The following is a 70,530-nucleotide window of genomic DNA, read 5'->3' as shown; positions in this document are numbered from 1 at the left end:
TGATTATTATTGGCAGAAGGACACCAGAAATGCCAAAATTTGTATAGAACACTCACTTTGGTACCAAAATTTTTCACTGGCTCACTTAAGTGCCAAATTAAAAAAAAAAAAAAACAATCTACCGGCAGGGAGAGATTCCGCTCAAAGCAATATGTGGCATTTATTATCAATTTTTTAATATTATGTGGCAACATTTTAAAAACTCAATCCGCTTGGCAATTTTTTAAAAAAAAATTGCAGTCCACGTCGACTTTTAAACTTAAAATAAACTATTTAAAAAAAATTAAATTAAACTAAAAGATAAGCTTAAAAATAGGATTTGGCTAGCGGTGGCAAGGGTTTGCACGACCCTCGCCTCCGCCGCCCCAATATTGCTGAGGCTCGACGACCCTCATCGACAGCAAGCAAAGTCTCGTTAGGGTCGCCAACACAACGATGGTGGGGCGGCGGCACGAGGGCTATGCAAGCCCTCGCCGCCGCAACCCTTGCATTTTCTTTCTCCTTTTTGAATTTTTTATTTTTTTAGCTTTAAGTTTTTTTATTTCTAACTGAATCCTCCAGAGAGCCACGTAGGATTAGGTTATTGGTAAATAAAATGCCATGTAAGATTTTCGGCAGACCTCATCGAAATTGGCACTCAAATAATCTTTTTTAAAAAAACATTAGCACTTAAGTGATCCAAAAAAGATTTTGGCGTTAAAGTGAGCGCCATATACAAACTTTCGCACTTCTTGTGTCCTTAAACCTGTTATTATTGAAGGATGATAATGTTTTCATCATACCCGGTGAGAGGAAATGTCATCCATGAGCCGACAGATGATCCGAGAAGCTTTCAAGATCTTGCGGTCGCCCAGCAACCATTCAAAAGCATGTTCTGTGACCACATCGCCCATTCCCACAAGAGACGTGATCGTTAACGTTTCATAGCAGCTCGTTAAAAGTGCAAGGGGCATGTACTCCTCCAGCGTTGGCGTGTAGTTGGTGTGGAACCATTCGGCTTCGTGAAAGTACACTCTCGCTTGCTTCTTCATCCGAGAAATTATGAATAAAACAAGAAGGTCGGGGTTTCTATGTAAAAACTGGTGTTCGGTGAATGCAAGGTTCGCCGATGATGCTCACGGCTTCTTTTGCATGGACGAGGCGGTATGGTCTTCCCTTCGAGGCCACTTCATTCTCTACTTCATGATAGACATCGAGAAGCACCTTGTACCAAGCTTGCATATACTCCGGGAGTCCATCCATGGCATCGACATCCCACCCGAATTCGAGTATCAAAGAAATAACACACTCGACCCTTTACGAGATCGATCAAATTCAGAAGTTTGAGGAAGAGAACGTGGATTACGGACTTTTGGATTGCTTCGGTGAGGATTACGAGTTCTTCCAATGTGCCATAGACATCGTATATATCGTCGAGAATGGACCCAAGGGCGATCACTTTGGTTAGTATCTCTCCGGCCACGGCAAACTCCGGCTCAAAGTATGCTCCCAAGATCCAGAAGAACAGCTCCACAATCCCGTCTCTAGCGAATGGGAACTTCCTCGCGACATCTATGCCCTTCCACCACCTATAATTAAACAGATAGGAGTGAAATTGGAAGTGCTTCGGCTCGACGACTTCACATAGTTAAAACTTCTTTTTCTTCTATTGTTGTCGTTAAAACTTAATCTAGAAGCTAGTTTTAGATGTGCTGTCACATGAAGTTGATTAACCTTGTGATCTTGCCGAGTTCCTTCTGGTGTTGCTCTTGCAGCAAGTTGAAATCTAGTTCAGCCAAGGCGAGCAAGACTTTGTTGTGAGAAGGCTCTTCTCGGTAGAGTGGAATATAATACCTCGCCTCAAGCCTCGGCAATCCCATGCGAAGCGGCTGCTTTAGGGCACGCTTCACTTGTTTCGCAAGACTAGTGCTTACTTTCCTTTCGTCGATCGATTCGAGGCGAGTCATAGCGAAATGAAGCGCTTCTTCCAAGATAGCATCGCCATGGCACCTTAAATGGCAAGCTTCATATAGGCTCAACAGTCCGCGCGCATCGGCGACGAGGGTTTCCTTAAACTTCCCTTCGCCATCCTTGAATTTGTCAAAAACATCTGCGCAACCGGAACCAATGTGGGAAAAAAAGATGTGGACCGTTAGAAATCGGGAGGACGATATGCCTAGTCTTGGTTAACTTAATCTAAGACATACCCGATGAAATATTGTAACCTTGCTGTGGTAGCAATCGAAAGATGAGAGCGATCATGTGAAGGTCGTCGACCTTAAAAACTCCATGCACAAGTCGAGAGTAACTTTTATGGATCTGTCCTAATTGCTCGTCTATTTCACGTTCGAAATGGTAGTAAATTCCCAAGCGTTGGATTTGGTCGATCAAGTGCAGCATTTGTGAGGGCTTTTCTGCAACATCAGTCACCATCTTCTTCACCTCTCCTTTCAATTCCTCAATTTGTTCCTCCACTCTTCCAAGGTATTTGAACTCCTGCATATATGTTAGCCGCTACTTTTGATCAAAGCAAGCACGATACGCGTCTATTTATACGCTTCATTCACATGACAACATGAGAAATTGCTAACCATGGAGCTGGTGGGAGAAGCATATACGAGGAAGTAATCCCCCCATACGCTCGGATGATAATCCGCCTGCCGGCGTTCGACTGCGTGGGTTGTTCCTTTGTTCGGAGAAGTAGATGGAATTCCCGAAACCGGAATCGACATACCTCCCTTTCTCTGTATGTTCCGCCTGTGGATATGTGACCAATACACAAAGTGAAGACCAAGGAGCGGCTTTTGCATTGCAGAACATCACTACTTGGTGGGTATTTATAGACAATTGTGTTCATTCCCACCTTGTTACTTAGACTAGTTTTGAGACCAAACCAATTACAGTTGAATGAATATTACACGAGTGAGATTTTTTCCATACGAATGGAAAACACTCCTTGTAATGTGACTGATTTTATCCATCACATCTTGATACAATGTTTATATTGGAATTGTTCATAATAACTTATTGCTTAGGGATCAATGAATTATGTATTTCTTCCAAGGGTGCGGCCGAGTTGACCGTCCCACCGTTCACAACCACAAATTTTTGTCACTGATATTTCAGCCACATTTTTGTTTTTGCTATGCATAACATTTTTTTTGTGGTAGTGTGCAGACCATCCCACCATCAGTCAAAACGGGATGGTCAGCACAGCATTTCCACCAAACTAGACCAAGGGTCCTCCTTTAGGAAACTTCAATATGTCCATGTATGCCGTGCAATGATTATCTCTTTGTAGCAAGCAGAGAAAAACGAAGTGTACGAAGTATATTGTTTTTGACTAAAACATTTGAGTTGCCTACGCGGCATGGTTGTTTTGCACGAATTTGAATAGAGGACGTAATAAGTTTCGACATATTCAAAAAGGATGTTTCACCCGGCGTTGAATGGACGGTGAATTACAAAAATCTTAAAATAGAGGCATTAAACATGACCACTCATCGATTGTACGCAAAAATTGGTCATTTCTGGGGTCAACAGTGGTGGAGCTCGAATGGCTCTGCCACAATCATGGATTCATTTGTCAAGTCACGTCATTCCTATGGACGCTATTCTTGTTGGATCCGAATGGGGTTGGGCTTAGGGACACCTTCTTCTTCTTCTTCTTCTTGCAACTTAGAAGAAAGAGTTCACCTGTACCATCTATAATCATCGGAAGAGAGAAGTGTCAAAAATATTCTAAATCTATTATATTAGTATAAATTCGGTTCTAAACATTTTAATTATGCTACTTTAGTTCTAACATTTTGAATTTGTGCCAATTGAGTCCAAATGGCTAATTTTGACCAAAAATAGTTGACATGGACGTAGATAATCTTACATGACACAACCGACACTAATGTGAATATTTTTTTTATATAATTTTTGAATACTTTTTTTGTTTTTTCTAATTTCTTATTCTTTTTTTTTTATTGAGGGTCAACTAAGGTGTCGTAGCCCTCACTAGCACCGGGCTCGCAGGCCCTCGCCGTGCCGGCAAGAGCCACGGGCCTTCGTCCGGATCCGGCGAGGGCCGTGATGCCCTCGCCCGGGCCTGGGCGAGAACGCGGTACCCATATTTGGCAAGGGCATGCAGCCCTCACCCAATGCCGGCAAGGGAGTTGCGGCCTTCGCCCAGAGTTGTTGAGGGCTGCAACGCTTGCCTAGTGCTGCCGAGGATCGCCGGCCCTCATCTGTGGCATGCACGGGTCCATCGCCAATCCTCATGGGCCTTCAATAAAAAAAAATTGAAAATAAAAATAAAATAAAAGGGAAAACCCAAAAAATATTAAAAAATAAAAATTATTAAAAAAGAGTCGACGTCAACGTTGATTGTGTCACGTAGGACAGTTGACTTTCGGGTCTACGATTTTCGGGACAGACTCAATTGGCATAAATATAAAAAAACCTACGACTAAATTGACATAATTAACGTGTTTATGGCTAAATTGACACCAATACAATATATTTAGGACCTTTTTGATATTTTTCCTCGTCGAAAAAGTAAGAGGCAGGACAATAAACGTTGTTTTCGAATTGCAAGTCATCATGCAAACACTAGCCATCGAGGATGGCTCGAGTTTGGAGATCTACTTCTGAAAACGTGATAAAGATTCCCCCATCACGTTTGCATGATGACATGCAAAATGAAAATCACGTTTGCATGATGACATGCAAAATGAAAATCACGTTCGCATGATGACATGCAAAATGAAAATCACGTTCGCATGATGACGTGCAAAATGAAAATCACGTTTTGTGGTACTGCTTCTTACTATTTCGATGATCATAGGACACCCTTCGGACACCACAAGACTAGTGTTTGGTCGAACGACAAATGAATCCAAGTTCGTGGCAGAGCCAATCGAGCTCCACCGCCAGCCGAGTAGGCCACTCAAAATTGTAAGTGGAAAACGACATATTTCGCATATTTTATGTTCAGACTCAGCCTGTCACAAAAGGACAATTATTGTACGATGTGTATAACAGTTACAAATTTCTTGCAAAAAAAAACAAAACTACCCTCGGTCTAGTTATGAAAATCACGTTCTGGAGTCTTGCTTCTTACTATTTCGATGATCATAGGACACCCTTCGGACCCCACTAGACTAGTGTTTGTTGGAACGACGAATGAATCCAAGTTCGTGGCAGAGCCAATCGAGGTCCACCACCAGCCGAGTAGGCCACTCAAAATTGTAAGTCGAAAATGATATATTTCGCACGTTTTATGTTTAGACTCAGTCTATCCCGAAAGGACAATCATTGCACGATGTGTATAACAGTTACAAATTTCTTGCAAAAAAAAAAAAAAATACCCTCGGGCTGGCTATGGAAGAGACGCAAAACTTATGACTTCATAAGCAATTTTTTTTTTCACGAAAGAAAATAGCTGTATTTAAATATACGAAAATCTATTATCGTATCGATGATGAGATGGGTAAAATCAATTATATTATGAGAAGCATAGTTTATTTTCACATGAAATAATCTGACTTTTGTATTATCCATTGAAATGCGATTTGCATATTGGTCTAATATCCAAGAATGAAGCATAAAAAGAATAGGGAAAATACGTCGGTCCAGGTTTCAGAAATTCCATCTTCTTCTCGGAAGAAGGGAAACAAGCCACGTGGTTGAACACCAGCCGACGGATTTTCATCCGAGCGTCCGAGGTGATTGTTATCGAAGCAACAAGACAAATAACAAAACATCTAAATTAGTACATCCCAAAATAATTTTTTGACCACCACAAAGTTCTAAACTGATATACTTGTGATAAATTTGCCCTTTGTTAATTTTCATTACATTAGGTTAATTCCACGAAAAATTTCAAACCGATATACATGTGATAAATAAAGGGTAAAAACCTCAAACTGGTACACCAGTCAACTACATGTGTCATCTAACTAAGCAATTTGTTGTAAATTTTAACAAAAATTAACTAATGATAAATTTATCACAATTGTACCAATTTGGGGGTTTTGGTAGTAAAAAAAAAAATAGGCTTGGATAATTTGTCATAGGTGTGCCAATTTGAAATTTTTAGTGGTCAAAAAATAATTTGAGGTAAATTTATCACAAGTGTGCCGATTTAGGGTTTTTCGTGGCATTAACCCTATTTATATTTACTTTCCACCATGATTATAGGTGATGATACCTATTTGATATCTCTATATTATACTGTACAAAGTATCAATGTAATTGGTGAGCTTCATTCATTCAATGATCCGTTTATCTTTAAGGATCAAAGCCATGAAGGGCCACAATGATATTTTCTTGTTAAAAAAAAAGTCAATATAACCACGTCGTCTCCTTCAAACCTGCAATTCTCATTTCCTTCAAATATCAATGTGGTAAACTTTGTTACATTGAAGTTCGATAAAAACAACCTCTTTGTTTCGGCAGACACAAGTAGCGTCTCTTATTGAAGTCAAGACTACTTGGTTTCCTTAGTGAAGAGATAGTTGCATCACCATAAACTTGGGCATCCAAAAATAGAGGCGAAGTGAATGATCCAAGATATACATCATTGATTGTAAAATCCTGGCCCAAAAAAAATTAGAAGAAAAAATTTCGAATAAGGGCTTGGAATAAGATCGTTTTCTCAAAAATAGTCCGAAGTGGACTTTGTTTCAAATAAGGGCATGAAGTAATCAATTTAGTCTCAAATAAAGGGTTAGCGAGCATGTGCATCTCACATGCCAATTGCCAAACCATAATCAAGAGTGTTTTTCTTTCTTCTTTCTCTCTTCATCTTCTTCTCTTTCTTCTTCCTGAAAACTCTCCGATTCATCTTCTTTGCAAGAAAAAATAGAATGTCGTTGAGAGGAGTCTCGTGCTCAGCTCAGGAGCCTAAGCTGTCAAGATCGAGTTCTTGACCTGTAGGCCCAGCAAGTGATGGGTGGTGATGGTGATGCTTGTGATGATCTAGTTGTCCTTCCTTAGTCGACTCACTTCGGCCATGAGCTCGTTCGAGTGCCTTTGCTACCGCATCCGTGACCGCCTAGCCTATTCCTGGTTCAATTCCATCCTCTTCCTCTTCCTCTAGATATGTAACAACTCCCAAAAGGCATAAGGAAGTTCTATTAGGACACTCAATAAGGCCGAGGATGAGGAAGGCATCACAAGGATCTGCAATCTAATGCATTGCCCCATCCACGCAATAGAGAAAATTTGAACTAATTGGTATAAGCGATTAACATGAACTTTGTGCGAAAATTCATAATGACAGGAATCGTCGAATTTAATGATTTTCACATACAATAAGAACATATATATTTATACATAGCGAAGCCTTTAATTGTGATCGTTATTGCAAAAAATGGGGAGATGATGAAGACCACTTTATCTCCCTTAACCCTCCGTTATCATTTACATTTTATTCTGATGGAGAGAACAACTTCACGTTATGTTAAAACAACGTTTGTTCATTTGTACGTAGGGTGGAGAGAGGACCATATTTCCTTTTAAATATAGGTTATCAATAGACACCGCTTCAACAGATGCCATCCATCAAAGCACATGAAGAGTTGCGTCTTTTCAGTTATGTCTTTAATAACCAACACAAATTAATTACAACAAGAAATAATTATGAAAACATTATTAATAACACCATATAGGCCACATTTATTTTTACATTTTCCCACTTGGCCAATATGAGTTTCCTTTCATGGTTTAATAAATGTCATAATGTGCAAAATAACATCATGTTATAACTTTTATTTAAATTGTCTATCACACAATAATCACTATAAAGTAAAGAAGACTAATGTGAGTTATAGCAGTTGTGTGTTATTAATCGACACAGTCTCTTTTATGTACTACAATTATAAATGAGAAGTATAGCGATGGTCCAACTATAATGTCTCTATTAAAGATTGTCTGAGAAACATTCATCTACTTTCATCATATATATTAAGTAGAAAACAAGATATATCAGAAACATATAAATGAGCTTAAGAGTCAAATGTATAACCTTAATTGAGCCATAATACAATATCATTAATGACACCAATAATGCCCATCATTTCAACATGGTCATTTAATGTTGTGGGCGGTAGTCCTTTTGTTAAAGGATTTGCAATCATAAAATTGGTGCTAATATGCTCAATTGTCACCCTCTCTTCTAAACTTCTTCTTAACAGACAACTATTTAATCTCCATAAGTTTAGCACCCTTAGAATACTTATCGTTCTTAATGAAGAAAACTGCTACAAAATTACCACAATAAATTTTCAGCGATCCGGTGATAATATCGACAATCACAAGCCTTAAAATAAAGTTTCGCAGCTATAAGACATGAATAATGGCCTCAAAGCATGCTACAAACTTAGCCTCCATAACGGATGCAACAATCACCGATCGCATATCCAGCTAAGTCTAAATCTGAATATCCAATTACCTCAAGATGGTTAGATCATTTAAAAATGAGTACATGATTCTTAATTTCTTGCAAGTATCTAAGAACTTTCTTTGCAGCTTTCTAATGATCCGATCCCGGATTACTTTGATATTTACCCAAGATTTCGATAGCAAAACTGATGTCCGATCTAATGCGAGTGTGAGCATACATTAAGCTCCCAGCAATAGATACATAAGGAATATTTTTCATTTGCTCTTATTCCAATTCATTTTTTGGACATTGAATAAGGCTAAATTTGTCCCCTTTTTGAATTGAAACTATTCCTGCTATACATTTGTCCACATTGCATCTCTATAGAATTTTATTAATACAAGCTTTTTGAGTCAACCCTAACAATCTTTGTGATTTATCATGAAATATTTCTGTTCCTATCACAAACATTGCCTTAGCGATATCTTTATCTCAAAATTTTTAGAGAGAAATTTCTTGATTTCATGTAACAAATCACGGACATTAGCAACAAGCAAAATGTCATCAACACACGTAACTAGAAAAATAAACTTGTACCACTAACATTCTTGTTTATATACTGATTAAAGGTGTTTTCCTTAAAATCAAAAGAAGTTATAGTATCATTGAACTTGAGATACAATTGTCTGGAAGCTTGTTTAAGTCCATAAATTGATTTTTTTAATTTACACACTTTGTGCTCCTTCCCTTTAACTGAAAAGTTTTCAAGTTGGTCCATATAAACCTCTTCTTCTAAATTCCCATTAAGAAATACAGTTTTTATATCCATTTGATGCAATTCTAAATCGCAATGCTGCCAAAGCCATAATAATTCTATGTGAGTCTTTTTTGAAGACTGGATAAAATGTCTCTCTATAATCAATGCCTTTTTTTATGAGTAAAGCCTTTGGCAACAAGTCTGGCATTATACCGTTTGATATCATCTTTTGAATCATGCTTGGTCTTAAAGACCCATTTATAGCTGACTTTTTTTACATCGTTTATGCAATTCAACGATATCCCGGACATGATTCCGATCCACTTTTAACTCTTCTTTCGTGGCATCAAACCACTTAGTAGAATCACTAAATTATATGGCCTATGAAAATGAACCCGGATCATAATCAATTCCTAAGTCAATTTCCGACTCTTGTAGATAAACCACATAATCATTAGAAATTGCTAATTTCTTTTCTCTTTGAGATATTCTCAGTGCTATTTCTTGTGGCCCAACTATTATATGTTTATGATTGACATGTTTACTATGGAGTGTTTGATCATTTATTTATTGTTATTGATTATTGTTTGGTTGAGCAATAATATCAAGAACAACAACTTTACAAGTTTTGGGTAAAGGAACCTCTACCTTGACTTCTCGAATGCACGCATAATGCATTCTTTCACTCCCATTAATGTTACCATTTTCAATGAACCTAGCATTTCCAATTTCAACAATTTTCGTACTCTGATTAAGACAATAAAATATATATCCTTTCAATTTCTATTTATAACTAATAAAATATCCACTAATCGTTGTAAAATCTAATTTCTTTTCATATGGATTGTGAATTCGTCCTTCTGTTTGACAACCCTAAATATGTAGGTGTCTTAGGTTTCCAATCGGTCCACAATTTAAAAGGAGTCTTAGGAATTGCTTTACTAGGAACCTTCTTTGACAAATACATAGAAGTCTTTAATGCATGCATCCATAAAGATAAGGGTAAAGATCTCATCATACTTCTAATCATTTCCATTAGAATACGATTATACCTTTCTGCGTCATTTGGTTGTGGTGCACCTGGCATTGTGTGTTAAGCACAAATACCATGTCTTTTAAGGAATTTAGTAAAGAACCAGAACGTTGTCCCGATTCATTATACTTTTCATAATATTCACCACCTCTATACTACCTTAATATTTTTACCTTTTTTTTTATCTAATTGCCTCTCAACTTCTTTAATATACATCTCAAGTGCATTCACCGATTGAAATTTATCATGCAATAGATAAACGTAATCATAACACGAAAAATCATCAATAAATGTGATAAAATAACTTTCACTACCAAAAGATAAAACATCAAAAGGACCACATATATCAATGTGTATAATTTCAAGAAGCTCTATGTTTCTTATGGAACCTTTAGTGTGTTTTTTTTTTTCCCTTTAATACAATCAATACACACATTCCAAGGTCAGTAAAATTCAAATTCGGAAGAATTTGACTCTTCACTAATCTTTGCATTCTTTCTTTGGATATGTGATCCAAACGTTAATGCTACAAGTAAGCAGAATTTTCATCCACTAAACTATGTTAGTGCAAACATTATGATGCAAGATCACTAAGGTCTTAGCAAAAACATTATCAAGTTTGTACTTGTAGAGATTATCACATAAATTCCAACTCCATTAAGATTATCATTCTTAAAGAAACTAAAAGATCAAGAGCCAAACTTAAGACAAAATTCCGCTACATCAAGTTTTGGCAAAGATACTAGATTATGGGAAAATGTAGGTACATAAAAAGTTCGAAACAAATCCAAATAATGCCCACATCTAAGATAAATCGATAGGTGCCAATTCTTTCAACTGGAGTTTTGTTTCTGTTTCCCATGAACTTAAAGTTCTCATTTAGTTTCATGGTTTGGATCGTAAGAAACCCATGAATTGTATTGGAAATATGAGTTGTAGCACCATAATCAATCTACCAAATATTATAAGGAATTTCAGTAAAATTTACATTCAAAACATACTAAAGCACAAGACTTACCTTTCTTTTTTAACAAAGCTTTATGCTTCAGACAATCTTTCTTCTTCTTTGTTTGACAGACAATCTTTCTTCAAGTGTCCAATTTTGTTATAAAAATGGCACTCAATAAGATTGTGTTCCTTCTTGTAGATTGAAGCCTTAGAAGAAATATTTAAGTTATGTAATCCTTTCTTCATGTGCTTTCCACCTTTCTATTTGGAATTCTTTTTAGCTTCTTGATGACTTAGGATATGAACAAAATAATCCCTTTGATTCTTTATCCTTGTTTCCTCTTGAACAAACATATTGGCCAATTTATTTACATTCCACTTATCATTTATAGTGTTGTAATTCCTCTGAAATGGCTCATATTGCTCATGAGGCAAGGAATTAAGGATGAACTATACGTGAGACAGGTCCTAAGGAGAGTGATAACTCTGTTCAAGGCCCTCCCACAATTACCAAGAGTTTCCACCCGACAAGGTTAATTTTTCATTGCCCTCAGTCTTTGTCTCTCTAGATTTGCTTAAGCTTTGAATTTTAATTCGATAGTGATCATAATGTAATGGGTTTGCGATCATTGTCAAATTAATCTACGTTTTTGACAAACATGCAGGTATCAAGTGAAGGTTTATGAGGTTTCTATGAGGAGAAACACTATTGTGGTACCGGAACTGGTTCTGGAAAGACAATGATAGCTGTGATGCTTATTAAGGACATAGCCCAATCAAATGCCGAAAATTTCATTTACAATGTTTATCATAAAAGTTGATTATTTCTTGGTCACTAAGGGAAAACAATTAAACACTTCAATCTGATCATACAAGTCAACCAGCGATCAACGAAGCAACCACTAAGAAAACAAGAAGTGGCGTTTTCCTAACCAATTTCCCAAATTTTATTTTCGAATTTTTTCCATATTTAATATTTTTAATTACGTATATTTTTTTAAACTTCTTAAGAAATATTTTTTTATGTCCCAAAAATGGGGATTGGGGCTACGCCCGGGCCGAGTATGAGCTGTTGGTGCCATGAACATAAATTGGGCTCTCAAGTCACGTCTAATAATCCATTGAACTAAACCCACTTCACAAAATTCAACCCAGCCGAAACATTCATAAACGATGCTAAGTCCAAGTCTACCAAAATAATGACAAGCCCATAAAACTTAACTTAAATTTATTTCATATGATAACCCGATTAAGCACATCCTATTTCTTCCTCCATATTTTTGTCTTTCTTTGACTATTTCGTTTTTTTTTTCCTCTCTCTTCTTTTCGGCTCTTTCTCCCATCTTTTACGCTTGGCTTCCTGTTCCCAGAACTCCCATGATCATTGAGGATGAGCAAGTCCACAAAGGCACCGTAGATGTAGCCGTGGTTGTCCCGCAAGTGCCAACAGAGGAGCTCTTCGAGGCACTCCCCATCGTCGCCGCAGTGAGCCTCCACCATCTCCTCAATCAACTTCCTGAAGTCCTTGTGCGGGCCTCTCGACTCCATCACGAGCGCCGTCTCGTTCTCCTTCTTAAAAGCCACGTTGTCGTCATCATCCTCGTACAACATCATCCTCGTCCTAGTTCGCCTCGCAGCCATCTTCATTTGCTTTCACATTCTTCCGGAAGCGCTGCTTGGCGAGGATGGAGGTGTTGTCGCCCTAGCGTGAGTCGAAGAAGAGTGGGCGCTCGGAGTGGGAGGCGCGGAGGAGGGACTTGACGTCAGCATCTGCAGCGGCAGCAATTGGGAAGGAGGGGTCGGAGGAGTCAAAGACGGCGTCGCGGAAGAAGAGGGTGTGGGGTTTGTGGCATTAAGGCCACGGCCAGGTCTCCACGTAGTGGCGGTGGTGGTCGTTCTTTTGTTCTTGGAAGAGAGGGAGAGAAGGAGTTTTCATCTTTCTGGGTGGAATCTGGGCGTCCGAGGAAATGGAGACAGAAGATTAGGGGCGGTTAATGCTATGGAGGATTACGGCAAATCCTACCACGGTCTTCATAATGCTTTGGTTCTCTTCATTAATTTTTCCTTTTTTATGCTTTGGTTCTTTTCATTGATTTTTCCTTCTTAATAGGTCGCCAAGGTCCACCATGGTTTCATACGGATTTGGATCGTCTAACATTGGGATTTTTGTAAGATCGTAACATTACTCAAATTAGGCCATTCAAATGAAAATGGACGGCCTGATTTGGCCACGTCATATGTTGAAAGTGAGGGAAAAAATGTGAGCAGGAATTTTTTTGGGATTTGAAAAATTTTAAATCCCAAACGCGGCTCAAATCTAGCCGTCCGTTTTCATTTGGACGGCCTGATTTAAGTAATATCACGCATGTCATGGAAATTCCAATGTTAGGTGATCCGGATCCGTTTCATACACCCGCCGGTAACTTTAACGCTCTCGGGGGTCATGACATTCCATGCCCTTCTTTTCGTCGACCAATTTCTGTTACCGTGCACAAATTTGCAGGATTCAGTGAATCGAATCAAAATGAAAAAAACGATGTGGATCAAATCATAGAGAGAGAGAGAGTTTAGAAAAAGGAGCCGTGGAGGAGAATGCTTTGTATTGCTTATTACAATGAGGGGAACCTTACATTACAACCATTTATCGTATCTTTATCAAGTGGCTAAGATTACTTCTCTCCATCTAACCAATTATCGACATTAAATAAGAAAGTTCTAGAACATGGGATAATTACCGTATCTCCCGCCCCGAGAATACTTCAAAAGGCTTGAGAATTCCTTAGAGAAACACTCAAATTCTTTGTTCTGTTTGCTCCAATACCACTTGGTGAGCCTTAAAATAAAATCAAAACAATAGGTCAAATGAAAAAAGAAGAAGAGAAAATAGGAAAGGTACTTACTAGAAACATTATTAATATAAAATATCTTTTACATTCATTGTAAAAATACCAGTTTAAATACCTTCATTACTGGCAAACAAATGTAGGAATAACATTAACTAAATCTTCCATATAAAACATTTTTCACACTTGCAATTGTGAAAAGAGAATCATCATTTAGCAAAATGCATACTATTATCAAAATTATAACTCAAATATATAATTTACACAACTTAAGGCTTGATAAGTTCTGTTCAAGCCATGGCAATCCAACTTAACTCGAAAATTAAAATCATGATAGTCTCATGGATAGCCAAAACGGGAATTTATTTCAAAATTTTAAGTATATTGGATTTGTTCGAACAGCTTTTTTTTAATCTCAATGTCTTTTTCTTTCATACAACCCCACTTTTTCATCATGGTAGTTAGGCGTGAGCAAGACGGACCATTAGAATCGGAAACTGCCCGGACCAGATTGAATCGATTTCAAGGCGCACCGGTCTAGTTCTCGGTTCATTAAAATTGGAACCGATGTCCAAGCAGTCCGGTTACCGGTTCCAATGGAAACCAGATCTGCGAATGATTTTCATTTTTATTTTTAAATTTCTTAAATTTAAAGCTAAACCTAATATTAATGAAAGCCTCTTCTTTCCCAGGCTTTTTTCCTTCTCTTCTCTCACGCTGTCCTCCTTTTTCTTTCTTTCTTTGGGGTTCTGGAGTTGAAATGGATTTCCGGAGGATCCCATCAGTTGGGTCCTTCAATTCGCGAGTTCAACCATAGATTTTTATTTTTTTTCTTTTTCCAGATTTTAAGCTGCTTCGGTTGCAGCATTGGAGTGCAAGACCATAAATTTATACTGTGGCATTAATGAGAGAAATGACAAAAAAAAAAGTAATTTTGTGGATTAGCCCGATAAAAAAAAAAATGAAACAATCAATTGAGGAGGAAGATGAAGGTATTTTAGTAAGCTAACAAGAGGAGTGTCTTAGCCAAAACGAGGATGAAAATAACGCCACCCAAAAAAATGCGAAAAATGAATGCCAAAATGGGTCGGGTATTGGTATGGGTCGAGAAATTTGGATTGCAATTAAATGAGTTAAAACGGATTAAATTGATCAATTTGGATCGGACAATTATGACTTGACACAACCCAGCCGTTTGACGACCTAGGTAAGACTCATGGATATATATCAATATGGAAAGTAACATGATCCATGATTTTGAATAACCCATCCCACGCCTTATAGGACTTTGGAAAAGGAGTCCCCAACCCATTCCATTTAAATCACCAGTTACCAATCGCGTTCTAACGGGGTCTTGATCTCTGTATGCTTATTATTTTCTCCCGCATACATGATAGTAAAATTTATCTGACTCCAATAAATAAGACTCCATTTTGATCACCCATCCACAATCATGAAATCCGAGATTATACAGCCACCCCATTGAAGTTCTTTTATGAATTCCTACCAATCATGAAAGGTGAAAATATATTGTAAAAAAATATAAATCAAAATAGATTAATTTTATTGTCGGCATATAAAACGACGTATATTAATAACATCTTATTATATCCTGTATTTGGTTCTTACCCAATATAGGATAAGGTCAGATATAAGGGGATATATTCTGGATAAACATCCTATGTGGGAGGTGGAATCATTAATCTTCATGATTTTCACGTACAATAAGAAAACTTACATTTATACATTGCGAAGCCTTTAATTGCAATCATTGTTGCAGAAAATCGAGAGATGGTGAAGACCGGTTTCTCTTCATTAACCCTCTGTTATCATTAACATTGTTTTTTGATGGAGAGAGAACAACGTAACGATATGTTAAAACAACGTCTGTTCATCTGTACATAGGGTGAAGAAAGGACCAGACTTCCTTTTAAATATAGGCTATCAATGGACACCTCTTCAACATGTGCCATCCATCAAAGCACGTCAAGAGTTGCGTTTTTTCAGTTATGTATTTAATAACCAACACAAATTTATTATAATATAAAATAATTATTAAACCATTATTAATAACATCATATTGGCCACATTTATTATTACAATTGGGTCATACGCCTCATTGAAGAACTTATCATATAAACTCGAACGGACGATTTCTTTGAAAATCGGAGATATGAAAATGCTCACATGTTCAAGAAGCAACAAGATGGACCGAAGAGTTGATTGGACTAGCAAGGAAGAAGAAGACGAGCACAGAGAGAGGAAAGAAAGAACAAGGGAAAATAACATAGATGGTCTCTGAACTTCGGACTATTGTACAGTGTGATCCATAAACTTTTAAATTGTTCCATGTGGTCCCTATACTTTAGCCTAACTTGTAATGTCATCCCCGAACTTTGCATTTGTTCAATGTAATTCTTGAAATTTGGGTACATGTTTATTTTAGTCCCTATATCGTATGAAAATGTCCAATGTTGTCATTCCATTAGTTCAAGTTCAGGAATGAATTCATGGAATGACAACATTGAGCAAGTTCATATTATTTAGAGATTAGATTCAATATAAACCAAAAGTTTATGCACCACATTGAACAAATTAAAAGTTCAGAGACGACACCGTATATTGGAATAAAGTTCATGGGCCACATTGCATGTTAGACCAAAGTTCAATGACAATTTGTGTCATTATTTCCGAGAGCAAAGGAAGGAAAAGAAATCTCTAGACGAAAATGCCCTCGACCATAGCTTGGAAAAAGGTACGTGAGATGCAGCTCGCCAAGCCTTCATTTGAGATTAAGTTGTTTAGTTCAAATCCTTATTTAGGACAAAGTCCACTCCGATCTATCTTCCGAGAAAATGGCTTCATTTCTGGTCTTTTCCCAAACAAGAATGGCTTTGGATGCGCCCATAAAACCAAAATTAAAGAATTAGAGTACAAGGTCAGAATGGCTGAGTTCTTGATGGTGGTTAGCGAAAAGAAGATTTTGTCTAACGATTTTCTGGACAAAAGATCGTTCTAAAGATGGGCTGCCCTTGAACAGGCTGACATGGCTGAGCCCATGAAGTAGTGGGCCGTCTCAAGTTTCATTCCATTTCCAAAAGTACTGTAGGTTTTCCCGCCAAAGTTGGAGCAAAATTATTCTACGCCTAAAATATAATGACAAGATTTCGAATGGCTGAAAATGACCTCAAGTGTCTAAAAGTGTGGATTTTAAAGATTCGGATTGTCTATAGTACAATAAATGTCAACTTTCAAATGATAAACAGTGAAAAAAAGGTTCCAACTCAACGTTCCTCCAAAAAGTCTATATCAAATGGAAACTTCCCCGTTAAAAAAAAATAACATTTACATTACATTGATTTTCCCGCTTTTTGAAATTGCAAACAGAGCTAGTGTCAGTTCCATATCGATTCTAGGGTTGACTCGAGAACCGGGCCTAATATTAAGTATTACAATTATTAGTTTAGAAAAATATATCATGTGCACCGTCTATAAATGATTTTTCTAACCTTCGATAACGGTGGTCGCTCATTGCTAATTCCTCCACCACATGATCTTCAGATTGAGCACTTTTGGGTCTTGGCTCCTTTAATGCTTCGCTTTTATCAACCTTTCAGGTTAAAGATTGCATTTGGTTCAATTTTCCTAAGGGGTTTTTCGGGAAATGCAAAGCAATTTAGCCTAAGGGGCATTAGAAAAATGCAAAGACTATTTGGTAAACTATGCTTTGAAAAGCAACTCCGAGAGGAAAGCCGTTTAGTAAAAAGACATTTGAAGAAGGCGAGCGGAGTGAGTGAAGTGCAGAGTCAAGTGAGAATCTAAGCGAAGAAGAGGTGGAGGCGAAGTACGGAGCGGGAGCGGAGCGAGTGAAGGGTGCAAAGCGAATGAAGTGTAGATATAGGATTTTACTTTTTAAAAGGGGAAAAATTAGACTTTTAGTAAGAGCAAAATAGGCAAGTGACTAATTTTCATTAATTGAGGCTTTCCGCATTCCAGAAAATGTTGAAATCTCAAGCTTGGTGGGGACTTACCTTAAGCTTTCAGCTTTCCCAATATTAGCTTTTGGCGTGAGAATGATTGCCAAATGCCCCAAATTTTCCTCAATGGGTTTTAGGGCCCTAAGGATCTTTCAAAATAAACCAAACGCACCCATAAAAAAATGTTAGTTGTTGCCACTTGCTAGTCAAGTTCTTATACCCAAAACCCAATAAACAAATTTAAAGTAACTAGATAGGAGGAATAAGATAAAGGGAAAATTCCAAATAAGGGCCCTAAGTGTCCTGATTTTCTCAAATAAAGGCATGAAGTGAAAATTGTTTCAAATAAGGACATAAAATGTCCTTTTTATTTCAAATAAGGGCCTGAAGTGATCATTATTATTTTAAGTAAGGGCCTAGCCTAGCTGGCCGGCCAAATTTTCCCGCCGACCAAGGGTATTTTCATCAAAATATAATTTTAACATAATTTTTAATTAAGTTAAATAAAAAATAAAAGTGAACAAAAAAAGACTGTGGAATACAAGTGGGAGGGCGGCCTCTCGCATGTGAGAGCCGCCCCATCGCCCGTAGGGTGGCGTTGGTGGCCATCGGGGTTCGCCGGCTCTCGCCATGCCGACCAACAGCGAGGGCCAATATGCCCTCGCCGGAGCTAGGAAAGGGCAGCGACCCCCTCCCAGATCTAGGCGAGGGTCGTCGGCCAAGCCCTCGTCGGAGCCCGGAGAGGGCAATGACCCCTCCCGGATCCGGGCGAGGGTCATCGGCCCTCGCGCCGATTCAAGGGAGTGCGGCGGCCTTCGCGTTGGTCTTGTTAAGGGCCACGGCCCTCCCTCCGACATGTGTGACGGCCGGCCCTTGCCGCTGGTCAATGGAGTCATCGGTGACCCCGACGACCACCAATGTCGTCCCACCGACGGTGGGGCGACTTCAACAGCCGAGAGGGCGACCTCCCGTCTGTTGTTCTTTGTTTTTTATTTATTTTTTTTTAATAGAAGAGGAAAAATACAAAGAAAAAGGAGAAAAAATAATAAAAAAGGATAAATGACGAAAACGCCCATAAATAATTAGTAAGAGGCCATTTTTTGAAGTTGATATGGTCACTTCAAGCTTTTATTTGAAATAATATCAACTTCAAGCCTTTATTTGAAACAATGAGCGTACTTCATGCCCTTATTTGAAACAAGATCCACTTTAGGCCATTATTTGAGAAAATCGGGGCACTTGGAACCCTTATTTGAAATTTTCCCTAAGATAAAATGAAGCTTGAGCAATTTGTAAAAGACCCATTGGTTGCGATGTTTTGTTTTTTGGTCAGAATTGGTTACAATGTTAAGATAATTGATTTCTTCGCATGGAAACATTAATTATTAGTTTATCATAATCTCGATATTAAGAGGGAAAACTTTTGTATTAACGTTAACGTGAATGCCTTGACCATTGAAAGTTTTATCATTGGCTTTTTATTCATTATAAGCAGTGTGTTCTGCTAATAATTTTCCTTTTTCAAAAGAGAAAATTCATTTACATTTTTGGGCTGTTTAAATTCATGATGATGGCTTGGGGTGGATGGTAGACGAGCAATCATGAGCGATCGACGTTTAGTGTGCCTATTATTCAAGGATGATATGAATCAAACCACGTGGAGCACTATCGAACCAAAATAATCTTCAATCAAATCTTACATTTTTTGCTGCTATATGACGGTGAAACCATTCTAAGAAAATTATATTTTCCTGCTATGTTGTCCGTCTCCCGTCAAAACGAATTGCAAAAAGTCAAAAAAGAAAATCTATACCCTATATAAAAAAAAAGAATTAAGAACATACAACCAATCAAAAAAAAAAAAATTAACGCGTACCCCATTCATACATATTACATGATTAGATAGATTATGGGCGATCATATCTACTACGTTTATAATATTAGGCAAAAGAACGCTAGGAGTGTCAATATTTATGTACGGCGCTTACTTTAGTGTCAATATTTTTTTTAATCACTTAAATGCCAAATATTTTGAAAAGCAGTTATTTCGGTGCTAACTCTGGTAAGCTTCACCAGAAATATGACGTGGCATGTATGTGGCTCGCCGGAGCATCATAGTCAGCAAAAAAATAATAAAAAAATTCAATAAAAAAAATCCATGTAATATTAAAAAAGTAAAAAAAATATAAAAAACTAAAAATAAGCTTAAAAAAAAAACACAAACTTGTAGTTGTAGCGGCAAGAGCTGGCGATGGTGGGTGGCGGCGGGAAGGGCTCACGGCCCTCGATGCTGCAACCGCAAGTTTGTATTTTTTTTTAAGTTATTTTCCTATTTAATTTTAATTTAAAAAAAAATTAACTTAATTTTTAGTTTTAAAAGTCCACATGGCATCTACGTGGACTGAATTTTAAAAGAAAAATTTCCACGTGGACGCCATGTTGACAGACTTTTTTTTTTAAAAATCACATAATATTAAGAAATTAAAAAAAATACCACGTGTACTATTTTGCTGAAATTGGCATTTAAGTGATAATTTTTAGCTGAAATTGACACTTAAGTGATAGTTGTTCTCCAATTTGGCACTTAATGGTACACATGATAATACTTATGGAAGTTGATTTACGCTCCGGAAGTGCTTCTAGAGCAAAAATCCATTTGGTAATTTAGGTGCTGCATGATAACACTTCTTTTTTTGGATTTCTCTGCCGGAAGTCAATATGGTAGGGAAATCCATTTGGTAAAAACTTTGCCGAAGTAGAAATCCGTTTGGTAAAAAAATTGACTTCCGGCAAGATTTTTGGCCAACTTTGAGAAGCAATTTTTTTTTACTTCTCCACCTTAGAATTACTTCTTTGATCACGCCGACCACCGCCGGCCGCCGCCGCCGCCGCCGGTCGCTGGTCGCCGCCGCCGCCGCCGCCGGTCGAAGTAAAAATTTGTTTCAGTTATCAAACGCATTTCTCTATCAGAAATCAACTTATGAAGTAGAAATAGAAAAAACTACTTTTGCTAAAAAGCAGAAGCTGAAAAATTCACTTCTTGCCAGAATGACTTCTGGAACAGAGAAGTGTTATCATGCAGCACCTTAACCTCTGACGCAGAAATTCATTTGGTAAAAATTTTCACTTCTGAAATTGTTTTTCCCTCAATTTGAGAAGTTAAAAAAATAGCTTCTCCAATTCATGAAGTACTTCTTGCCTTACCCTCTTTTTATTACGCCATCACTCTCTTTTCAATCATACCTATATCCGCCAACTTCCACCGCTACGGACCATCTCCAGCCGCTGTCCATTGCCAATCTCCACCGACCGCCCCCCATGACCACCACCAACCATCGCCCGTCCCCGCCCACCGCAGATCTCCGTCGGTTGCCACCCCCCGACCGTCCCCAATAGCCAACCATCACCGACCTCCGCAGGCCGCCACCCATCGTAACTCGCAGCCGCCGATTGTTGCCACCACCAACCGTCAACCATTGCCCACTGCTAACCTCTGCCGGCTGCGATTGCCGCCAACCACCGATCTTCGCCGGCCATGACCGCTACTAACCATTGACCATCGTGCCTGCCGCCGCAGCCAAGTCGCCGTCTCTAATGGCCAAAGTAAAAAATAAAAAATAAATTTTTATTTTTAAAAATCAAATAATATTTTAATAATAAAGATTATTTTAAAAGAAATTTAAAATGTTCAAAAATGAAGTAGAAATTTTTCGGCCACCGATAATAATTTTTTATACAATATTTTGTGATAATAATGTTTCAAAAGTAGAAATTTTCAACAGTTACCAAGTGAATTTCTCCGATCGGGAATAATTTATGGAATATAAGTAGAAAAATCAACTTCTACTTCTGAGGAGAAGTAGAAAAATTAACTTCCGGTCAGAAGTTGATTTACGAAGCAGAAGTGTTACCATGCGCGCCTAAGTGATCCAAAAAAAAAATTGGCATTAAAGTGAGCGATTTACACAAATATTGGCACCTCTGCTGTACTTTTGCCCATAATTATAAAAAAAATATTTATTACAATTGTATCAAGGGAAAAATTCAAAAAAGGGCCTGAAGTCCTCTTATTTTTTCAAATTAGGGCCCCAAGTGAACTCATTTGCAAATAAGGGTCCAAAGTGACATGGTGTGTTTCAATTAAGGGCCCGAAGTGGCCACGGTATTTCAAGAAAGGGTCTGGCCCGAAGGGCACTTTCGTCATTTCACATTTTAATTTTTTTTGTTCATTTTCCTTTTTTTTCCCTTTTTTTATTTATAATTTTTTTTTTTTTAAAAAAAGCCGCACAGGTGGGAGGGCTGCCCCTCCCGCCCGTGTGGCCGCCGGTGCATCGCTTATGGGGGGTCGGCAACGACGGTGAAGGCCCGCCCTAATAATATAGTCTTAGACCGACGACGGTCTAAGCCTCGACCGCGGGGTCCTCTGGTGGCGCGACGGCTCAAGGCACTGGGTCGGGTGCGAGATCCGAGCTTCTCGGGCTCGGATCGGTGGCGAGGGGAAGGCGGGCCGGCGATTGAACAGATAGCTGGTGGCGCGAGGTGGAGTCGGCGGTTGAGTGGGTGGCGGTGAACAGAGAAGGAGATAGGGGTCGGACCTCACCGAGCTCGTGGGTTCGTGGGTCTCTCGGCCGCGGGTTCGGGGGCTCGAAACGGTGGCGGCGGCGGCGAGAGGCTTAGACCGACGGTCGAGCGGCGCGGCTGTAGGTGGGTTGAGGTGGACGGTTGGCCTGGCATCTACGAGATGGAGGGGTGGGCATGAGCAACGGAAGGAAGGAGAAGGAGAAGATGAAGACGAAGGAGAAGAAAGAAAAGAAAGAGTAGGGGAGGGCCTGGTCGCATCGGGAAAGAAGGAGAAGGAGAAGGAGAAGATGAAGACGAAGGAGAAGAAAGAAAAGAAAGAGTAGGGGAGGGCCTGGTCGCATCGGGAAAGAAGGAGAAGGAGAAGATGAAGACGAAGGAGAAGAAAGAAGCATCGGGGAAAAGGGAGGGCCTGGTCGCATCGGGAGAGAGAGAGAGAGAGAGAGTGAAGGAAAAAAAAAAGGTGTAAAACAGATAAAAAAAAAAAAAAAAGAAAATAAATCAAATAAATAAAAAGACGAAAATGCCCTTAAAATCAGGCCCTTTTTTGAAATTTTATGGTCACTTCAGGCCCTTATTTGAAACAATATTCACTTCAGGCCCTTATTTGAGAAAATGAAGATATTTCAGGCCCTTATTTGAAACAGAGATCATTTGAGGCCCTTATTTGAGAAAACAAGAAGACTTGAGGCCCTTTTTTGAATTTTTCCCTTGTATCAATCTAATCCTATTTTTTGAACAAAAAAATAGAGTTCTATTTTTTTTGCCAATTTAGTTATAAAATTTTTTATATTTGTGTCAATTATGTCAATCCGGCAAATTTTAGCCGAAAATAGATTACACGGACGTTGGCTGTCCTACGTAACGCGATTGGTGTTGACATGGACATTTTTAATGATATTATAATATTTTTGGATTTTTGTAATTCTTTCTTTTTTTTTTATTTTCCTTCTCTTTACTTTTTTTGGGGTAGGGATTGGCCAGGATCGCCAACGTGTTGGGCAAAAGTGCATTGCCGACGAGGGTCGTTGGCGATCCTGGCCAGCTATACTCCCCTCCCCCCAAAGAAAAAAGTAAAGAGAAGGAAAAGAAAACATAAATAAATTGTAAATAATATCAAAAATATCTATATCCACGTCGACAGTACCACGTAAAACAGTTAGCATTTATGTCGGTGATTTTTAGTCAAAATTGATTGAATGAACTGAATTAGCATAAACATAAAAGATTTAGGACTAAATTGACGAAAAAAAAGTTTAATTCCTTACCTTACCAAAAAAAAAAGTTTAATTCTAAATTAAAACAATTGCGGCAGCTTTAAATTTTTTTTGCTAATTTTCCCATTTTGTTCCCGAGCTATGACGTGCTATCCTCTAGCCCTGACACAACTTTGAATTTCAATCCCAATAGGATCGCGACGTGAACGTTCTTAATATGGCACCTGCATATTGCTTTGAGGTGGTAAAATGGGTTGAAGACTCATATTTGAACCATATTTGATAATATAGTAAAAAAATAAGTTACATTTAATTTTAAAAATAACCTTAATTGTGTCATAAATGGGTTACTTACGGTGCACATGATAACTATTTTCTTTCTAGAATCAATTTCTAGTTATAAATAGATTTTTTTTATTTTTAATTTATGGATGAGTTTTTGAGCCAAAAAAAGCGTTTGGCGGTAATATAAAATTTTTGTTTACGGAACAGAATTTAGTTTGATAATAATTGAAAATTTCTACTTTTGAAATATTGTTAATACAAAATCTTCTATGAAAAATTTCTACTTTGTTTTTAATTTCTTAAATTTCTTAAAAAATAATTTTATTTTTAGAAAATATTATTTACTATTTTAAAAAAATTACTATTTATTTTTACTTTGGCAGCAGTAGTGGTGGGCAACAATGGCCGGTGGAGAGTGGCGGCAAAGGTTAGCGGTGGCCGAAGGCGGCGGGGTCGGCGACAAGCGGTGGGCAATGGTTGGCGGCGACGGGCGGTGGTTGTGGCGAGGGACGGTGGGCAACGGTGGCGGGTGGTTAGCAACGACGGGTGGTGGGTGGCGACGACCAACAATTGCGGCATCGGCGATAATTGCTGCGGCGGTTAGTAGGGGTCGACGATAGTTGGAGGTAGGCGAGGGCTGCCAGTGGAGGTGGTTGGCGGCGACCAACAAAGGAAGGACGACAAAGAGAGTGCGACGAGGACTTGAGAAAAAATGAAGGGCTTTGGTAGGTTATTTCTCATTTATGTTTCTACAATAGAGAAGCTACAATTTTTAGCTTTTCATTTCTCTTTCAAATCTATTTTTGAAACAAAAATTTTGTTCGAGAAATGGAAAATTAGAATTGCATTTCCAAACGAATTTTTGTTCCAAGCCTGTTTCGGAAATAGGTTTGGAACGAAAACAGAGAAATAAAATGGTTATCATGCGTGCCCTTAATAACTTAATGAATCTTAAATGTGTTGCCTAACTTATCTTAAGTGAGTCATAGATGAGTTTCATGACTTTTTAATTTTATGATGTTTTATTATTTATGATTTCCTTTTTCTATTTTCTTCTACGAAATCCGATTAGTCATCCATTGCCGCCTTCGTCGCTGGCACTGGACGTTTGACTTGGCCACCACCGGCGGTTACGACGGTGGAAGAAGGAAATATGGCGATTTCCTAGAAATAAAAAAGAAGGAAAAAAATAAAAAAATAGAAATTTATATAAAAAAAAACATGTTTTTTTAAATTAAATTAAATGCAAAAGTATTTTATCATACGGCTCGCCTCGGTTATGGGTCGCTAGAATTATATTGCATGAAAATTGATTAAAACAGATTAAATGAGTTAACATGGATTGTACCATTTTCGATCCGATCCAACCCCCTCATTTGAGATGCCTAATATCACTTCATATTCTTGGATTTAAGCCCCGGAGGCGGCCCACCAATCCTTCCTTTTCAACATTGCATCGAAAGTGTTCCCAACCTCACACTTTTTCCACGTCTTATTCTTCACAATCGCATCATTGTCATTTTCAAGTTGACCCTTCTTAATTATAAATTGAATATTGTTCATTTTATAAGTTAGGATGATCTGGTCGATACGTGCTACGTGCTATAATATCCCTCCAACAAGCCAGTTGACTTGTACATCTGCATGAAGATCGAGTACATCTTAAGGTCCAACATCAGTTTTCTTGTGTAACAAATTATAATAAGGTTCCGTTTGTTTCGCGAAAATTGAATGATTTAGAAAATATTTTTCTAAAAATGACCGCTTGCATCGCTTATAAAAAAGAATGAACAAAACATATCTTCATCGTTCATTAAAACATCGTTCATTGAATTATTATTTCAAGCACTTCATTTCAGAATTTTTTTTTTCAAATGATTTATTTGTAGCCAAATAAACATATCCTAAAAAGAAAGTCAAACCCTAGCTAGCTTCATCATCCCATGGTTGCCTTGCCAAGCAAATGTTTCACGTGAAAACAGCCTATGCCTATTCATGGCAGACTTTTCTTCAAGCAGACGGCAAAAGATGCGTATTTTATCATTGTCAGCACGTCTCCAAGATTCTTGCCCTAATATGGAACAGTTGACATTACTTATTTTACAGTAGATAAGATCTCATAATTAAAAAAAAAAAAAGAAGTTGGAAAGGAAGAAAGGGCCCACAAGATGTTATCTGATATGGTATTACGCGATAGGAGAAAAATTAATTATAGTAAATTAGTAATTAAAAACAAAAAATGTGAGACTTTCTTTTTATGTTACAATGGCATGATGACACTTCTTAATCAGCAACAAAGTCTTGTAGATTGCCAAGAAAAAACATCTTGCCCAAATGTCACTTTCATGCGAAACCGAAAAGGTACGTACCTCAACCACTCCAATGTAAACACGGGAATATATCACGTCAGAACGTCGTGACTTTACTACAATCTTGAGAATAAGTTAAAGTCGTGATATTGAACATCTTCTTCTTCTTCTTCTTCTTTTCTCATGAGAATCATATTAATTTCTTAGAATGATGTCGACACGGTCGGTGCATGTATATATGCTTCATGGCACAAGTTACAACCATAAGGGAGGAGATAAAAGGATGTGGGAGTCTCGCGCATGATTAGCTACAAGAAGGTGTCGAGAATCATATTTGGTACCTCATTGATTTCAAATTATACCGTCTAGCGTGTGCAAGCTATTACGTTCAAAAGAAGAGAACAATAACGACGAAATTGCTTTTTAAATCAATCATTTTTTGCAAAACAAATGAGGTCATACATATGAAGGCATTTAAATGGTGTTGCTTTTCTCGTATTCAGGCATTTAGCATGGCGAAAATAGACAGGATATGCATATAAATAAATAATAAAGAGAAAATAAGTTAAAATAGAAATAAGAAGCACTTGATCATGTAGACTATGCATGACACTTGCCATGGACCACAATGGTGTCCATGAATCGAGTTGGGTCATATAATTTTTTTCCCCTTTTGTCTTCTCTTTTATGTTGAAAGGGAAATAAATGTTGGCCCAATTTCCTCACCAACCAAAAAGAAGCGGGAGTAAACTCTTGGACCACCTCGAACATACTTCCATTACATAGATTCGCATTGAAAACTCACTCTTCTCCTAGTGCCCTCACTCCATAGCTGACAAGCTAGTGTTTGAATTTTCCAAATTAAAATTTAGCTGAGGCTAGATTTATTTCACGAAAAATTGAATGGTTATGTAAATATTTTTCTAAAAACGATCGCTTCCAATTTGAAATGATAAATCAATAGAAAAAGATATTTTCATTACTAACAATAATTTATATCCAAGCATTTTAGCTGACGGTGAAAATATTTTTCGATAATATATCTTTGTAAGTAATACAAGAAATCATTCTTCAATTTTTTTTTTGGTTGAATCATTCAATTTTTTACGAAACAAGCGAAGTTTTGGATAGAAAAGAAAAAAAAATCCAAGTTCAAGCAACAATCGACTATGTTAAATTCCACATTGAATCTGTCACTTTCAAAATCAAATGTTTGATGTCCAAATTTAGGAATTATAAGACATCAGACGATTGACAAGTGAGGGAACGGTTTGGGAAACGATGGCTTCTAAAGCCGCATGACTCTAGAAAGGTAACATTTGCATATGTGCCGTAAAATTACGGTTTTACCCCTCCATTAATCCACCCTTCAGGCGGTTGCACTTGAAAATTCCGTTCCGCGAAAACCGGAGGAACGCAGTTTTCACCGTCCTCCTCCTCGTCGTCGTCGTCGTCGTCTTTCTCACTCCGACGATTCGAACTCTGCAACCACAGACTTCAACTCTCGCTTTCCCGGATCCCAATGTCGTAATCAGCAGCAAAACCAGCATTTTTCTTGTTAATCCTCTCCCGTTCTCTCTCTCTCTCTCTCTCTCTACCCATTCACTGTTTAGCTTTAACATTACAATCATTCTCTCTCTCTCGAGAGAGAGAGAGCTCCACAGCTCCCCCTGCATTCAAATTCTACACGCACACACGCACGCACTGATCTCAAAACCCTAGCTCGGCCACATTCAATTTCCCACCTCAATTCACCTCCCCGGCATTAACTCCCTCCCTCCCGCCCTCCCTCTCTCTTCCCCCGCACTCGAGTCATCTGTTCGGTTGCTGGAGCTCCAGAGCCGCTCCTTCGGGTACAGGGGAAAAGGCGGCTCCGGTTTGAGCCCAATGTTGCTCGAATTGTTGCTTTTTTGAGGACCACCGATGGGCTTGGCGAAGCAGGGCTGGAAGTTGAGCTCCTGGTCCTTGTTACTGCAGCAACAGAGCAACGGCAACGTCGCCGGCGGGAACGGTGGCAAGTGCGGCGACCTCAAGCAGGTGTTTTGGAAGTCGGCGTCGAGGAAGAGGAGGGTTTCGTGGTCGATCGTGTGCGGGTTGATGCTCTTTGGTCTGGGATTGATTTCACTGTTCACTGGTCATGTGGCCTCTGATCTCGAGTGGTGGAACTCTCAGCGGCTGGTCAAGAAGAGCTTGTACTCCAAGCTGGTAATTGTTTCTTCTTCTTCTTGCTCTATCTTTTGGAATCACAATTGTTTGAAGCTTGAGCTTCTGCTTTTGTGCACGCTGAATTAGAAGTGGAGAGGAGTATTTGGCCTGTGGATTTTCGACCAAATTTCCTAAATTGACTGCTTATATTTTTGTGTTTTTCTTCTTTTTGATATGCAATTTTTTCGGCGAACCCTCAGGCGACCTATCAAAGATTAGTGGGGAGATCCTCAGTAGTGGTGACCCAAATGTTGCTGATAATGATGCGTAGTCTTCGTATGATGAAAGAGTCCTCCTTTGTACCATGCATATTTTAACAAATTTAAATTGAGACGCCTTTCTTATATTTGTGTGTTTGCAACTGCATTATCTCTGTAGCTCAATATCCTGCTGAGTATTTTCGACCTGCTACGATCCAATATTGTGTGAATGTGCAGGACGGTGGTCACCGTACTCCCATTGATATATGGAATTCAAAAGATGCAAATTTATACTATGGATGCAGTGAAAGGGGTTCTCATTTTTCAGGTAAGGAGATGAGTTTACATGCTGTTCGTTTTAAAGATGCGTTTTTCCTCCGCTTTCAAATTCAGCTGTTTCTCTCTGTTACTTCCTATTTGATTTTGTTGACGTACTTAATTGATACAATCAATTACTTCTTTGAAGATGCATTTTTCCTCCGCTTTCCAATTCAGCTGTTTCTCTCTGTTACTTCCTATTTGATTTTGTTGATGTACTTAATTGATACAATCAATTACTTTTTTGAAGACTAGATGTCCATGGAATGCAGTTACTCATTCTAAAAATCTTGTAATCATCTGTGCTTGATCATTTTTCTCAGGTTCCTTTTAGTTCAGGATTACATAAAATTGATCTTCTTATTATCCTTCCTTTCTTCTTAGGTCTTGCCTAAGCTTCAAGTTTTGGCATTTCTAGTTTAATGCTGCCTGCATTTGAAGTTAAGTCTCTCCTTAATGATTGATTGTCAGCCGTAGTTATGCCCTTTGTCTCTGAGGTGCACTTTGTTAGTATTCTGGTAGATCAGGTGTCCTTGAGTCGTTTTCGAGTTCTTTACATTTTGTTAGTTATGTCCATTACGCAAGATATATGGAACGGCTAAAGAAATTGCGCCTTGTATGAAGAAGAAAATGATCTAGAATTAGTTTTCTTACTCATTTTGGGTGGTCTCAATGTTACGCCGCTGTATAAGTTGGCACTGTTCTCAGAAGGTTGCTGATAGCTAAGCCAATTACATGTGTCTTCTCCTTGATAAATTTGCATTGCCCCACAGCCACGATTATCATCTTTCATGAATCTGGAGCAGTGGCTTGATATTATTTTGCTGATCCAAAATTGAAAAATCATTTGGAGGAGCTGATAATCTCGACCACACCCCTTAAAATAGGAAATTATCATTTGGCAAAACTGACAATCCTCAATCGGACCCACTTGATGGGTTTGCTTTCTGCTTCAAGGTTGCCGTCTTTTACTCTGTCTTAAGAAATCATAGAGAACACGTGACGGGTCTGAGCAATGGTAATTTCGTAATATGCAATACTAAAGATTAATTCCAGTGGTCATATATCCCATTTTTACATTACATCCAAGAAGTTACGCATCTGTTTTGCAACTTTTGCTCTCTAGCTCTGATGATTTGTGATTGCAGCTGCTGTCCGTGAACGACAATCAAATGGTTATCTACTAATTGCAACTAGTGGGGGGCTTAATCAGCAGAGAACAGGAGTAAGTGGATAAAGAAGATTTCTCTGGCTATACTGTTCCATTTTTTGCGCAATGCATTCAGTGTTTTCTATCATATTTGTCTCAAATGGTACCCTAAATCTCGCAAAATAACATCTGTCTCTGTCTCACTCTCTCTCTCTCTCTGCGACTTGGTGTTGTCTGGTTGGCCATTTCTTTGTAGTCCTGTTGAGTGTTGTATATCTTGTAGTAGGAGGGAACTTCTTTAGTGTGAAAAATGAGAACTGTTTCCTAAAATAACTGCTTCCATCCTCAGATAACAGATGCTGTTGTTGTTGCACGAATTCTTAACGCAACGCTGGTAGTGCCTGAGCTGGATCATCAATCCTATTGGAAAGATGACAGGTCTGTTACTTGAACCTCTGTATTAATTTAGACCAGTTGTTACTTTATATCTCACTAAGTTCTAAAAGCTTCTCACTTTGCATGCAGCGATTTTGTCAGCATCTTCGATGTAGATTGGTTTATCTCCTCCCTCTCGAAAGATGTTACTATTGTCAAACGAGTGCCTGATAAGTTCATGCGAACAATGGAGAAACCACCATATACCATGCGTGTTCCTAGGAAATCCGCACCTGAATATTATCTAGATCAAGTTCTTCCCATTCTCTTGAGGAGACAAGTAAGAAAACTTTTTTCTGCTGCCATCGTACTTCGTTGAGGAATCTGTCGCGCAAATTTTGGCTTTGATTTACTAGTTACAGAGCATGCACATTGAAGGCAACAGCCTCAGATTTTTTTCGTTTAAATTTGACGGCTCTTATTGTGTATCAGATTATTATGGAGTCCTAAACCTAAGTTTCTGCTCTCTTGTAATGAGGAATTAAGACTTTGGAAATCCTGCAGGTTGTGCAACTGACAAAATTTGATTACAGACTTGCAAATAACCTTGACGATGAGCTGCAAAAACTGCGTTGCCGGGTGAACTATCATGCATTGAGATTTACGAAACCGATTAGAGAACTTGGTCAGAGACTTGTAATGACAATGAGAAAGATGGCTAAACGTTACATTGCGATACACTTGAGGTTCAGCCCTATTACTAAATTGTGCCATTTCATCAGTCCTTTCCTGCATATTTTTTGTTTTGCGTATTACATTTGGTGCTTTTTTAGTGATCACTCCTGATGAAAATTTTTGATGACGTGGATCCAGACCATCTGCATGGAAAGCATTGCGAGTAATAATTGTCAGGCCTGCATTAGATGCTGTTGATACTATGCAATTAGGAAGCAATGACTACTGAATGAAACCAGTTATCCTCCTACATCTCCTTTATAGTAAATAATCGCATTGCCTTCACAGCTTCCTTGACATCAGATGACTCTGTTGTGATTGTTTATGGAGCAGAGGATGTTGAAAGTGTCTGGGCTGCTGGGTTATTCGAAGTGAATTTTTCCTTATTATATTAAACCCCTTTTGTACATTATTATCATGTTGGAAATTTTTCATTTGAATTGTGGGTTCTTTCTGTAGTGGAGATAGTTGCATGTAATGACTTCAGTACCTCGATATGACACGAGTGTGAAGGGGATACATGTCTGGAGCTACCTCGGGTTTTGACTCACAGAGCTCCTGATACTTGGTTCTGGTGTAGCACAACTGTACTATTGCATCCTCTTATTAACCGAAAATCACTTCTTTTCTTCCCAAGTTTCTGTTCATGAGCCATTTGCAGTTTGGTAATACACCTACATCTCCAACGACCATTATCAGGCCCTAAATATGGAATATATGTGCGTATCTGAAAGTACTTTCTCAGAAATGTAAAACAGAGAAAAATATGAAGAAAGGACAAAAAATGGTTTGCGGAACTTAACTTTTCAAGTGTTGGGAAGTGGCATCTTGACCCTTTTTTTTTTCCCTTGTTCTTTGGAGATCTATGCTCTGCTTTCTTGGTCACCTGCCTTGTTGCACCTTTTTATGCCCATATCACAATACCTGTCATTGGTTCTATATTCTAATACACTTGTAATACCTTCTCAGATGTATCATGGTGATGCAACACCACATTATGAAAGTCATAAGAAAGCTAGACTAACATTATTCTGTGCTTTAAGTATTTTGAGTTTGAAACAAAGCATTCTTACTTCGCCCGAAATTGTTTCCGTTGCAGGTTTGAACCTGATATGCTAGCATTTTCTGGGTGCTACTATGGGGGTGGAGATAAGGAGAGATACGAGCTTGGTGAAATAAGGAAACGATGGTCAACTTTACCTGTGAGACTTCAGTCCCTCACAACTAAATTTTCATGTTTTGTTTGTATCTCAACTTAAAAAGTAATTCAATTCTTTATTCCACATTTTATTTACAGTCTAGGGTTCCTGCAGCTTATGTCATTTACTACCTATGCTGGCACGATATCCATATATTAGCAGTCGTATTTCTTATTCTCCGTAGTCATCTATTTCATTGTACAGTTTGACATCTTTTGCAATTTTCCTGTGCAGGATTTGAGCCCCGAGGGAGAAAGAAAGCGGGGAAAGTGTCCACTTACTCCTCATGAGGTGGGATTGATGCTGCGAGCTCTTGGTTTTCCAAATGATACACACATCTATGTTGCATCTGGAGAAATATATGGGGGCGAAAAGACTCTGCAGCCTCTCAGAGAACTCTTTCCGAATTTTTATACAAAGGAGATGCTTGCAAATGATGATCTGAAACCTTTCCTACCATTTTCTTCCCGATTGGCTGCAGTTGACTACATTGCCTGCGATGAGAGTGATGTCTTTGCCACAAATAATAACGGCAATATGGCCAAAATTCTTGCGGGTAGAAGGTGAGCAGTTATGACCCAACTTTAGTAAGATGTTACTAAACTACTCTCTTTGGGGGTTTAAAGAATTGGTGACTTTAATTTAACGTCCTACCCAGGATATGAAATGTTGGATGTGAGAGTCCAATGATAGAGAAGGATAAGACAGGTGCAGAAACTTCTCTGATATGGGAACCAATGTCAACTAATTCATTCTTTCTTACCAAATCTCCTGATGGAAGATATTTAGGACCTAATCTTGTCTCCTTAATCTATGAGGTCAAAGTAAAAGAAGCCTACGATATACACCCCGGTTGTAGTAGCAGCCTTTAAATGGAAGCTGTTTGCTAACGCCTTCTGTGGCTTTATTGCCCTCTTCTTTGATCTTGTCATTATAAACATGAGTCGGAGCTAAATTTCTTCTTAAAAATCTATTAGATGTTAAGTTCCCAAAAACTTGAGTTTGAGTGAAAGTTCTGGAAAGACAATCAGATGTTAGATAAGCCAAAAAGCAGCGGATAATGAGACCCTGCTAATACAAATTTGAATAGGTGAATATAATGTTTCTGCTGTAAACCACGCTGGGCATTTGTGGATTCACAGTTTTATGTAGTTTCTCATGGTCTCTCTATTCCTATACCTCTTTATTCCTGTTTTTGAACACTTCTAGAATTCTCAGTCTGAACTTCAGGAATTGTCCAAGAAGTGGAATTTTTGTCTAGGAATAGGGATTTTAGTTAAATTTATCAATAGCTCAAGTACTTGTTCTGGTTTTTAATCGGGGTTAATGTTCCTCAGTTTACCAAAGTTCTTTATAAAACTATAAGCTATGAAATCTCTCAGAACTTTGATTTTATTGGGTCATAGGAGGTACATGGGACACAAGAGGACTATCCGACCAAATGCAAAGAAGCTCAGTACATTATTCATGGCTAGGAATCAGATGGATTGGGAAACATTTTCTAAAAAGGTGAAGTCATATCAGAGAGGGTTCATGGGTGAGCCCGATGAACTGAGACTAGGGCGAGGTGAGTTTCACGAGTTCCCATCCTCTTGTATCTGTGAGAAACGGTCAAGTGAGAATGACTTTGGAAAAGATGAAGATCATAGCTCAAAGCAACAGATCTTCGTCAGGGAGCCAAATTTTCTAGCTCAGTAATGCACAAGAATCACGATGAAGTGAATTTGTCAACCAAAAGGAGTAGCAAGGCTGAATCATGGCTGTCATCTGGAGGATGTGTTATTGCTCGACCAAATTTAAGATGACAGCGCTTGAGGAAGCTCGAAATATAGCGTCTGCTTCGCTTTTGCTGCCTCCTGCAAGACTCTACGGAGCTGAATTATATATGTGAATGGAAGTAAGGGAAGTTTGATGGTCAAGTGTTCATAGTTTTGTGGTCATGGCTGGTATATACACTGCGGATTCCAGGATTGCTTCGCACAGGAGTTACGGTTTGGTTGCCAGTTTCATTTGCCATTTGACATGTATGTAGGCAATTTTATGTCGCTGCTCAGTTTATGAAGTGGAGGCAATTGAGGCAAAGTCAGTCCACTTCTCGGCATCCTAATGTCTGATTATGGCACTGTGCCAAACCATCAACTTTAACAGTATCTTGTAGTGTGGTTATCCCTCAGTTATGCCCGATCATTGTCTATTACATGCGATGATGTAGAGGTAGGAAGAATTGAAGTGGAAAAGCTGGTGATAATTGACTTGCATCTCATGGCATAGTCAGGCATGCCATGTCATTTCTGCGTAAAATTTGCATGGCCAGGTTTGAGTTGACATTTTTGGGTTTGACATGGGCGCTCAGTCATTTTATGGGGACTGTAAATGGGTTTGACATGGGCGCTCAGTCATTTTATGGGGACTGTAAATTATCTAGCTATGTTCCTTACCTACGTCACATGATCTAATTGTCCCATTTTGCACAAAGAACGTTACAAATTTTTTCTTTTTAAAAAGGTATGTCGTATCTGTTTTTTTTTTCGCACAAAAAACTATGTTGTATCTTTTTTGTTTACAATGAGCATAATATTTGTAATTCTACAGAAAGTAAAACATTGTCATTTTTCACGCTACCTTATAAAGTAGAATGTGATTTCGTATTCCAGGAAACAAGATAGTTCTTCCGTAGGGATTTTGATCAGGTAACTATTTCTGGCAGTAGGATCTGTACCAAAACACGTAATTATTCAATACTTGCTGGTTTCTGAAGGATTTCTTAGGCTTTTCTCCATGGATCGTGTCATTTGCGGACAACTTATCAGCGAAAACAAAGTTTTCTTTGTTTCTTTGGTTGTTCTTTGGAAAAACAGTTGCCGCTCATTCGAATTCTGGTTGTATGACAGATTTTTCATGACGATGCACAGAATCAACATGTGTTCATAGAGAAGCATGCTTGGCCAGCATCCTGAAGTAATCTCATTGAAAGGCCAGCCCGAGCCGAAGGTCCAAAAATCGGAACATAAGCTATGATCTGTCGTCCAAGGTTGTCTCACTTTTTTTCTTTTCTTTTTTTCTTTTCGGGCAAGTCGCCTTGGTTAGAAAGGGTGGCCAAAAAAGTTGCCTCGTGTTACAACATGAACTCATTTTGCCATGGACATTAAACGTACACAAGCCATGTCTAGCATCATTGGAAACCACTATGTGGAGCCATTTCTCGCTTGAGACAGGTACGATAATATCCCAGTCAATCACCCAAAGGGTAACTCAGAACTACGTCGAGCACAGACATTATCCTCGTCATCAGAGAAGATGTACTGAGCCAAATGAAGAAATAAAGAAGCGCTACGAGTAATACTCGAGAAGGCAAAGTTCATACTGGATTTACAATGAAGGACCAGAAGCATTTAATGCGCATAAACTCCTCGCCAAACAGGCCAAACATGGCCGGTGGCTAATTGTGCGGAAAGAAAGAGAGCCCACTCATTGCTTTTTCGGTCACCACGGTTTTTCAGTCAAATCCTTTGAGAATATGTATTGGAATCTTGAGCTGTAGGGTACCCACTCTATGATCTGAGATGCCTTCCTGTTGGTTTTACGATCGATGCACTTTTGTATTATGTCCTGCAGTTTCTTATCCACGTTTTGGATGACCCAGCTTAGAAGATCATCCGTGCCAATAGAAGATTCCCTTGTGAATTTCTCAAGCACCTTAGGCAGAAACACCTTCGACTTTTTCACAGATACATTTGCTTGAAGAAATTCTCTTCTCGCTACCTCCAGCTCCGCCTTAAGGTTTGATCCCGTGTAGACTTTTAGCTAAATAAGATCAAAGTTTCGGTTAATTGTGGTAATGCAAAGAGGCATGCAAGCTTCACTGGGAACATAAGAAGTGAAAACTTCAACATTCAAATTGAAAATTTAAAGATTACAGACCATCTTATACTCTGAAGAGAATCCCAAGGAGGCAGCCAATACCATAATAGTTTGCAGGCACTTAAAACTGAATTAATACATAGCCAACTGATTAGGAGGTACAGGCTAGATATGTCATCATCAACAATTGTTGTTCCAAGGCTCCATGAAATCAAATATTTCCAGGTATTATGATCAAATTTGCATCATGCGAAAATAAAGCAGCAAAAGGCTTGGTCTCAGAAGTTACCACAGGATCAGAAGCAGCTCCATTGCAGAGGGCAAAGCAGATAAGGGGTTGGGAGCTCGTGCAACCATATTTTGAGCTGATCATTTGCCTTTCCTCTCCAGATCTTTTCCTCAAGGCAACAGACACCACAGTCTCCAGCCACTATTGTTGATACAACAGAAGATGTAACACTAATTCAGTATGTTCCCTCGATATATAAGTCCTCCAATATGAGCACGCTAATGTGATTGTGTCCTTCAGGTCTGTTTTCATGAGAGTACGTAATTTACCCGTCCTATCCTAGGAGTGCGAAAGCAAAATATTGATTGCTCCATGGCACTTGCACTTATGATAGTACCGCCAATGTTATACGCAGCCTGCTCTACAGAAAGATCCAATGAATTCCTGGGATCAGTTAGAACAGAAGAACTTATGACAGAATAAAATAAAAAATAACAATAAAGTTTCAAATCTTGGTATGGATCTCAGTTCCCCAATTCCTACTTGTTCTGCTTCAGTACTTGGTTATTCTATTTGACGTACTCTCTGCAGTTTTGGGGGTGCTTTTCATTTGTGGAGTCCATCTGGATTTATGGCTACACAGATTCACAAGTTATGATGAACCTGCTATATTTCCTGATAATGAAAATTTCTATCCCTAAAATTTTGGCCATCTATCTTCTGGTTTTCATCTCCATCATTGATGAAAACCACAGATGACACCTAAATGAAAGATGATATCGAACTGACATCTTATGTGAAGATTTTCCTTCCCAAATGATATCAAACTGTGCAGTAAAAAGCCAGCTTGTTGTCTGGAAAATCTTACATTGTTGTCTGGGTCATCTACCAAAGTAATTCCTAGGTCAGTGGATAACAGGAGACAAGTGAATTACCTTGTGAAACAAAGCCAATCTTCTCAGAGAACTGCGTGGGATTCCATAAGCTAAGTAGGCCTGCAAAAGCGATTTCTATTAGAAAATATAATTTAATTTCAAGCTGTTAAGATACAGATGGAAAGGGCATGATTTTACATGCATGACAAGAGAATTGTACACGTTGATCCAAAATGCAGTTTGTGCATTGTCCTCCATCTGGCCAACATTTACTTTTTCAAGCTGTTCAACTAAGATCCTGAAATTCAAAAGACAAACAAGTGGCATCCTGCATGAAATCAAGCATTCTATAACATATGTTCCTGCAAATGCATATTCCAGTCCAATAATGTCTCGCTCAAGTGAGGTCTTGTTGACAAAGCGCGCTGAAAAGGATGTAATTGACTTTTAAACTATAAGCACATGAAGCAGATGAAAATGCTTTTGAATTCAACATTAACTGTCAGTCAGAAGACGCCAAGCAATCATCCGCTTACATGACCAGAGTTTTGCGACCCTAATAAATTTTATATAAGTTCGCACAGCTCACGTTTGAACAAGGATCGGCAGGGCACCTGTTTATGGATGAATAAGGAATTTAGCATTAAGTAGTGAAAATTTTGTCCAGCATGCCTCTTAGTCTTGTTTGGGAGTAGGGTGAGGTACAAAAGAAAAAACAAGTGGAATTATAACATGATGCGTGCAGAGATTTATATTTGCATCTGAAATAAAGTAACTTCAATATAATTGTCTGAAGAACACCCTCTCATGCAAGTGAAAATATAATTCATTGGTTCCCCTTTTCTGTTCATTTTTTCTGTGTTGCCACTTTATACGTTGGCATGGGTATAAGTAACTGACCTATAGTTGGTTATGGCGTAAGCTGCATGGGACAACTGCCCCTTATCAGTTGTTATAAGAGATATCTCCACTGTGGACTTGGAAGAACAGAGTTGCTGCTCTCTGCTGCCACATTGAGGAAGTGTAACTTTGGTAGATGACCCTGACAACATTGGTGACCGGTTTTTCTTAGGATCCACAGACGTAGTTCTGCGAAGCCAGCAGTAAACGGTGACCATGCACCTGACCATCTCTTCCGACAACTTGCTTGGGCACTCGTAAAGGTGATCTTTCAGCGTGCGCGACACCAAATTTCTCCCCGTCGGCTGGACCTTTTCATTTACAACAGTGGGATATAATTTAGGGAGACTTATAGAAAGAATTCAATGACAAGCAACAGGCTGACAATAAGAAGAGTGCTCTGCTCATCACCGAAAGAAAAGAAACCAAGTTCTTTCCATGTGTGTCGGCTGTTTTTCCTTTCTAGGCTGAGAAGTTTGCTTGAGTACCTACTAACATAACCTTGAGAATACCCAAGGAAAACTACAGAATCAATTACTTAGGCAAGAGAAGTCGTCATATGAATAAAATTTCGCCTCATTTTCCAACATCATGCGCTTGTCCTAGTTTGATATTTGTTCACCACAGTAACTGCGAAAATAAAAAGCAATTGTAAAAAGAAGTAATATGTACAGCTTGAGACGACACAAACACTGTCATCATGCAAAAGATTTGTTAACCAAAGCATTTGCGTCTTTGTTTTAATTCTAAACTGCCTATTATATCACTGATCTCCCATTCACTAATGTCCAAATGCTATAAACCTGCAGAAAACTCTGATGGACCTCTACTAGAAGCATCAGTCTGGGTTCACCACATTGTTCAAACACAATAGTTTTTGCTTCATAACCATTCTCATATTGACAAAGAACATGTTGAAACGACAGAGTCCCCATGAAAAGAGCAATAGATTACCTTTGTTATGTTGGAAGTAGCCTTTACAAAATGATTTTCACTTTTTCCAGTTGGTGGCAGAGCATGACTTCTCCTTGAAGGTTTTCTCACACGATCATCAGTAGAGGTCAGTGCTTGCAAAGGTTGCAGCGGGAACTTTTTTGAGGAACAAAATGCACTTGTGATTATGCTTGGATGCTTTCTAGGTGCCAGCTTTGTATGAGCTGGAGAAGCAACGCCTGAACTTTGCTCAGAAGGAGGTTGACTCACACGCTGGTCAAATATGCTCCTGTAGAGAGAGAGAACGTGCTGTTCTCTGCTCGCAACCTCTTGCTCCAGTAGTTCAATTTCGGAAACTAGATCATTAGTCTGAAATAGATGAATTCTATGGTCAGTTTACACCTGCCACATCGATAAAGAAACTAGAAATTTTCAGAGCTACAAATCAGGACATATATTGTACCCATACAGCATGGAGTAATTTGACAACTCAATCTGTCTCAACTCAATCCGTCTCTTAATGTAATTACTAAATGGTAGGGTAAGTTCTGCTATCTGATCCAAGAGTTACTTAAAGGTAACTGGAAAAACCAAATGAAATATTTCACAATGTTCACTTAGCAAACTCATGGTGAATTCACCTTTGAGCTACTTCAATATTGAATTATTTCAAGCGGTGGAACAAAATGGCTGAGCAAGTTACGAGTAACTTCCCGATGATGGATGAACATGAAATGAGACAATCTAACGAGCTCACATCAATGGAAAAAGACGCTCTCTACCTATACCAAGAAACCATTTCCAGCTTCTAATTATTAAAGGCGCTTAATAATCAACATTATGTCTTGGTAAGATGAATATAAAAATTCTCAAGAGAAGAAATACCTCAGTAGTGACATGTATATGTCCAGAAGCATAGTCATTAACATTGTGTTTTGGTGAGATGAATACAAAAGTTTTCAAAAGACAATTACCTTAGCAGCAACATGTCTATGTCCTGGAGATAATGTACTAGATGCCCTTCCCATTGCTCTCTCAAGCGTGAGCCGCATAGATTTCTCTTGCTGCAAGCGTAACTGCAGCTGCTCAATCTGCAAGAGATGCAGACATTCTATTATGCTTTATCTGATACTTATGTCAAAAAAATCCTACCATTCGAGCAGCAAATATGCAGTGAATCCCACAATCTTTTATTCCTGCAACCTTTTATTCTGTCGGGTACTTTTTCCTTGCAAAATAAATCCTACCATCATATCTAGCTTTATGCTACACATGCAAACATTCCATAAAAGGACAGGCAGAACAATTCATGTGATTGTACCCAATCACGCATTAAACTCAAGTTTCAAGATGGCTTACCATCAGCAAATATGCAGACATTCTATAATAGTTTAATGCTACAGACCTAGAATGATTCTCAGGATTGTGATTCAACTACCTGAGAACTTTTCCACCATACTAGATGGGTATTTTAACAGGCATATATAAAAAAATTAAGTCCTGTGCCATTGGCATCCAAATCCTGAATGCCAACTTGACACCATGCTCCTAATCCGATTCATGGGGGACACAGCCACAAAAGGATGCATAAGGAGTTGACAGTTCGGTTGTCAGTGGTTCTTGACTTATGCATCCCTTGATGAACGGGTCACCAATCATTGCGGGCTTTTGTTCCCACAAAATACTCCATTTATCAGAAGTTTGGAAGCCTTGCAATGGAGAACTATTCTAGGCAATTGAACAGAAGCCAAACTGAATGGCGACTTGTTCTTCCGTAGATTAGGTGAATAGGTAAATTGATGGTAAGATGAAATGAACCACCTCAGGATTAAACAGGGAAGATAATGCTGGCTGCTGATCTATAGACATTGTCTTCAGAAATTGTTGCAAACCGAAGTTCATGAGGATGTGAGACTTGACTAGAGAATACAAACTTCAAATAATTACCCCTACATCTACCAAGATATCTATTCCAGTCCTTACATCTTTCTCCAAGAACGCTCGGTGACTTGACGTGGTAATTTTGTCGCGATAACTGAAGGGTTCAAGAAGGGGACTTCGTACTTCAAGAGCCCTTGTAGAAAGGGGCGACACCTGTTACGCACATGTCAAAATATAGTAAGTTGTAGATAAACATACAAGTAGTTAGGGAAGACTAGATAATTCTTATCCAGCATGGCCTATACAGAAAGGTGAGAATTGAATGCACATAAGTAGTGGTTCATACCAGTGTTGCATTCTTGACCCTTTGCGAATGTAGAAGTTCACCTCTTGAAACATCTAAATTCCTATCAGAAGCACTGATAAGGAAAATGAAATTATCAGAAGAAATGCAACTTTGAAGATCAGAAAACTACAAGCACTTGCAAAAAACTTGCTTCCGCTATCTAGAATCTAACTGCAATCACTAATTATAAACCACTACTCCGAACCACATTGTCTGGTGAGTTATCGGCCCAAGGACACCTGATTCTTTACACAGTCATGGGTTAATTCTCGCAGCTCAGAGAGGAATTTAACTATCTCTCATTTACAACAATCATGTGCCGCAGAAGCTGGTGATTGACATATAGCAAATGATTACCTCCACCATTAGTTAACTGGCAATCCAGGGTCTAAGCTCTTCCTTCCACTATCTGATTTTCTAATGGTTTCTTTTTTCTCAACCTATTCTATAGCTTGAAACTTCCCTCTTTCTCATCTTCACCAGCACTGAAGAATTCGCACTGACAAGACCACATCTATCAGCCAGCAACATACACAAGAACAGGACACAGAAAAGAACACTCAAAGAAATCCGTTCTTTTTTAAATGAGCGGACTCAAGCCGAGAGGAAGAGAACCACACCTCTTAGACCGTCTATGTTGAGCATGAACATGTGGATGCGCCCAACTACTTGCACTCTCTTGTCTTCCTACACGCTCTTCACTCTCAACTGCATTCAAACTGTCCATTTCCTATATTATTCTTTCAATCGCTCCTTATAAACTCTAACACATCATTCAAAGCTCAGACGTTCTCGATCAGCCTGTCAACATAATGCCATGCACAGACTCGAGCATAAATGCAGATGCATGATGAATGACCCACTTCAATGGAAAGAGCGAGAATGACTTTCGGAGGAAGAGCGAGGCATAATAGTAGTTCTAGGCAAGTTTTGAATGTTGGGTATGCGCGAGAGAGAATTAATACAATCTCGAAGGGGAAGGAGGCCAAAAAATGCCAAGCGAATAACACAAGCGCTTGCCACTTACCCCGCAGGATGGGACCGGCTTCTGGTGCAGAATTCAATGGAGGTTCTTCCGAGTCGTTGAGCGCATTCAATGAGCGATTGAATTCAACTTGAAGAAACTCTCCTCTCCTCTCTCTCTCTCTCTCTCTCTCTCTCTCTCTGAAAGCTGCATGTGTTGCAGCCTTGCAGGTACTTGGTTACTCAATTCACCACAGCCATTGATCCATGGCCGTTTCTTGGAATTATTCTTAATCAATGCACTACGAAGCGTCGTTACCGTGTTCGAATTCGGACTCGCCCGATCTCGGACCGCGCGAACCAAGCTCGTGCCGTGAATTTTCGCGACTAAAGAGGAAACGAGGATTTGGATTCATGATCAAGCCTCAGTCAAGCGGCTGATGTTGACGCCTGGGACGGTACTGGGAATACGGACGGCGAAGCCGGACACGGTTTCCGACAGGAGCCCGACATTTCATTCGGACCGGGTTCACTGGGCCTGACGGGCGGGTCTAAACGGGCCGAGTTGGAAATTTCGCTATTGGTCGATCAACCATGGGCGGGCCTAAAGACTCTGCAGACCCGATATTGGACCCGATCCGACTCATCAGTCCGCCCATTGATAGTTCTAGTTAGTCGCCAGGCCAAAGTAAGCTCGTCCTCGTTCGCTTCGATCCCGGAACGGAAGTCCAAATTCTTACCGGTGGATAAAATCTGATCCCATCGCCGTCATCGAAGATCCAATCGGCAATCGGCATTTCCTTCCATCGTTCTCCGATCGAAACCCTATCAAACATGACTGTATCTCTCTCTCTCTCTCTCTCTCTAGATTTGGATCCCCTTTTTTAGAATGATTCGTAACGGGCTAAACCTTCCCGTGTTGATTTTGGCGAATTCGATTTTGTGATCCGTGATGCAGTTCAGAGGGATGATGGAAGTTGAGCCGCCGAGCCCGATCAGGTACTTGATAGGAGCTGCGATCATGATGGTGGGAGTGGTGTTGCCCGTGGGCTACATGATGTTCCGTAACAAGCGCGCGCCTTCTTCTTCTTCTTCTTCCTCTTCGTCTTACTCCAAGCAGACGTAGGTGTGCCTTCTCTGATCTATTTACTGTACTCGGAAACAGCTGGCTTCTCCATCGCTTCGCGGTTTCGATGGCGATCCTGTGTCGAGTTGATGTTAATAGTCGTCTGGGGATATTCATTGACGCTTGCTGCGTCTCCTAGTGGTTTTGTTAGTGATTAGCCACATATGAAGTCGATTTCTTCGAGAAAACGCTGGTAGGAATGTTCATTTTATGTTTCTTCTTAGTGCTAATGATCTGATTCTCGGTTAGCGGCTGCCGCGGTGGTTTTGTTCTGTGGGAATTCACATTAGCTAAGCCGGGACATAGGAATTTGGGGTCGTTTGTTCCCCCTCCTGTTTCGGCAGGTACAAAAATGGATTTGCATGTGATGGCAATTCTTTGGCTCTTCACATTTTCACATTACATGTGGAATCGTGAATGTTGGGATGCTTGGTGTTGTTGCTGTTGACTGCTGAGTGATTCCTGTCTTGGCATTATAGATTGAGGAAGCCAGGATCTAAATGATGTTTAGAGAGTTTGAATCTTAGGTTCATCTAGACAAGTCAACCTGTTTTGACCGAAGCAAGTTGGAAGCCAGAGTGTCGCAAATTGAACAAGTCATCGAGGGTTTGATCTAGAAGAAATAACAGACAATAGGAAGCACCGCTCACGAGGTTCATGACTCTATGTCTACGTGGTTGTATTTTACTCTAGTGTTAAGGTCGGAGTTACGGTGACAGAAGCTTTCAGAGCAAAGCTTCATGAGAAAGTTTCAAATTGTGATATTGAGTGAAATACCGTGAGGAAAATAGTGTGTTTGCGAGAGTATTTGGTCAACTTAGTTTGTGTTTGTTGAGAGTAATTTACTTATTTTGTATGGTCAGAGGGATCATTATAGTACCTTTGTACTATTCTCAAATATGTTGTGTTTATTCCTCTATGATAGTTCTCTTGTAACTTCACCACCACGGTTGCGCCGAGGCAGTACCCAGCAAGTGGTATTCAAGTTGCACTACACACTTTGCATCTGTTACATAAAGAAGGGAAATGGAGGGAAATAGTTAGTCCACTACTTTCTTCCTCCTACTTTAGATTACGCACCGCAAGGATTGAAAGAGCATTGAAACTATTCGACTTGCATTACTAGGGATCGTACTCTGCTCCTCCCCTTTATCTTCATGTAATACCTAACAGTCGATGTGGATCTCACCAAGGAAAAGAATAGAAGAAGCATTTGACTCCTTCATGCATGCTTGACTTGACTCGGGGGGATATAGCTCAGTGCTCAATACTTCGACTAGTCCCGGATGAAATGATTTCCTTTCTTTTTGGCTCGCTCTGAGTGTGTTTGTGATTAAACACCTCATTCTATGATCAAGTATTTAGTTGGTAACCCCTCATATTTGTACATGCTGAAGTTGCTTTTCTGTATTTGCAGGAGCAAAGTGTTGATTTAGAGACACAGTTTAATTCTTTGATTTGACAAGGCCTACTAGATCCAAAATAGATTAGAAGGAAGGCCTTCGGAGGCCTGTGAATTACAGTTGTAAATGCTCTGGAACTTCAATTCATCATATTGTTCTGAGTTTCACTTCAAGTTCACGATAGTGAGTGAAGATGGTTTATGCTGTCTTGTTTCCCAGTTTTGATCGGTTTGCTGCATTGATAAGTCCCATACCCTTTCTTAGTGCCTTGTTTCTTATGTCTTCTTGCTGTGGAGAGCTCTTGGATGTCTTCTAGGTTCAGTTTCCACTGTATCTGGGTGATCCATACTTTGCTGAATACCAGCGGCTTTGTCAGCAGAAGCTTACTTTTGCTTGGGAAGATGTACCGTCAAATTGGTGTTTGCTCATAACTAATATTAAGCATTTGAAATGGTCAGGTTGAATGCTTTTGAGATTTCCTAAAGAAAGTGCATTGTGGTGTTTGAGAAGTAGTCTAGCCAACCGGGAAGTTTTGACTCAGTGAAGTGTTTCCAGAGTTCTTCCTTTTTCTTTTGGGAAAAAGATGCACCAAGCGTCAGCAATGATAAATCTTGCGTCTCGGCTGGTTTCGAGCCTGGAACTTACCTCGAGTTACCTTTTGCTTCACAGAATACCTTGGTTACCTTTGGCTTCACAGAATACCTTGGAATGCTTTTGCCCAAGTGGCAGATCGATCTATCTCCCAGGGGCCACCAGTTGATGGTCCTTGCGTTCACGATGCTCATTTTGTGATCATCTCATTGGTAAACACCTTTGAAAATCGAAAACGGGGGGATCGATTTCTGGATCAAAAGGGGGATCATATTGAAGCACGTCATTATTCGGGTCTGTTTCTCCATGGTCAGAAAAATTTCAAGTAGGCTGTACAAGCATTGATTAAGGGAAAGGAAGGTGGGTGAGACAAAGGATTGTTCTACATGTCAGATTTGAAGAGTCGCGCTATAAATACCAGTGCCCACTATCGTACGTACAGAAATAACTCCTGTCCATGTAAAATCACTAGATACCGAAAAGGTAATGTCGTACCAAGGATAGCTGACCGCTGTGAATTGCTTTCACACTAGCTGTAAACTAATTGCAGAGATGTACAAAGAAATTGCTGCAATTTTCAATCACAAACTAAGTCATGGTTCGCTGTCAAGAAAGAAAAAGTACCTCATGGTTCACAAGTATTAAAAGAAAAACAAATACAAGTCAGAGCAATCTTAATAGAACATGACGAGTGCTCCTATGGTCATACTTCAGCATGCAGATCCTTCTTTCCACCTTCCTAGGGCTTGTCCTACACGAATCCTATCACCTTGTTTGATGCAAAACCTAAAACCAGAGGGGTCATCATCTTCGGGTGATTCCGACATTGGAGCTTGAAAGATCAGAACCACTGTTGATCCCATGTTAAAGGCGCCCATCTGAAAAGAGGAAATGTGTATGTAGTCAATCTCGCCAAATTCACAAACTATTCCTAGGATGATGGACATGCAAATTCGTGTTTTCAATTACTCTCTAACATACGGAAAATGGCAGTAGCAAAGATTAAATGATACAGGCAAGATACGGTTTGAGATATTCCTAACCTCGTCCCCTTTCTTGCACATAATTCCAACTCCTTCAGGTTCATAACACCGTTCTTCTGGAGGTTCTGACTGCAGTAGTTTCTTCTTCAGCCGGTTTGTGCGGAGCTCGGGCTCAATATAAAGCTGCAATGTGCAAAGTTCAGTCAATGAGAATTGGGCCCGGCAGTGCAAACAACAGCACATATTTTTAGCCAAATGCAGCCAATCATTTTCACAATACCCATTACTACATGAAGCATAATAAGGTTCCAGATCTGCAGTTATGTAAGTGGAGGTATATTCCCATAAGCTTTAAATTCCCAGCAGAAAACACATGCCGTAGACTTTTCCTAAACACAACCACTGCTGCAAAACTATATTTTACCAATCGAGAGATATAAAGACTAAAAGCATTTGCACTAAATAGTTCCTTGAGCTGTGGTTTTGTGCTTATCTCATGCCTAAATACATTCTTTCCTTTTCCAATGGGTAAGAGGAGGGAGGGTCTAAACTATGAAGGTCACTATTTAACCAACCTCAATTGATCCAATGTTTGTCGCACCAATAGCAGCAAGTGCCATATAACCTTCCTGCCAGACACCTTCAAGAACCACCTGGAAGCATGAAAATCACGAAGAAGATTTCCTCATATCCAAATCAAGGCAGAATAGGTCATGGGAGCTTAACACAAGATAATTCACTTTCTAACGAGTTTTTCTGTTTGATACTGTACCATTTACAGCCGGGGCTTTTTCAGAAAACATAAAAAGGAAAGGAATTCCAAGGAGAACTCAATTCAAGGAGACAGTAATGGGAGCGCAACTTTGTATTACATCCACAGAAACACATCAAAGAATTTCATGATAGGTAAAAACAATGCCTTTAAGCTGATACAAGCCACCAGTACCCTTCTCTTTAAGTTAAGTGAAACCAAACTGACACTTTGAATGTAAATGAACTTAAAAGGCACAAACAATCATAAACTATACATACCTTACCAAAAAAAAAAAAAATCATAAACTATACATAACTACATTTTATAGCAATTTCATAATATTCCACCAGAATTATTTGGCCTAATTTCCATGTTAATTATAGACATTTCTAAACTACTTTGGTCAGGAAAAAAACACAGGCCAAGCAGATAGTCATCCACACATGTATATGCCTACCTCTCTCCTTCCTTGCCTACCACACAACACCACTGACCCTCCACCCCAAATTAAAAGAGGGATCAGAAAGAAGAATGAATCAAGCAAACCATTTGTTTTTGAAAAGATGAGGATTCCAGAATTCACCCTGAATTCTTTGAGCACATAATACTCAGCCTCGAGAGAATCCAGAATACTTGACCATTCTATTAATTTGACTTAACAAAGAATGCTTTCCAAAAGGTTGACTGCCATCAATAATTTCACTACAGGTTTTGACACACTCCTGTACATCCAACACTAAAGCACGGTTATGGAGTCGTTACTTGCATTACTGTTGCTTATTACATGGTTTTACCGAAAAGTTTCAACAGTACACTATTACCCAATTCATTTACACTCCCAGCAAATCGAATACACATATCCAGACTTCACAGACATGTAGTCCAATAATTAGTCTTGCCAACTCCTTTTTGATATCATTGAAACTTTTGCAAATGGTAATTGTTTATAAGCGAATTATATTAACTTCCACCATGAATATCCAGAACCAGATAAATTTACCCTCTCATTCTCCACGTATAGGTTCCTTATTGTCCTTGTGGCACGTTCATTTAAAGGAAATAGGTGGCCTGGAAGCAAAGACAGTTTAATTAACAATGTCTGCAATAGGTAAAGTACAAAATTAAATTTTATGCCAATCAAAAGAAGAATATTAACTTATTTGATTGCAATTTATTATTAAAGAGTGACAAATATGGAGGTTCCAGCAAACAATGATGCGTGTGTAAATGTCAAATAGAAAACTGGCTACTGTAAGAGTCCTCCAGTTGCTGGAACCAACAATATCAAAACGAAAACCAAAGAGAATCAAGATACCTGAAAAGTGTCGCCTAATTACAATATTCCAATTAGTTGGTGAATGGATTCGATGATAGTCTCCAGGTCTCAAGTAAATTACGCAGTAAAAGAGGCCTTTCATAGGACTGCAATGAAGATTTCATCAAAAAGGTCAAAAACTACTCTCTTGATAGTGGATTAACAGAGACATACAACCAATCAAAATCAACATGAAACAAGCTCGATATGCAGGTCATCCGATACTTAGAATCTAAGCCTGTTCAAGAAACCAACGACTAATAACGATGTTCTATGCCATTCTCTTGCATCGTCATGATCATCGGCATCCATCAGATGAGCACCACTAGATGGAAGATGCATATGAAGTCAATTTCAACCGACGAAAAGAGAAGACAAAGAAGAAGTCCCATCCCACTTCACTCTCAAAACTTAATTTATGAACTGAATACAAGTCAGTACCACCAACTTGCTTTATTGAATCTTGAATCTTCCCCCTCCCCTTCCCTACTCGAGGGAGGTTAATTTTCACATTATGTGAAGAACTAAGCACTTCATCAGTTCAATCATGTAATCGTTTATTTTTCAGACGAATTAACATGATTACCATGCCGACACAGGGTCCTCCCTAATTTTCGGTGAGGCCAAAGACACTCTCCACCATGATTTCTTCCATTCCTCTTTAGTGGGACTTCCCGTTTCAACTTCGTCTTCATTTGTCTTTCCACCAGCTACCATTGGAACGAAAGAACTCGAACCAAGAAGAGCATAAACTGAGTACGAAAGACCTTTGACTTGCTCAATCATAGCCCCAGCAGCCTTCAACTCTCCGCATCGTAGGATAGTACCATCCACAGGACTGACCTATGATTGAAGGGAGAAATTTAGACATGGTGAAAAGTAACAGATACACTGAAGATGCAAACAATTTGTATAGATAAAATGCCGGAAAAAGTTACCAGTTACCAGGCATTTTGGGTCAGGGTCAATTGGCCTTGAACCTTCTTTTAGGGCACGGACAAAAAATTCCCGTAAAGAAGAATATTCTTCAAGAGGCAATGCTGCTTCTTCTATATCTGAAATAAAACTTGGTTTTAGGTTTTTCAGTACACAAAGTCAGTTTTGCCCATTTAAGGAGAATTCTTGCTAATAATATTCAGAATAATCAAGCACCAGAGTAGCTACAGCTACAAGACCAAATATTAATCCGTCAACAAAAAGTTTAAAATAGAATGCAGATAAACATACTTGAATGGAATGCCCGTGCCCACGCTCTACAGAGAGAAGGCCGCATCCATACAGGAACTTCCTGAGAAAATTTTCTTCCGTCAATCCTCGGATGAAAAAGATGTCTAAGTGGAAATTTGGAAGAACAGTCGACTGTGGAGAATGGCAAATAGAGAAGACAGACTGATATGAATACATTCCGAGTAGTCAAAAGTACCAGAGGGGAAAGGGGAACAGAAAGGCAACATCTATGCTTTTGGCCTGAAGAGTAGGATATGGTGATGTATGAAATTAAATCTTATACAGAACTGTTCTTTCACCTTCTCACGTAATTAAAATAAAAAATGGCTCAAAGTCATTCTCGTTGTTTGCAGTAAAAACTGAAACGGATTTAAGCCTCTTCAGAGAGCCTTATCAGGCCAAACCCAATCCAAATGACACTAGCCAAGTGTCCCAACCGCCATGAACATAGAGATATTCTAGGAAATAAAAGCAAAGTATATACTTGAATTCCTTACCACACTTGCGAGAAAACCCCAAAATCTTGAAATGGGTCTGAGAGGTAGTAACCTGAGAAATGTGGCCTAAAAACAGACTGGGTCAGAGAAGATTGAAAAAACTTAAAATGCAATGTACACCACCTTAACAAACAAGTGACACGCGCCGCCAAAGAAGTGAAAGCATAACAGGTGGTTCGTGACTACATAATACATACCTTCACATCTGGCTGGAATTCATATTCAATTCCCTTTTCTCTTGCCTCTTCAACCTATAAAAAAGACACCATCACAAAAGAAAACTTGGCATGTTTATGACAACCAAAAAAAGGCTTTTCAAATATATCTGAATACACAAAATTCGGACCTAATCAAAATCCATCAGGCAATAGAGAGCACAACAAACCAAGAGACCTTTTCACAAGCACCTTAAGCCATGTAGAAGTAAACTATTTCCTTAAAACTAAATTTTATGCAGCAACCACGACAAAAGAGTGCAAGTTTCTCAAAATTGTCCTAACCTACTATTAAGCTAATAAAGTTCGACTTCTTCCCCTTTCAAGGGGATTGAAGAACGATAGCAACGAGAAAGAAGCTCCATCTAAGCACACGGCACTAAATTAAGAGCACAAACCTTCTTATCGTCGTAGAGACGACGAGCATGGAGAGCACCGAGCATGAGAAGAGTAGCAACCGTAGCACCAGGCACTAGATAAGAACTCCCTGCAACCCAGCGCATCGACGACGACGACGACCACCACCATCCCGAACAACAACGACGGCAACAACAAATAGCAGCAAAATGAGTCGCAATGCTCGCGAATATTAGCTCGGCGCATAAAACGTGCAAAGCGAAGCTTCTCGGACTGACCTTCGGAGTCGGCGGTGCCGCCATTGGAATACGCACGGGATTGAGCCGAGTCGTTCAGCTTCTTGGCGAAGAAGGAAGCGAAGAATCGGCGGTTCTGATGCAGGTAACGCGATGGCTTCAGGTGAGGGAAGAGTGGAAGCTTGTGCGAGGTCCCGAATTGCATTGTCGCCGGAGATTCACTGCGTAACTTGGGAGTTTGTTCTCTGCTAAATTCACTTCTTCTTCTTCTTCGTAGGGCGAAACAGGGCGGTCGCGATAGCGAGAGTTTTACAAATCATTCGGGTCGGCCCCGCCGGCTCCGGATTAAATCAAGTACATTTCTAAAACCCGAACCGAACTTCAATCTGAATCGACTCCGGTCTAAATCGATTGCCAACCCAAAATGTTGGAAATCGGAATCAAACCGGTTCGTATAAAATTATCAGTTTAATATCTAGTTGATTATTTACCAATTACTTATCTGTTCATTCCTATTTATATAATGGTCATCCGGAGATTACATTAGCATAAATCATGTTACTCGTGTTAACGGTCTCCATATAAATACATTATAACAAAATCTTCTTCAAGTGTGCCACCTAAAACTGGAGATTATGAAAATTGACCTCTCCTCGTTTCATGAAAAGATTTTTATGCTTTTTCAAAACAGCAAATTGTATACGCCACCGATCTATATCCTCTCTCTTCATTTTTCTACTATATCATAACCCATTTTGTATTTAGGAAGTATTTTTTTTAACGTATAAACATATTTTTACTGTATTAATTTTTAGAATAAATTATCATCTCTCCATATGGGGGAAATTATCTAAAAAGTCTTAAATTTATTGTATTTCTGCTAATTCAGTCATAAATCTTTCAATTGTGATAATTTAGTCATAAGTTTTTTTGACAATTTGTTAAGTCTTAAACCTTTCAATTATGTCAATTTAGTTACGGTCATTTTAATGATTTACCAAACTAATTATAAACTTTTTAACTAATTGCCAATTTAGTCGTTACGATCGATTGTTCTGAAATAGGTTCGGGACTAAAATGCAAAACTTTAAAGGATTTATGACTAAATTGGTAAATTTTCAAAATTTTAGAACTAAATTGACGTAATTAAAATGTTTAGAACTAAATTAGCAAATCATTATAAGATTTAAGACTAAATTAACACAATTGAAATGTTTAGTACTGAATTTTTTTTGTTTGTCAAAATAAACTTCATTCATTACTAGCTCGAATGTGGAAAACAAGAGTTTCCAAAGTCAAAACATAAAATCAGCCCTGATTCGGGACTAAATTAACACAAGTATAATAAGTATAAGACTTTTTGGATAATTTTCTCCTCTATATGTTATCTCAAATATAATATTACTGTTATGATACGTAACACCGTGAATTGTCATTTGTATAATAATGAACTATTTTGTACTTTGATAATTTGAAAAATTAATTGTACTTTTTACAACTAATAATCCGTTAAAAATAATAAAAAGTTTATGTTAAAACGTTTCTTCCTCCATTTTAACTATACTTTGTTTGATAATTCACGTAGTGCAATGCGCGGGTAAACATCTGACTCGAATTAGTACGTCGGCGCCGCTGCCGCTTACTGAAGCGTTATCTGATAAAATCTAAATAAATTACGGAAAATGAAAAGGAAAATAAAATAAACTGTTAAAAAGTAATCTTGCTAAGCAAGACACGAAGCACGAGTTGGCGCGCATTTTGCACTTTTTCGCAAGCGAAGCTGCTTCCATCGCTTTCGATCGCGAAACCATGGAGGACGAAGAGAGATCGAGCATGGTGATCGGCCTCATAGAGAACAGAGCTAAGGAGGTCAGTTTCACTTTCTTCCACTCGGATTCACGCAACTCTTGCTTCCTTACGTGAGTCCAATGCGGGATCGACGAATCACGGCCATGGCTGCGTCGTACGGACGCGTCGGCCTGGTCCACTCGCGGCTTGCTGGAAAATGCATCGCTACTGTCGAGCGATCGTGGGAACGATGGGCGTTAGGTTGGAGATTTTGAAGCTATTTCTTAGATATGCTCCCCGTCTCTCTCGGTAATGATCAGAAATAGAACGTAAAGCGTGTGAGATTTGACCCTGCAGTAGCGATGACAGAAAGCTGTCGCAATTGTTCTATTTCTGTGTTATGCAGAAAAAGGTTGGAGTACCGCTTGTGAGCTGGTCAGCTTTGTGATTCCAAACCGACCCATTTTGAAAGCAAAAAGTCTCCTCCATCTGCGTCAACTCATCTTCTAGCTCAAGAAGAAAGTTAGAGAAACGAAACTAAACAATCATTTACGTTGGATCCCTTCCAGCCTAGCGAGCAGCCCGCATTTATTCCGGAAATGGAATTCACGATCCTTCCAATACCATACTTAGCCGGTGGCATGCGGCTTTAACAATCTTTGTCGATAACTTCTGTGTAGGCATTGTGCTTCATGGATTCGACTGCATTAAAGACCTCAGATGATTGTGATGCAAAGTTCTAGTTAGGTAGTTAGCATCGAAATCCGTCCATGGTGTGTTGCCTCTCCAATTTTGTGTAACTGCATCAAGTGTTAATATACCAGCTTATTTGAGAATAGTTGGCTTGGGGCTTAAATTGGCCTTGGGTGGTCATATTATCCTGTTCACTTGCTATTGGCTGTTGGTGTGAACTTGCCATTGTTTCTGATAGTAAGCGCTCTCTCTCTCTCTCTGCACAGGTTGGAGTTGCTGCTTTCGATCTAAGATCTGCTGCGTTGCATCTTTCACAGTATATCGAGACTAGTAGTTCGTATCAGAACACAAAGACTTTGATGCAATTTTACGACCCTGTGGTGATTATTGTTTCGCCAAATAAGCTTGCACCTGACAGCATGGTCGGAGTGTCCGAACTTGTGGATAGGTTTTATCCTTTGGTCAGGAAGGTAAAGTGGCAGATGTGATGGCTTTGCCACTGTATTTACTTTTGACTCCACTTTTTGAGAAGATATATTGTGTTGGCTTTTGCAGGTTGTGATGGCCCGTGGATGCTTTGACGACACTAAGGTGATTATCGATGGCCTGTCTTCTAAAGCGATACAATAACAGAATGTGGCACTACCGCCGTACAATTTTTTGTGGGATTATTTCCCTTACACTTCGATGTTCCAGGGAGCTATGCTGGTTAAAAACTTAGCAGCAAAGGAGCCATCGGCACTTGGTCTGGATTCATACTATAAGCAATATTATCTCTGCCTGGCTGCTGCAGCAGCTACTATCAAATGGTATTCCTAAATCGAGTGCATTACCTGTATGCTTGTCCAAGAATCTGTTGTGTCTTTGTTGCAGTAGATCTACGAACAGATCTTTCTCACTTTACATGAAAGGTGAAACCTTGATGATCCCTTGACCATAATCAGATGTACCATCCTTTGAAAGATCTTTTCTCTAATCGAGGCAACAGAAGACATAACTAAGTTGTCACTGATAGGTTTTTAGTTGGACAGAATAATGTGTTCAACTGTCATGGATTTGTAGGAGAACTTTATATGGCATCTGATTTCAGTTTATACCTTCAAAGATTGATGCTCTTTCTAGCTGACAGCTTTGTCATGATAAGATCCAGTGAGATGGTGATCCGCGGATATTTCCTTCAATATTTGGTTAGTAAGACTTGGTATGTTTTACCATTATTTTCATTTTTTATCTGAAGCATAGATCTAGATGCTAAATGCATTTAACTTATTTTAGAACCGAAATAAAACAGTTTCAACCTCAAAAAGCAAGGCAATTTGATCCAAAAGATCAATTATTCATCTCATTGAATTCTTTAAAAGTTAGAACAGTCATGTCAGTATAGCCTCCTTTTAATTGCTTAATCTGAATATAATCGGGTGTTTGACTATGTTATCCTAGGACTTCAGTGTGTAAAGATTTCTACCAGGTAATTTCTTGATAACTGCGTTCGAACAAGTCACTTATTCATTGTATTGAGCAGGACCGAAGCAGAGAAAGGCGTGATAGTAACCAACCACTCTCTGCCGGTATCTCTTCTCGTTACATGGAAAGTTCTATATAGAGTTTGCCATAATGACTAGACACCATTCTGACTGTAACTCATTAACCCCTAAGATGTCAGTTTATCTCTCAAGGCCACATTGCTAATAGCTATCAATTTATAATCTATCTAGAGCAGTCATCCCTCATCCCCAGTTGTTTTGAGAACTATGCTTCTATAGTTCAACTGCTTTTCTTAGTCTGATTCTTAAGTCAAATTACTAATTCAAACAGTCGAGTGCAGACAGTATCAGTCCTTTGACCACGAATGTACATTTATGAGCACATACTGCTCAGCCAGCCTCTTTTGACATGCAAATTCCCAAATTTACACGAGAAACTTGACTTTTCCAGGTAACTTTTAATGGATCCTTTGATCACATGAATATTGACGCTACTAGGTATTATTTCTCCAATGATGAGTTCGTATTTAGTCTATCTCCGATTTCTTTATTTAGGAAGAGTCTCATCTCAAAATAAGCATTTTGATGAAAAAGCTATATTTCATACTTTTTCCAACTAATACAGGAATCAAATGACTTTTGCATGGTCACATTTCATTTCTTTGAATAAGTTCTGCTGTTTTTATGTGATGGCAGTGTCCAAAATTTGGAAATTATCGATCCATTCCATTCTTCCCTCTTGGGCACAACCAACAAAAAGAGAAGCTTGTTTCATACGCTAAAGACGACAAAGACTATTGGAGGGTATGTGTATGACCATATCTGATGCTGCAGATATTGCTCTTAGCAATCACAAAAATCTGAAAACTTGGGTGCATTCTGAGGCTTCATCTTCACTGTGGGAGTGAGGAGGTGGTGTAATTGCGAAGTTTGGGTAATGGTGTGAAATTGGAAAGTATATTATTGAAAACGCGCTGGAATGTGGGCATTTTGAACATGGATGTCACTGATGCATTTCTTTTGTAAAGCTGGTTCCAGAATAGCTCGGACTTTTCACTACCGTAACTTTGCAATGTACTTCTATCCAGGACTAGACTTCTCCGGGCCAACCTGCTGCAGCCATTGAAAGATATTGAAACTATTAATGCTCGTCTCGATTGCTTGGTCAGTCTTTAATTTTTTAAGATCAATCTGGCACTGTTTGCAAGCTGGATAATTGGACAAACCGGCCTCTTCAATTACTAATCTGGACACATTTCTCTTAAGATGATCTCCTTCTGACTGTTTTATTCTGCATTGTTTCAAATATTAATCTGCATTCATTTCTCTTAAGATGATCTCCTTCTGAATGTTTTATTCTGCACTTTTTACTTTCGTTCTCCAGAATGTCTTAGTGAAATTCAAATCATATTACTATCTGCATAATGTGCGTTGTCTCGTGATCTCTGCAGGATGAACTGATGAGCAATGAGCAGCTGTTTTTCGGACTCTCTCAGGTCCTGCGTAAGTTCCCAAAAGAGACTGGTAAGTGCAAAATTATTAGCCACAAATTGAACTAGAAAGATCAAAGATAGAACTAGGGTCTTGCAGATAACATTTCTTTCTTTTTTGGGTTCACTTACATGTGGGTCATCTGCTGTCTTCAATCAGATAGGATACTATGTCACTTTTGTTTCAAGCTGAAGAAGGTTACAAGCGGAAGTCTGGGCTTTGATCATGCTAGAAAAAGCCAACTGTTGATATCAAGCATTATTTTGCTTAAAACTGCTTTGGATGCTTTGCCTTTACTCTCCACGGTAATATGATTTTGTTACCAAGTACTTTTCCATTTTTCACTGAACTCAAACAATTATCTTTTGTAATTGCATGAATCCAGGTTCTAAAAGAAGCCAATAGTTCTCTCCTGGTGAACATTCACAAATCTGTATGTGAGAACCAGAATTATGCTGCAATTAGAAAGAGGTAATCGTCATCTGCTGATCATATATTTCTGGCAATGCCTGCAGATATGTAAGTAGAGACAAGGACTGCTTAGGCCAGTTTATCTGTAGCTCTCCCATTCTCAAGAAGAAATTCATATTAGTTAGATACATAGGATACTGATTAACTGTGCTTTGTTTTTGTCTTGATTATGCACATTTACCTCTGTGGACTTCTTGTATCACTGTCTTTCACATATTTAATTAAGAAGCTTGATCATTTTCAGAATGGGGGAAGTGATCTGATGTTCTCATATCACTCTGGCTTCACATTTTTACGATTGAAGCTTCATCCTTTTCAGGATAGGTGAGGTGATAGATGAAGATGTGCTTCATGCAAGGGTCCCTTTTGTTGCCCGCACACAGCAGTGCTTTGCTGTCAAGACTGGAATAGATGGCCTGTTGGATATTGCACGAAGATCATTTTGTGACACAAGTGAAGGTTCTCTGTTTTCTAGCTACATTCCTCTCTGTTGATTTCTTTTTGTATGTGCCCTACATATCTGAAAAGGGAGTCCACCGTTGACAGCAATACATAACCTAGCAACCCAGTATCGTGAAGAATTTAAGCTGCCAAATTTAAAACTTCCTTTCAACAATAGACAAGGCTTTTACTTCAGTATTCCACAGAAGGATATTCAAGGAAAGCTTCCTAGCAAGTTCATACAGGTTATGTTTATCTTATTATCTTTTCTTGTTAACATGTTGTTCAATGTTATGTGAAATCTTTCTCTTCTTGATTTTATCAAATCAGGTTGTGAAGCACGGGAACAACATTCATTGCTCCACTCTTGAACTTGCTTCGGTGAGTAAGTAACCAAAAGCTCATACTTGTATTTTATTCTGGTATGATACTTTTGATAGTGTTTTAGGTGGGTTATGTCATAGATCATCATACCATGTGATCTTCCTATGCCTCCTTTTGTATGAAGGGTCTCCCGGGACATGTATCAACCATACTTAACATGGAAACTTTTTAATCTCCAATGACCTAATTACGCATGATGCAAGAAGTACAATGCATTGAAAATAACTAATTTTGCTGAATTGGGTGTTTGACAAGTGCCCTGGGGGCACTTGTTAACAAAGTCCATTATCAATAAGCTTTTTTGACTTTAGACACTGTGGTTTGCACATCGTGTGGTTTAGCGACTGACTGGCAGTCAATGCTGAGGCATGAAAACCCTACAGGTAGTGGGACCACAATAAATGGCAATGCAAATAAGTGCTGTTGTGCTCACATAAATCGCTACCACAAGTTACAGATTGACATGGAGGAGAAGACATAAAAGATTCTTTAGTGAGGATGATTTCATTACAATAGAGCCATCCAATGGAAAAACCCACTAGAGATGAATTGACATGATAATCTGATAGACCTTAAACTCGAAGAAATAAAACAATGAAAGAATGTTGGACAATTTCATATGGAGTCAACGAACGGGCTTCACAAGTTGGGAGGATGAGGACACAGATAAGTTCGTACTTTGACCTGACTAACACAAGCATGGTGCTCTTAAGAAATCAGCTTTAGCATTTGCATCAGGATGAAAGTATTACTAGCAGATCTAAAAAGTGACTGACGCTACACAGAAACGAATTGCCTCAGTCTCTTTCATTGCAACATAATCAAGTCTTAATCAAGGACATACCAATAGTTTCTTCAAGAGAGATTTGTCTTAATAAATGAATGAGACGTACCAGAAGTTATGAGTTTTCCTTCAGCAATCTCTCGCAATCATTCTTCAACGGGAATTAAGGAGAAGAATTGCGAATAAATGAAAAATGCGCCTTACGGAGTAAACTGTTTCTTGTACATCTGCAGTTTGCTAACATTTTCTAAGAACCCTCATAGATTGGAGTTCGCATCCATAGTGGCTTGTGTGACACTATTAAAGTAAATTGATAAATGTGTGAGTCGAGATAACATGCTGGAGAGGAGTCATTTTGAAGTTTCTTACATCATATGCCAGAAAAGAATTAAATCTTGCCTCCAGCAAACATTCCTGACGCCTCCAGCAAATGGTCCTCAATCTTATCCTCAATGAACTCTATGATGAGGATATTAAGGGACATCTTAGTGGAAGAAGTTTCTTGTTGATTTGTGAGATAGTATGGAATCAACCATTGACGACAAAACCCGTTTCATATAAGAAATATGAAGAAATTTTCAATGCGGTCAATCTGTGGACGTTGAAGGTATTTGATAATTTGTTCTCTTGTGTCTGCAGGAGGGTTGACGTCAGTTGCCAATTGCTTCACTTTGTTCATTGCATTTCCATTTACTATGCATTAAGTCAAGGAAATTAACTTTTTTCTCCTAATGGCATGATCTTGCAGCTGAATGTGCGGAATAAGTCTGCAGCAGCTGAATGCTTCATACGAACTGAAATATGCCTGGAAGGTTCTTAATTGAATCAAGTTGTATAATTAATTTTGTCACAAGCTTCACATGTTTATTGTCATAAAGCTTTGTTGTCATTGCTATTGTTTCATGGGCTTCTCTCCCTGTCTCAACACCATAACATTTTGGTTTTAAATGCCAACTAGCTCTAAACCTATGTAAATGTGGACCATTTTGATACTATCAACAAAACCATGACCTGCTCTATCATCACATTTGGTGGCAAATTTTTTGATCGAGCTGTATTTTTTCTGCTATCATTTCCATAAGGAATTTGGGTCTTTGATTTTAATAAAATGAGTTGAGTGAACCTCGTCATTATATGGGAGGTGTGTCCAGCTCTTAACTTTTTCAAATTATTTCCACTCGACACACTTGTAAATCTCTAATGTACGTTTCATATCATGAGCATTATCTTGTATGGAGCTGCATTCTTCTGTAAACCCCTAAGAGTATCTTTGATGTTTATGCAGCACTTTTAGATGCCATACGGGAGAATGCTTCTGTCCTTACACTACTGGCAGAAGTTTTGTGCCTTTTAGACATGATTGTTAATTCATTTGCCCATGGCATATCTACTAAACCTGTTGATCAGTACTCTAGGCCACAATTTACAGGTAACTTCACGCACTAAATGTAAACTAGATATATTAATCTGATTGATGCAGCTGGGAAATTCTTGACTGTGGTCGTTTAACTGACAGAAAATGGTCCCTTGGCTGTAGATGCAGGAAGACACCCTATCCTGGAAAGCATACACAATGATTTTGTTGTATGTTAGTTTTCTTTGGAGGCATAGCACTTGTTTTTTTTTTTTAACTGGTTGTACTATATGCAAGGTTTTGGTTCTATTATCCTATTCAAGCTATGCAGAGTTAATTAAAGTTATCCTTCTTATCTCTGGGCAGTCTAACAGTATCTTCCTTTCAGAGGCATCTAATATGGTGATTGTCACGGGTCCTAACATGTAAGAAACTCTCAACACAGTATTTCTCCTCTTTCATTCTAAAGGCTGTTTGTTCAAGCTATCCTATAAAGCATCCTTTTCCGACCTTTTATTTAAAGAAAAGGCATTCTCCTACAGTATTTGTTGGATCTAGAAGCTGCAGTCATGTCTCTGATAGGGCCCAACTTTTTAGATCGCGTCCCCTAAAATGTGTAAATGCAGATTCAAATTTGCTCTATGGAATTGGACAGAATTCTAGCCATCTAGGTGCAAAAGTCAAAGTAGGTTGGCTCAGAAGATCGGATCACTAGTCATGAAAGCCTATAATCATTGGTACTGACATTATGTGTTTGTCATTTTTTTGGAGATATCCCTCTTAGAAGTTGCACTACTCATATAAGTAGGGTTTACAAAGCCTAGCTCTGTAACTCACATGGTCTTGCATACCCCGGCATGTGTTAGAAAGTCCAATCCAAAAGCTTAAGCTGATAGGCAGAGGGAGACCATATGATATAAAAAGCATATAGGACCTGTTCTCAAACAATGAGAATTCGAGTTGAGGGAGGATGTCGGATCCTAAAGGAGCTGGTCTGACAGGCATTTCTACCAACTCTAGGAATTTAAAGAAATGTCAGCATGAAAGAATGGCCAAGTTCTATGCATGCTGACATAAGGATTTAAGCATATTGTCGGTGATATCTGAGCAACCTTAACAGAACAAGTATAGATTACAAGCCTGGAAATTAAAATTGTGAGTACAAATCTAGCCATAGGGATCTCTTGCTATCTACATGTGATTTTGATTTCCTAGGATCCGATTGGTACTCATTTCCTGCTTAAAGATATAGGAGGGTAAACCAGGCAAGGTGTCTGGATAAAATGCTCAAGACTTAATATATCGGTACTTGGAACTTGATCAAGCCCTGCATTTTTCAGGAGTGGGAAGAGTACTTATCTTCAGCAAGTGTGCCTGATTATAATTCTTGCTCAGATCGGTTGCTATGTCCCTGCTCGTTTCTCAACTATAAAAGTCGTTGACCGTATATTCACGAGAATGGGTTCAATGGATAATTTGGAATCAAACTCTAGTACGGTATGTTTAGTTCATTCAGATGATGTCTCTACAATGACATGAAACTGGCTGCTTATATCAGAAGTAGGTCATAGTTCAATCTAATTTGATTATTCTGCAAGACCTGAAAAACTGTTATGCGTGGCTCTAGGAATGGCAATTTTGTCTACGACATGATTAGCTGAGAGAAACCCGACTTTGACATCAGATGAACAAGATTACGAAAGTGAAATGACTTGTCATGTTGACCTTTTTATTAAAATGAAGCCCACATTAATCATACTGGACATAATGGGAGTTATTTTGACGATGACATGATCTGATATAAAATGCTAACAGGATCACAATAAGACAACATTTGACACCCCTAATTGCTTAGAGAAGTGGAATAGAATCTATTATTTGATTTACCATTAGAATATGCAACAGAAAATATTCTACTCGAACTTGTTCTCAATATTTTACAGTAGAATGGCTCCATTTTCAGAAATATGTGAACTGCTACATATGTTTGACTAAACTTGTTTCATCCCTGAATTGCTTGATGTGGCTTTTTAAAGTTTGTTTGAGTCCTGGCCTACTTGAGAAAGGTGCTGTTGGAACCATTGTCTGGTTATTCTGGATGTACTGGAGCAACCCATGATATTGACTTGAAGATGTGCCCCTAGTACCTCACAACAGGATTCTACAGGAAATGTTACAAGTAGCCTATCTGGTTGGCTTTAGTTTCTTATTTCCTTGTTGCTGGCAATCGCCTTCCAGTAACTTAATTTAACATTATAGCTTTCAAAACAACCTCGTTTACCTCGTTTACATGATCCATGTAAACTGTAGAGAGTTAAATTCCATGGATACACATTGTTGCTTGGTCCCCACATCATGTTAATGATTTTAAAGGCATTTTCAAAAGATAAGAGCAAGCATTTTTACTTTGTTATATGTTCTAGTGGAAGAGAAACCAGGACAGAAGGATTGTGCTTTAAAACTTGCAGCAAAAGGAAAAGTGAGATAATATTTTACTCTGTACAATAGTTTGTTATAAAAAATTGCATGAAAGCCCCAACAAACTGCTCGTATTACTATCTTAGAATACGAATCTTTCTTACTTGAGTGTAAAGCATCATATTCTCAGTAAGTTCTGTTCTTGCAGTTTATGACAGAGATGAAAGAGACTTCTTTTATTATGCAGAATCTCTCTCCAAGGTGATCTCACATTACTGTCAAGATGTGCATTTTGCTGCTCGTTTTTCCCTATTTCCATATGATATGTTCAGGTGGGATTGTCGGTAGGAGTCTTATCATCATGGACGAACTTGGGAGGGCGACATCTTCATCTGATGGATTGGCCATTGCATGGAGTTGCTGTGAGTTTCTCTTATCAGTAAAAGCGTAAGCCTCAGAACTTTTCCTGGTAGCTATTTAGGCTAGCGAAGAAGATTTTTTATGGATGTCTACACAAAGTATTCATTTTCGGGAGACATTTTCATATCACAGACTGTTCTTATGCTCTTCCACCTTTCATGCACAAAGTGTGAATCTCTACTTTTCAAAAACTTGAAGTTTGATGTACCTGGCTAGCATGTGTAAGCATCATTTTACGGCATAAGCACGTGGAGATGGGTGACCAGACCTTAATCAGTTGACACCTGTTAATGAAAATACCTGTTCAACTTTTCGGCATACAACTAATAAGCATCAGAGATATCAAGGAGTAGGAGTGTGCATCATAGGATGCCATTGGCCAAGAAGATTACTGTTTCTGGATAGTTCCATATAAAATGTATCAGTTAGGTTCCTATGAAACTAATGAGCCTATAATGCATGCTTACTCTGAGTTCAAACAGATTCTGATTTTTAAGTGATACTTTCTATGTTCTCACGATGCCAAAGGAAAAAATGACCACAGCTTTTCCGCTGAAACATGTCATTCATTTCTCAGGTATACAATATTTGCAACTCACATGGAGAACCTGTCTGAATTAGCAACCATCTATCCAAATGTGAAAGTTCTGCATTTTCATGTTGACATAAATAGCAATCGCTTAGATTTCAAGGTGATATTTCAATCCCCTTTAGGCTTGTTTGTTAAGTTTACACTAATTTAACCAATTCGTTTGCCTTCTTTCTTGTGCTAGTTTCAACTCAAGGATGGTCCGCGACATGTACCGCATTACGGCCTTCTCTTAGCAGAAGTGGCAGGGCTACCAAGATCCGTGATTGATACAGCCAGAGGCATCACAACGAGGACCACACAGAAGGTTCTTCAACTGATCTTCTTATTCATCATTGAAGCTGATTAATCTTAATAAAATCTAGCCATTAGCTTTTATTAGCAGTGGCTGGCTGGATCTCTGTGGTTCAGTTTCACTGAAATTTTTACCTGAGGAAATAAAAGTTGCTCTATTCTTTGCCTTGTATGTGTTTTGTACCGACATTTTACCTTTGTTTTTTTTTTTTAATCTCATACTGGGACTGAAGTAATTATATAAAAATAAATTTTTTCTTCAGGAGCTGAAGAGAATGGAAGTGAACTATGAGCAATATAATGCTCTCCAGGTGGTGTACCGCGTAGCTCAGCGTTTGCTGTGCCTGAAGTACTCCAGTCTAGATGAGGATTCAATCAGGCAAGCACTGCAAAATATCAAGGAAAGTTACATACAAGGAAGAGTATAGATTCTTGGTAAGTCCAGATACAGACAACTTTCCAGTCGGACTTGTTCGATTCATAGCATTGGCGCAATAATGGAACGTTTGCCACTGTAAGACCATCTTCTGCCTCATCCTGATCGGCTCTTTCACTCCAAATGAGTTGCTTTCTGGTTTACTTGATCACAAGCGTCTCTCTATTCGTGTTTTCTGATGTACTGAAGTAGGAACATGGTCTCCAATTGATTGACGTCAGAGAGGTGGGTTGGATTATTAATTTTTGACGGGTTTCGGAGGAGGACGACTGACCTGGTCCCAACCTTGTCTCGATGTATCTTTGAATGTAGTAGCCTAAGCCCGTCCCAAACAGACATCACGTTTTGAAAGTGAAATCTTAAGACTTGACTCATTTATGTATACAGAATCCTCAATGCTTCCAGATGATGATCTCATGCATAATGGTGTCGAATAAATTGATTTTTCTAAACACAAACCGAATTATGAACTATCCCGAGTACCTAACAGCAAGCTTCACAACATTTTTTTGCTGCACATGACAATACCGAAACACCTAGCCCGACGGGTGATACTTCATATTCAGCCCTGCTGCAAAGAGCACAGTCGCTCGTTAAAGACGTACTGGAAAACTGAAAACTTCTACCGATCTTGTGCAAGGGATTTTATTCACTGCCTACGCGCGCGCACTGGATCGATCGAGGTTGTCTCCGCTCAAAGTGATGTGACAACCTTAACTGGTTGTCTATCAGCTCGACTATATCGACTAACTTTGTTAGATCCCGTGCAAAATATTGGATAAAACCTGAGCTTGATGCTAGTTGCTTTTCTTAAGATCTTACCGAACTATAAACGGTCGCGACTTGCCATGCCTACAACGGATGTTGAGGTCACGTGAACGCGACTCCCATGTAGATTTTAACCCCTGCATCGGCGGTCTTCGTATAGAAGAGTTCACCGTACTTCGTTCCTTCGGCGACTTGCTTAATGTAAGTCGAGCAAGGTCTCGCTCAAAACAAACCTCCAACCCTCCAGAGGAGGGAAAACCAAATATCAGCTCCGACAATGCAAATAATAATGGAGGATTCGAATCGGTTGCACCGGTATTTTCGAGGAAAACCCTTTCTATTTAGATAGTGAAAAACCGTGAAATGACCGGATCCATCGAGCAACTATCGACCAAGAGTATAAAGACGTCTAGCCATGCTTCAAAAGATACCGGTTTTCCCTTCTGTAAGCCATACTATAAAGGGGCCATGTTTTCCTATGGAGTGAAATTTTCTCCAACCACGCCTTTGATTGGTGGGTTAGAAATAGGGCAGCGTTTTTTCCACTCCCATTTTGACGAAGGCATTGCTCTTTTCAGTCAATAGATCGAAATACCCTTATTTCTCTTCAAGTTATTGTTTCTTTTTTTATCAACCTAACCAACATAACTGCTTTTATTTCTTTTCAAATATCAAATTCACAATATAAATGTCAAATTACATCCAATAAAATATCATTCTATAATGCATCATGTTATCACTTTTCCTAGAGAAGTTGGTTATTTTTAATTTGTGATCTCATGCTTTTAATTAGAAATGCTATATAAAATGTTACAAATTTCTAGTTATAACGGCTTATGAACACACAATTAACTCTCTATTTTTTATGAAATAGTTTGAGGAAAAAATTTTTACAGAGTTGAAATTTAAAATCCAATATAATTATCACTTATTTGTGCTTTTTTTTTCATATTTTAATATGAATTGCAAGATAGGGTTGAAAATTTATTTACATATTCTGCATTTCAAACTCGTGTAAGTTGATCCACTTGCTATGAGATTGAATTTACAATCAATATAATTCCTTTCTTTATACCAAGAGTTGAACAGCACGAAATTTCATGTTTTTTTCTTTATGTGTTAATTCTTTGTTAATACATATCTAAATATAAACATGTTCGACATTTTATTATGCTTTTAACAAATTAAATCTTTTCCATTTTGTGATCAATTTTACTTTTCCGTTTTTATCAAGATCGACTAAAAATAAAGGTAGATTCGTGAATTAGCCCGATACAAAAAGAAACATGTAATTGAAGAAAGAGCAGTGTATTTTAGTAAGTTAACTAGCAAAAAGGAGTGTTTTAGCCAAAATGGGAGTGAAAATAGCACCGCCCTACAAATATTGGTATTGCCCACTTTTGATTCTAGTTAATTTTGCATGTGGGAAACGTCTACGTTAAATTGGGTAAAGATCGCACAAAACTCGAGCCACGTGGCACGCTCACGTGCGAGCTGTACCTAATATTTGTTCCTTATTGTCACTTTAGCAAATCTGTGATCCTGACAAATCTCTAATTCTTATGCATAATTTGGTAATCGGCACCTCTATGCATTCTTATACATATTTTGATTTTAAATGTTTGAGAACAAATGTTTATGAATGTATAAAATCTTTTACCTGTATATAATATATTCAAAATTAATAATTATTTATAACGAGGTTCTCAAAGTGTTCAACATTGTGGGGGTACATATCTCACATTCGACTACAATAAATTAAAAGATCAATCTCATTTTCGGCTTATATTTCACAGAAACTCTAACTTAAACAGCCTTAGTGCTTTTGTTGTTACGGGATCCCATCTTACGAGTGAATATTTTTTTTGGGTCCAATCTTACGAGTGAATATAGTCACCATATGGTTTAGCTCTTTTTAGCATGGAAATGGCTTGAGGAAGCGAAGCCGTGCCATAAGTGGTCATTCTCCAAAAGGGACAGGGTCAATCCTTTAGGTCGTTTAAGTAGGTTGGGTGACAGATCAGCCTACCTCAGAAAAATACATTTTTGCTACCATAAGATATATTGGAAGTTTTTTTTTTATCACTAACAAAATCGAGAAAGAAAATTTCGTATCGTCAAAAAATTTAATTTTGCTATACGATATGGGTTCTATCTTCCCTTGTAGCTACCCAGGCAGTTCGCCACTGTCGCATCCTCAATCCACACGAGGCTAGCGGAACGTCCCATACCGAACTGCCCGCGACTAAGGCTTACGTTATCTGCTTTAATCTTTCCTTAATCAGAGTAAATGGCGCATGCAGAAGCTTTAAGTAAAAACAATCAAGCGGCCATACTGGCACAAGTGTATGAAAAAACAAAACATCCAATGGCAGGCACGCATATACAAAGGGTATGGCATTTTCATGGTTTACTAATCGGATAATATACATGCCAAACATCAGCAGTCTTTTTATTCATATCTTTTAATCAGTTCTTTACAAAAGTTCAAAGATAATGGGAGCATGACAAAATATGATAACTACTCTGGCTTAACATCACCCTCACAGGCGGACTTCGTAATTCACCACCAACATTCATAAGTTACTCATTGCCGCCAATATCACTGGTTAGCTACGCTAACCTGAAAATAATTATCCCACGAGGGGTGAGCTCAACAGCTCCGTGAATAGACATCTAACTCAATACAATGCAAGCATTGAAATCAAAATGCCACATCAACAATTCATAAATCCAAATGCACACATCTCGGGCATTCAGTTCCTTTCCAAAAAATTGTGAATTTATATGCAATATCTCCTACTCCTTCATAGATAAACCTCATGCGGGTGTGTCGTCCTAGGGGATAAACCTCACCCGGCATCTCACTCCCGAGACATCTCAAGCTCACAAGGGCGGAGGCATCTCCGACCATCAAAAAGCATCGAAGGAAATCTCGAATTCCGTCCGGCTCCCACGGAGCATTGCCAGATAAACCTCATAGCGGGATAACGTTAGATAAACCTCATGACGAGTGTTTCACATCGCCAGATAAACCTCGTGGCGATATAACCTCGGATAAACCTCACGACAAGTGTTTCATGATATGCTATGCCATGCATACATAATGCAATATTACCATCATCGGTTCTCAGAAGATTCAATGCAAATGAATGATTCGTACGATTCTCATGATCAATTCTTTTCGAGAAAACCCAACGATGAAGAAATCAAACATTATCAGACGACAACTCAAGAATATAATTAGGATTCCAAACTATCGACGAACAGTTCTAAAATCAATCCAAGCAAACCATAAAAGTTAGAAATCCACTCACCTGGATTCAAAAATTCCAATTTCCTAAGACAACAAACGGATGACAAACGATCGGCCAAGGCGATAGGCGAACGACACGGCCATGCTAGGGCGGTGCATGGCCAAGGCGGCGGACAGCTAAAGGCACGGGTCATAGGCGGTGTGTGGCAGTTCGGTTCCGGTCGGTAGCGTGTGCCGGTGGTAAGGCGGGGCATCGATTGGATTTTTGACAAAAGTATTGAATGAAGCGACACCAATTTCTATTTATAACAGCTCGGTCATTAGCTTGCGATCAGAAACTTTCGACGAATCAAGTTGACCTGCTTGCAATTGCACCCATGCCATGACACGTGTTAAGCACGTGTCACGTGGGCATGGTAGATGGCCGCCACGTATCAAGCGGTGACACGTGGCCGACCGCCTCAGCCGCCTCATCATAATCGGCCACATGGCCACCTCGTCCCCGTGTACTCGTCCGATCCCAATTTCATATGTACTCAGCCCCGTCGTTTCCAAAATAAACTATACCTTGTCACGCTGTCGCCTTATTTTTAGCCCACAATTATCCAAAAATATTTATTGTATCATTTTCACTTCATAATTATCCAATAATATTTCTGAACAAGCAACTCAAATTTTTGGGTCATCACATTCCTGAATGAAGCTTAGATTCTACGATCGTTATATAACGAGGAATGTGAAGACGATTGTGGTAGTTTCTCCTATGAAAGTTGAAACTACTATAGGTTTTAGTATATATCTTTCCTTCACTTAAGGAAAAATCTCAAATAAGAGTCCGAAGTATGATTGTTTTCTCAAAAGATGGTTTAGAGCAAACCTTATTTTAAATTAGGCCCCGATGTGGCCAATCTTGCGACACCCCAAAACGTCACGAGCTACGCGTGTCATCTCTATTTATATCTTTAATTATTTATTTGCATGCAGAAGCATAATAAAAAAAATTTCACATCATCATCCCCGACACATCTTCGCACGAGTTTACTAAATAAATATGCATCATTTATTTGTACCACTAGTTTACCAAATATACATGTCACTTATTTATATTTTACAAACATATTCAGCGTATCATACAATACAAATATAATGTAGACCTGGGAAGGGTTAGGGTCGCCTATCTCCACTACTTTGCTTCTCCTACACCAAAAGTCTGCCTGTACAAATGTCGGTCGGACAACTAAGGATTGACGGCTTCACCCATCGGTAGGCCATCATTGCCGAAACCTGGAGTAGCATCAAAACCTCTAATCGGTCCTATAACTCACCCTCGACGTTTAAACACCAGGCAACATATAGATGAGGAACCCATTCCGCAAGTCCAATGTTGATCCATACGTAAGAGGTACACTTAATATACACTATAGCTTGTTCGGAAATAAAAACTTCTTCATAGATATATTCTACATGCACCGCAGCTCCAAACAGAGGTGGCCGATAGTCCATCCTACATATTTGAAAAATAATGGGTGAGCCGAGGCCCAATAAATAAAATCTCTAAGTCTAAGGTAGATGATCCTCTTATCGCTCAACTTGGAATTCACAATCACAAGCATTCAAAGTAATATATGAATTCTTGAACATTCGCATGATCTTCTTCCATAATGATGTGTTATAATATTGTACATGTGATGCAGGCCAATGTCACATTTGTCACAATGCACATCACCTAGTGTCTTATTCATGCAATTAAATGTATATACGTGAGCATGCATCGTATTTATTACTTCATCTTTCATCCTGAAACTCCTAGAGTTTCCTAACACATAGAGCATCTCAACTCCGAGGCATCCCGCAACATCCATCCATGGGGCATCCCGACACACGGGGCATTGCAACTCCGTGGCGTCGTAGCTACCATCACGTGGACGACGGAACATAATCTTTTACATGCGAAGTTTGTGCTCATGAAATATTCATTACAACATCATTCATTTTTTTTCCTCAAGTCATCGTTCAAGCATAAGTATTCTGATTCATACATCATACATATCTTTTCATGCCTCAAAGAATACTATGATGAATGCAAACTTTCGAAAAATTTTCCAAATATTCTTATTGTTATAAATATTTTAGCTCCAAGTTCAACAACACCAAAAACAGAATTAATAATAGTAACAATCATAACGATTAGTAAGTTCATGAAATCATCAACTTCACATTTTTCTTTTATGCATAATTATATTATATTTATTATAGCATTATATTATATAAAAAATCGATGGTCT

At 38.9% G+C, this 70,530-nt stretch overlaps 5 protein-coding genes and 1 pseudogene across 15 annotated transcripts; 3 read left to right on the top strand and 3 right to left on the bottom strand.

Annotated features, from left to right (window-relative positions):
- Nucleotides 1-2,726, bottom strand: part of LOC125314169 — a 3,184-nt pseudogene extending 458 nt beyond the window's left edge.
- Nucleotides 2,727-27,738: 25,012 nt separating this feature from the next.
- LOC115727283 (O-fucosyltransferase 29) lies at nt 27,739-34,919 on the top strand. Of its 2 annotated transcripts, none has more exons than XM_030657456.2 (9): nt 27,739-28,505; nt 28,943-29,033; nt 30,172-30,248; nt 30,523-30,611; nt 30,699-30,888; nt 31,113-31,294; nt 32,383-32,485; nt 32,717-33,045; nt 33,889-34,919. In XM_030657456.2, the coding sequence occupies exons 1-9, from the start codon at nt 28,224-28,226 to the stop codon at nt 34,178-34,180; spliced, it is 1,635 nt and encodes a 544-aa protein (XP_030513316.1). In that variant the 5' UTR covers nt 27,739-28,223; the 3' UTR covers nt 34,181-34,919. The 2 variants fall into 2 exon arrangements, with proteins under 2 accessions (XP_030513316.1, XP_030513317.1); XM_030657457.2 differs by having other exon boundaries at nt 28,305-28,505; nt 28,948-29,033.
- Nucleotides 34,920-35,794: 875 nt separating this feature from the next.
- On the bottom strand, nt 35,795-42,521 carry LOC115727282. 2 transcript variants are annotated; one of them, XM_030657454.2, is made up of 11 exons: nt 42,128-42,521; nt 41,508-41,580; nt 41,264-41,374; nt 40,255-40,371; nt 39,302-39,649; nt 38,348-38,658; nt 37,646-37,745; nt 37,508-37,567; nt 36,902-36,988; nt 36,633-36,773; nt 35,795-36,286 (listed from the first exon to the last, which is right to left on the bottom strand). In XM_030657454.2, the coding sequence occupies exons 1-11, from the start codon at nt 42,232-42,234 to the stop codon at nt 35,966-35,968; spliced, it is 1,776 nt and encodes a 591-aa protein (XP_030513314.1). In that variant the 5' UTR covers nt 42,235-42,521; the 3' UTR covers nt 35,795-35,965. The 2 variants fall into 2 exon arrangements, with proteins under 2 accessions (XP_030513314.1, XP_030513315.1); XM_030657455.2 differs by having other exon boundaries at nt 36,152-36,344.
- Nucleotides 42,522-43,422: 901 nt separating this feature from the next.
- Nucleotides 43,423-45,568, top strand: LOC115727284. Of its 2 annotated transcripts, none has more exons than XM_030657458.2 (2): nt 43,423-43,592; nt 45,014-45,568. In XM_030657458.2, the coding sequence occupies exons 1-2, from the start codon at nt 43,423-43,425 to the stop codon at nt 45,030-45,032; spliced, it is 189 nt and encodes a 62-aa protein (XP_030513318.1). In that variant the 3' UTR covers nt 45,033-45,568. The 2 variants fall into 2 exon arrangements, with proteins under 2 accessions (XP_030513318.1, XP_030513319.1); XM_030657459.2 differs by having other exon boundaries at nt 43,423-43,596.
- Nucleotides 45,569-45,943: 375 nt separating this feature from the next.
- On the bottom strand, nt 45,944-51,512 carry LOC115727291 (phosphatidylserine decarboxylase proenzyme 1, mitochondrial). The gene is made up of 12 exons (XM_030657473.2): nt 51,217-51,512; nt 50,980-51,068; nt 50,564-50,617; nt 50,367-50,432; nt 49,870-49,930; nt 49,588-49,697; nt 49,229-49,485; nt 48,643-48,749; nt 48,328-48,395; nt 47,149-47,226; nt 46,634-46,756; nt 45,944-46,468 (listed from the first exon to the last, which is right to left on the bottom strand). The coding sequence occupies exons 1-12, from the start codon at nt 51,377-51,379 to the stop codon at nt 46,301-46,303; spliced, it is 1,344 nt and encodes a 447-aa protein (XP_030513333.1). The 5' UTR covers nt 51,380-51,512; the 3' UTR covers nt 45,944-46,300.
- Nucleotides 51,513-52,878: 1,366 nt separating this feature from the next.
- LOC115727290 (DNA mismatch repair protein MSH4) lies at nt 52,879-64,605 on the top strand. Of its 8 annotated transcripts, none has more exons than XR_007197924.1 (24): nt 52,879-53,043; nt 53,922-54,125; nt 54,211-54,246; nt 54,352-54,464; nt 55,178-55,223; nt 55,591-55,637; nt 55,836-55,943; nt 56,228-56,303; nt 56,591-56,663; nt 56,790-56,935; nt 57,016-57,101; nt 57,421-57,560; nt 57,648-57,787; nt 57,873-57,923; nt 59,459-59,522; nt 59,996-60,139; nt 60,227-60,294; nt 60,431-60,489; nt 61,405-61,561; nt 62,691-62,743; nt 62,831-62,929; nt 63,035-63,123; nt 63,480-63,594; nt 63,676-63,699. XR_007197924.1 is itself a non-coding variant. In XM_030657468.2 (24 exons), exons 1-24 carry the CDS (start codon nt 52,984-52,986, stop codon nt 64,211-64,213), a joined length of 2,352 nt encoding a protein of 783 aa, XP_030513328.1. In that variant the 5' UTR covers nt 52,886-52,983; the 3' UTR covers nt 64,214-64,605. The 8 variants fall into 8 exon arrangements, 6 of the variants coding, with proteins under 6 accessions (XP_030513328.1, XP_030513329.1, XP_030513327.1 ...); XM_030657468.2 differs by lacking the exon at nt 63,035-63,123 and adding an exon at nt 64,049-64,605 and having other exon boundaries at nt 52,886-53,043; nt 60,248-60,294; nt 63,676-63,798; XM_030657469.2 differs by lacking the exon at nt 63,035-63,123 and adding an exon at nt 64,049-64,605 and having other exon boundaries at nt 52,887-53,043; nt 62,730-62,743; nt 63,676-63,798.
- The last annotated feature ends 5,925 nt before the right edge of the window (nt 64,606-70,530 follow it).

Source organism: Rhodamnia argentea, chromosome 3 (assembly GCF_020921035.1).
Source record: "Rhodamnia argentea isolate NSW1041297 chromosome 3, ASM2092103v1, whole genome shotgun sequence".
NCBI lineage: Eukaryota > Viridiplantae > Streptophyta > Magnoliopsida > Myrtales > Myrtaceae > Rhodamnia > Rhodamnia argentea.
Note: the sequence above shows the minus strand (reverse complement) of the source record. Positions and strands in the feature narration are given on the sequence as shown.

What these genes read in the sequence shown, in the direction of transcription:
- LOC115727291 (XM_030657473.2), bottom strand. Translation starts at nt 51,379, where the DNA reads ATGCAATTCGGGACCTCGCACAAGCTTCCACTCTTCCCTCACCTGAAG. An exon ending in CGGCACCGCCGACTCCGAAG is followed by an intron (nt 51,069 to 51,216) that starts GTCAGTCCGAGA and finishes GCTGGGTTGCAG; the next exon opens with GGAGTTCTTATCTAGTGCCT. An exon ending in ACCCTGACCCAAAATGCCTG is followed by an intron (nt 49,486 to 49,587) that starts GTAACTGGTAAC and finishes CTTCAATCATAG; the next exon opens with GTCAGTCCTGTGGATGGTAC.
- LOC115727282 (XM_030657454.2), bottom strand. Translation starts at nt 42,234, where the DNA reads ATGGACAGTTTGAATGCAGTTGAGAGTGAAGAGCGTGTAGGAAGACAA. An exon ending in ATAGACATGTTGCTGCTAAG is followed by an intron (nt 39,650 to 40,254) that starts GTAATTGTCTTT and finishes CATCTATTTCAG; the next exon opens with ACTAATGATCTAGTTTCCGA. An exon ending in GAGCTGCTTCTGATCCTGTG is followed by an intron (nt 36,287 to 36,632) that starts GTAACTTCTGAG and finishes GATCTTATTTAG; the next exon opens with CTAAAAGTCTACACGGGATC.
- LOC115727290 (XM_030657467.2), top strand. Translation starts at nt 52,984, where the DNA reads ATGGAGGACGAAGAGAGATCGAGCATGGTGATCGGCCTCATAGAGAAC. An exon ending in ATGCTCGTCTCGATTGCTTG is followed by an intron (nt 56,304 to 56,590) that starts GTCAGTCTTTAA and finishes TGATCTCTGCAG; the next exon opens with GATGAACTGATGAGCAATGA. An exon ending in TTTCTCTTATCAGTAAAAGC is followed by an intron (nt 62,930 to 63,479) that starts GTAAGCCTCAGA and finishes TTCATTTCTCAG; the next exon opens with GTATACAATATTTGCAACTC.
- LOC115727283 (XM_030657456.2), top strand. Translation starts at nt 28,224, where the DNA reads ATGGGCTTGGCGAAGCAGGGCTGGAAGTTGAGCTCCTGGTCCTTGTTA. An exon ending in TCCTATTGGAAAGATGACAG is followed by an intron (nt 30,612 to 30,698) that starts GTCTGTTACTTG and finishes CTTTGCATGCAG; the next exon opens with CGATTTTGTCAGCATCTTCG. An exon ending in AAAATTCTTGCGGGTAGAAG is followed by an intron (nt 33,046 to 33,888) that starts GTGAGCAGTTAT and finishes ATTGGGTCATAG; the next exon opens with GAGGTACATGGGACACAAGA.
- LOC115727284 (XM_030657458.2), top strand. Translation starts at nt 43,423, where the DNA reads ATGCAGTTCAGAGGGATGATGGAAGTTGAGCCGCCGAGCCCGATCAGG.